This window comes from Pinus tabuliformis, chromosome 2_1 (assembly GCF_031772625.1).
Source record: "Pinus tabuliformis cultivar Carrire ecotype Pingquan chromosome 2_1, CPIR1, whole genome shotgun sequence".
Taxonomy (NCBI): Eukaryota; Viridiplantae; Streptophyta; class Pinopsida; order Pinales; family Pinaceae; genus Pinus; species Pinus tabuliformis.
Window position 1 is genome coordinate 678047671 of NC_142299.1, and position 72089 is coordinate 678119759.

The following is a 72089-nucleotide window of genomic DNA, read 5'->3' on the forward strand; positions in this document are numbered from 1 at the left end:
AATGCACAGTCCAGTCTAGCTTCTGACTGCTGGAATTTCGCAATGCGCAATCTCAGCTGGAAATGGTTGTAGGCTCAGTGACTGCATTGCACAATTTTTTGAGCCAGTAGTCACTATCCCTTAGAATTTCACAATGCAAGACTGGAGGATGGTCACTAGGTAGAAATGTGCATTTCCTCAGAGGAAGTCAGATCCCTCCCTCTTAGGATTGCACAATGTTGTCTTGGTGAGGCGGAGTCTAGGCCAAGGCTGCCTAGGCTCACTGACGGGAAACTGAAAGTGAAAGTGAATGTGGATGCATGGTGATGCTAAGTGTAAGCATAAGTGAATGATCGTGGATCCAAATGGTGAATGATAGATTCATAAAATGGAACAACATGCATGCGAGTGAGGTGAGTCACCGAATCGATGATCGTTCGTGAAAAACGGTTTCATACATGCGATAATAGTGAGATGTTAATGAAAACTAAAATGGTGCTTGTATAAGATAATACATATCAAAATGACCGCAAGCGCTCACTGAAATCAAGCAGACATCATTCATCCGAAGCGAAATACAAAAAGCGCCAGAAATGCAACACAAGACATGGAAAGTGGGCTTACCCCAAAACAATTGAGTTGAATGTGCCAACAACTCCTAGATGTGATGTGGGATGTCAGAGCTACAAGGTTGATGTGAGGAATAAGCTATGTAGCGTTTGGATGATGATATTTGCTAAAATCGAGATTGCGATGTGCATGCCACAAATTTAGGGAAAGCGACACTTGGTGGGAGGTTTCTGAATGATCCTTGCATGTAACCTCCCACTACCAAAAATTGGTCCTTGAAATGAGGGATTCCTTTGGATGTTGCTTTGAGAGAAGAAGCACATGCATGCAAGTCTATTTTGTTTGGTCCCGGAGGGAATTGGTTAACTCAGTTGCACATGTAAGAGGCTGCTCAAATGCTGAGAGAAAATGCACATTTTTGGCTGGGAGCTGGGTTGGCTTCTCAGAAGATTTGTGCAATTTCTGGGCAGAGCAGCTGACTGCTACCCAGATTTGTGCAAATTTTGGGCTGAGCATCCCAGCTAGAAAGGATTATGCAATTTTCTGGGTGAAGCTTGCTCAACAGAACTACGCAATTCTGGGGTCCAATAGGCTGCTAGTCAATATTGTGCAATTTCTGGAGGGAAGGCTTGTTTCCCTCCAGATTTGCGCAAATTATTGAACGCGCTGCTCAGCTTATTGCTGGACCAAGTCTAGATAAACAACCTGTGAGGGGAATACATGAAGGTTTGAACGATAAGATGTATTTCTACATGAAAATCACTGGAGCTTGTGTATTTGATGAAGCAAGACATGCTGTTATGAAGGTTGGTAGGGAGGCTCCAAAACGAAGCTAAGGAAAAATTTTGGAGGGTGGTTGTAGCTGCTACCACACTTGGCGACACACTAGTAGAACTCTAGCTCTCTGAATGGACCTTGTTCATGAAAATCAAGTCTAAAACCTCCAAAAGTATTGTTTAGTTCTCAGCTTGTCCTAGTTTCACACTAGCTTGATTGTAAGATGTAGCATTCACCAAGCTCTTGGTCGATTGACACACATTCCATGTTAGGATATTCCGACACATAGGAAATAGTTAAGTATAACTTGGTCTAGTATAGAGTTAGGTAAAGTGTGTTTCTTTACTATGTACATTTTGTAACTTACAATCTGACGGTCATGATATGTAGTGATCTGACGGTTCATTCTCTCCTCGGTATTACCGACACTTGATCCGTGGCTTAACACCCGATTGGTCCATGATCTCTATTTAAAGAGCATGGAGGGTCATTTGTAGGTTAACCGTTCATGAGAGAAGCTTATGTAAATTTTCATTCTTTTCTTAATAAATTGCCTGAAGTGGCCGCATTGGCTCAGGCCGTGGACTGTTTCCCTCTTTGAGGGTTTTAACCACGTCAAAAGTACTGGTGTATTGATCTGTGATTTGTTGTGAGCAGTGTCCTTTGGTGTCCTGTCTGAGGAACTTACCCTGTAAATTCCTACATGGTATCAGAGCTATTTGAGGGCCGCATCCGTTGGTGATCCAAATCTGAAGCCGGTAGAACTTCATCCGACTACCGTTTCCTAGATCTATTGTTTCTGACTGCTTTCGGGCCGAGAGGACTGCTTTGTTGTGTTGGGAGCATCTGTTCCAGTGAGGAACCCCTTTCGTTTCACACGAAAAGGTTTCCAGTAGCCCTAGCTGCATCATTTTTAAGATCTGGAGGTATACAGTGTTTATTTGCAGTTTACAGTTATTTTCTCTCTGTTTATTTCGGTTTGGGTTTATTTAGCCTTTTTTATTACCGGATCTATACCTTTCATTTCTACGTATGCTCTTTGCCCCACGACTTTGTGCGATTTGGGCAAATCAGAAACAGAAAGGAAGGATTTTTCTCATGCATATGCTCTATTCCGCTGCGCCTTAGTGTGATCTCAGAAAATCAGAAACATTGAGGAAAATATTTAGTTTCCGGCTAAAGCTAACTTCGAGCCGTAAGGTTCATTTTTTTGTATGTCTATGTTGGGTTTTGTGTTTTTTGTTTTGTAGGGAAAAAGATCTTTCTCAAAGCAAGCATGCAACCCAAAGCTTCAACCACCCCCCCCCCCCTCTCTCTCTCAAACTTTTTGTATAGCTCACTTGGTCCAAAGATAATTTATGAGAGTAGAGGTCTTGAGTTCAAGTCTCCTTTTTGTGGGGGCGTATTTTTCATTTTCTGCACATTCCCGCACTTCGTCGGCATCTTCATCAAATTTTTTTCAAAAAGCCATAACTTCTTCATCCGGAAGCCGTTTTCAGAGCCATTTTTTTTTGAAACAACCTAATTTTTCGAGATCTTTCCATTGGAACACTTAGTTTCAGCATCTATAGCTTCAGTTTCTGTTAAAATGGAAAGTCCATGCCAAGTTATTCTTGACAGCACCAACTACTTCCAATGGTGGTCCTACATTGTGGATTTAATTAGAAGTAAAGGTCTTTACAGAATAGCCTCAGGCCAAGAGACCAAACCAAAAGATGAAGATAAGGCAGCTAAATGGGAAAATAGGCAAGACCAAGCACGTGGGTTGATAGGGATGTCTATTTCTCCAGATCTTAGATTCCATATTGCAGAACTTGATGCTCCTGATGAAGCAATGAAACAGATTACTAAAGTCTTTGGAATTAAAAATGAACTTAGAGCCCATCAACTTGAAAATGAGTTTCTTACATTGGACCCCAATAATTTTTCTTGCATTGAAGATTTTTTGTCCAAGTTCAAGACCCTTAGACTTCTCTTGGAAGGTGTTAAGGTTAAGAAAGAAGATAGTAACCTTATCTATTCCATTCTTACTAAGTTGGGACCAGCCTACTCTGTGTTTGCTTCCACCTTCCATTCTACAAGAGAAGCCTTCATTTCTCAAGGACAAGACTACAAGTCCCCTTCCTTTGATTCTTTTTGTAATTCTATAATAAGAGAACAAGAAAAACTCTTACACCTTGGTCTTCTTAATCTTGGAAACTCTTCTAAGAAAGCGTTAGCCGCCCAGCAGCAACCAAATCCAAAGATTCCTAAGAAGTTGTATCCTAAAAAGAATGGTCCTAAACCAAACAAGGGTCCTAAGCAATTTCAGCCTCAAAATGAAAAATCATTTCAACAAAATGATAAGACAAATAAAAACAAAGGGAAGAAGATTGATAGACATTGCAACTTTTGTAATCGAGATGGCCACTTAGAATCCAAATGCTTTAAGAAGATGGAAGCCTTGGAAGCAGCAATGAAGAAGCATAATATCCATTTGGAGCACTCTTCAACTTCAACTTCATCTTCAGGAATGGCACTTTCTGCATGTGGTTGTCAAGCATCTAGGTCTGGCTATGCACTAAATGTATCTTCTTCTTCTCATTCTCATGAGTGGCTCATTAATTCTGGAGTTTCTTATCACATGGCCAAAAACAAAGCCATGTTTTCTTCTTTAAATGATTGTAACACCAAAAATATATATGTTGGTGATGATAGATCTCTTAGTGTTGTAGGGACTGGCACTGTTCATATAGACAATGGTCAGTTTAATGATGTATTATGTGTTCCAACCTTATCTTGCAACCTTCTATTTGTATATCAGATAACTCATTCAAGTGAAGGTAAAATCGTTGAATTTTCACCTCACGATGTTGTAATTAAGGACCTAAGAGATCCTAGACAGATTTTAGCTACTGGCATTGTTGATGATTCTACAAGGTTGTATAAGTTTCACAACTTTGGGTCATCAAATCTTCCCTCAGTATTTGTTGCTCATAATGATGAAGTGAGCAAACTTTGGCATGAGCGATTTGGTCACTTAAAATATCGCTCTCTTCAGAATCTATGTAAAGAAAATATGGTGACAGGTCTTCCAATGGTATCTTGTAGAGATGGTGTTTGTTCTGGATGTGTACTCAGAAAACATCATCGGGATAGTTTTGAAAAACGTGCCTCTTGGCACACCTCAGCCCCTTTACAGCTTGTGCATAGTGATTTATGTGGTCCACTTCTAGTTGTTTCCTTCTCTGGCTACAAGTATTTCTTAACTTTCATTGATGATTTCTCCAGACGCACTTGGGTATACTTCTTAAAACTCAAGAGTGAAGTATTTAACATGTTCTTGGCCTTTAAGGCCTTTGTTGAAAAATAATTTGGACATCAAATTCTTAAGCTAAGATCTGATAATGGCAGAGAATATGTTAAAAACAACTTCATCAACTTTTGCACTGAGCATGGGATTCAAATGCAACATACTGTTCCATATACTCCACAACAAAATGGTGTAGCTGAAAGGAAGAATCGCACCTTAAAGGAAATGGCTAATTGTATGCTTCAATCTAAAGGACTTAGTCTTAATTATTGGGCAGAAGCAATTAACTGTGTAAATTACATAATAAATCGCACTCCTACTAAGGTTTTAAAGAATATCACTCCAGAAGAAGCATGGAGCTCAATTAAACCAGATGTGAGTCACTTTCGTGTTTTTGGAAGTGAAGCATGGGCCCATATTCCAGATGAGAAACATAAAGCTTTAGAACCTAAGAGTGAAAAATGTATTTTTGTTGGATATTCTGAAGATGTCAAAGGATATAGACTTATTCCACTTAAGTCCAAAAATTTTATCATTAGAAGAGATGTAAAGTTTGCTGAAAATATATCGGCCTACGAGCCTAGTTCGGCGGATGTGCCACCTCTCCCTATCTCTTCTAGTTTTGAAAATATTTCTTCTTCAGATCATGAAAGCGAGGATGAAAATCCTCCCCCACCTTCTCAAGATCCTCCTTCATCTCCTTAGCTTCCAAAATGGGTCCGTGCTACTCGGGATGCAGTAGGTGATCTTGCCGGTGATCCTACAGATCAGCGACGTACACGTTCTCAGTTTGATAGAGTCTCTTCTTTACTGGCTCAAGCTTCAGTGAATTATGATCATGACACCTTTGCAGAAGCTTCAGGCCATCTAGATTGGGAAGCAGCTATGAATGAAGAATATCATTCATTATTGGCAAATGATACATGGGGTCTTGTTCCTCTACCAAAGGGATGAAAACTTGTTAGATGCAAATGGGTTTACAGAACCAAGTATGGACCAGATGGGAAAGTTGATAAACATAAAGCTCATCTTGTTGCTAAGGGTTTTTCACAAGTTGAAGGCATTGACTACACTGAAACCTTCTCCCCTGTTGCCAAAATGAACTCTATCCGCCTTGTTCTTTCCCTTGCTGCCTCTTTCAAATGGGAAGTCCATCAGATGGATGTTAAATCCGCCTTCTTGCATGGGGACTTGCATGAAGAAATCTATATGGAACAACCTATTGGCTTTATACAAACAGACTCTAGCCTTGTATGTCAGCTTAAGAAATCCCTTTATGGTCTCAAGCAAGCTCCTCGAGCTTGGTATGCCAAAATGGATAACTTTCTTTTAGAAAATGGTTTTTCTAGGTGTCATTCTGACAATATTGTCTACACCAAGAAAGTGGGCAAGTCCCTTATCATTCTTGTTCTTTATGTTGATGATCTTATCCTGACTGGTAGTGATCCCAACCTTATCAACCATGTGAAGACTAGCCTTAAAAGGAAGTTTGAAATGACAAACTTAGGACACTTACATTATTTTCTTGGTCTTCAAGTCTTGCAATCCAAGGAAGGTATTTCCCTTTCCCAGTCCAAGTATGCCTGTGATATTCTACGCCATTTTCACATGGAAGACTGTAAGCTAGCCCCTTCTCCCTTTCAGTTTGGAGTCAAACTTTCATTCACTTGTACTTCTCCTGAAGTTGATGCTACCTTATACCGTCAACTTGTAGGAAAACTTTTGTATCTAACCCATACTCGTCCTGACCTTTCCTTTGTTGTTGGCCTTGTTGCTTGGTTTATGCAAAACCCACGTGAAAGTCATTGGAAAGCAGCTAAAAGAATACTTCATTATGTTCGAGGTACAGTTCAGTTTGGGATTCATTACAATGCCAACGCATCTCCTCTATTTGTTGGTTTCACTGATTCCGATTGGGCTAGTGACCCTGATGATCGGAAGTCTACTGTAGGTTATGTGTTCACTCTTGGTTCAGGACCTATTACATGGGCTTGCAAGAAACAAGGTGCCATTTCTCTTTCTTCAGCAGAAGCAAATTATTGTGGTGCCGTAGAAGCTAGTAAGGAAGCCTTGTGGCTTCGTCAGATCCTGTCAGAGTTTGGCTTTCAGCAGCAACATCCGACTACACTTTGGTGTGATAATCAAAGTGCCATTAAACTATGCAAAGATCCAGTCCAACATCAGTGCAGCAAACATATTGAACTGCACATGCACTTCATTAGAAAGCTCATTCACGACCATGTTCTTGAAGTGCAATATTGTTCAACAGATGATCAAGTTGCAGACATCTTCACAAAGGCTCTCACAGAGGCGAAGTTCACTAAACTTCGATTTATGGTTGGAGTTGAGGAAGTTGTCACTAAGGGGGGATAGGCTCTAGTGCCTCCTTCCTTCTCCTATTGTGTCATATTTGTAAATCCTTCAATCCTATCCCAAGTTGTTCTTAAGGGGGGATGTTAGGATATTCCGACACATAGGAAATAGTTAAGTATAACTTGGTCTAGTATAGAGTTAGGTAAAGTGTGTTTCTTTACTATGTATATTTTGTAACTTACAATCCGACGGTCACGATATGTAGTGATCCGACGATTCATTCTCTCCTCGGTATTACCGACACTTGATCCGTGGCTTAGCACCCGAATGGTCCATGATCTCTATTTAAAGAGCATGGAGGGTCATTTGTAGGTTAACCGTTCATGAGAGAAGCTTATGTAAATTTTCATTCTTTTATTAATAAATTGCCTGAAGTGGTCGCGTTGGCTCAGGCCGTGGACTGTTTCCCTCTTTGAGGGTTTTAACCACGTCAAAAGTACTGGTGTATTGATCTTTGATCTGTTGTGAGCGGTGTCCTTTGGTGTTCTATCTGAGGAACTTACCCCGTAAATTCCTATATTCCAAGCCAAGTCAACACAGTTGTTTCGATTGGGATTGAGGGGTATATTGATGCACAAGCATTATAGTTGTCAGAGTCTTAGTTTCATCTCTGGAGTTGCTCTACTGCCAGTATGCTTGGACAATACCCTGGTAGAGCTACTTGCATCACCTCTCTATGCAGGAAGCCTTTCTCTTCTTTCGCCTGATTCATTTTTCATTTTTTCAAGCTTTTTTCACTTTTTTATTTTTTAATTTTTCATCTTCATAACTGTGCATAGAACTTATTCATTTCAGAGGCGGAAGAGGGATCCTGACTTATTGAGAGGAGAAGAGGTTGTTCGTGTAGAGAAGTAGTTTATTATACCTCTGATGTGCATGTTAAGGTTTCCCCCCTCACCTTACTCTACTTGACTGAGTTGATAAGGATTAACCCAAAAAAAACCGACTAGAGTAGGTGATACTAGTGAGCGCACAAGCGTTGTCTTTTCACCAAGGTTCACTTCGAACAATATGTATTTTCCATTGATGTATCATGGACTGAAGACAACAAGTTCTTACATAAGATAGCTGACAACAGATAACCAAATGTTGATAGTTGTACAGCTCCTTTCATACTTTACCTAGCTTGTTTCAAGAGTCATACATGGTTTCATGCGAAACTAACCTATGAACAAAACAAGCGGACAACCAACAAAGCAAATCAGAAGCAAAAGCAAAAGTGAAAGTGAAGTGAGTAAGAAAACAAGCAAGCAAGTGAAAAAACCAACAAAGCAAGTAAGAAAACAAGCATGCAAGCAAACAGACTGAAATCAAACACTACTCCTACTCCTAAGCTAATAGTGCATGGGCCATCTCACGTGAAGTGATACTTCCAATGCAGCCATCGGCGCATTGGTTGACCCATGTTGGTGAAGGCATGGTTCGCGAATAAGATAGTTATGCGAACCAATAAATAAGAAAGATATAACAGTGAATACAAACACACTTCAAGTTTACAAGCGACCACAGAACAGAGATGAGTGAAAGCGGATGACATGCACTCTGTGGAGCTACCATGGTGATGTGCTACACTACATGTAGATGTTGAGTGTGTGCATTCTCTTGACTGTGACATGCAAGCAAACGTGAGAAAGGTAGACCACTTATGTTGTGCATGTGTTCTTTCTATGTAAGATTCCTCCAATGCATGAGCAATGGGATTGTGTAGTTTGAGTGGAGGAAGCGAAATCTGGGTGTTTGGTTGATCTTCAATGCAAAGCAGAGAGTGATGAGGAGCCTTTAGTGTTTCAAAAATTTCCTGACCGGAAGTGAAACCAACCTCAGGACAGTGAGGGCCTAACATAACCATTAGCTCGGGCTGAAGTGCCTCGACAGTCTCCGGGTTTTTGACTTTGTTGACAAATAGATCATCGTAGACTAGCATCTTAGATAGATTAACAACGATTGAATCAACATTGTGATTGGATTAGGAAGTGAATAGATCAGGACAACCAAGATCATAAAATTCAAGATGTTGGTCGGCATCCTCATGATTTGATGAATCAGGCAGAGGGGTAGATGAGAAGAAAATATGTTCACCCTCTGTGTTTTCAGGAAAGATAGATGACAGATTGGATGTATTTTTCAAGGAAGATGTGCCCTCTCCACATTGTAATGATAGACTAACATTTAATGTGTCCTATGAGTGTTCGGAAGTAGAAACATCCGAAAATGGGTTTTCACAAGGGAAATCAGTAGTGGCAGAATGACAAGGGATGTCAAGATGAAGCGGATGAGGCGTGGTTTGAAAGGGAGTCATCCTTCACAGCGTGTTCTTATTTAGATTCCCATACACACTTATCATGAATGATGGCGTAGGTTGGCTGCATAAAACCAACTCCGTCAAAAACTTGATCCTCATTCACAATAGGTGAGGAGTCCGGATTGGAAGAACGCAAGATAGTACAATCCGTAGGATCAACAGAACATAAGGACGAAGGTCGAGGGAATGAATCCACGTGACAACCAATAGGCTTGCAAGAAAAAATTGCGTAGATATTAAGGGCAGGTGGGGAGGGAGGATGTGACAGTTCAACAGAGGTATGTGCATGATCTCCCACATCACTCCATGATGGTGCAGCTATTTGATGAGGTCAAGGCGGGAAGTCACTTGTGACAGCGACTATGCCTACTTGTGATTTCACAGTTCCATCACCAGAGTATGAGTGGGATTCGAGTGATTTCAAGAATTTCGGATTTTCAGATATGTACAGAAGATACTCAAATCTCCCATCGAGAAATTCCCAATAATATTATCTTCGAGGAATCAGTATGAAAGATTACAAAAGAGTGTGTGAAACTATTCAATGGATCCACCAGGTGCTTTTCGTAAATTCATAATTTCTTTGTTGAGTGCTTCACAATCAAAGTGATTGAAAGCATGGTCTATCTCTGCGACCAGATGAGCAAGAGAATGAATAGATTTTTTGAGCATTATGGCACACCAGTGCATTGGGTGCCCTCGAAGCGTGTAGACGAACAACGCGCAGTTCATGTATTCTTCAAAGAATCCATGTCTTTCGCATGAGCCTACAACACTGACCACGTGCCTAACCAAGGCTACATTGCATCCACCATCATATGTTTTATTAGACAAGTTATCCGAGATATTTTCTGAGATAATGAAGTCATTTCCATAAGACATGCACTCTGAAAGAGCAAATCGGTAGTTAGTCATGATAGATGTGTAGAGATTGAAAACAGATCTAAGGACTCATCTTTTCATCTAGCCCTCCTTCTAGTGCCAAAATGTTGACGGTGCTAGACCCACCAACATGTAAGGGATCTCCCTGGTAAGAAGTCCCAATTAGACCCCAGTCCGTTTCGTGTAGGAGTCCCAGTAGTGGGTTGTATGGTAATGCCTTGACCGCAATTTCACACAGAGACAAGTAAGATGTCTCTGTTGGTAACAAGGATGTGACAGCTGCAACAAGCCAAGGAAGGTGCATGAGAGTTTCTAACACATTGAGGGTGAGTTGAGTGCACCCAATGGAAACTTGTAATAGTACGCAGATTGGAAGGGAACACACGAGCAAAGATGCATCACAAGCTGGAAAGAAAGTTAGCGAGCAATCCAAAGCGATGGTTAAACCAACAACACATTTTAGAAAGATTCATACATACTTATACAGAATAGTCCATACATGCATGTGTAAGCAAAAAAATACATATATCATTTAGAGTAAACGAGATAGCATAGAATACGATACAACATATGCATGAAATGTGTTGGCTCTATTATATTAAGTGTAAGTTCCAGTCATACAATATATCCATGTCCAAACACTAGTTCCAATAGTGGAACGTTACAGCCACAACTTCCTGCTCCTCCAAAGAGATGTACTAGCTCTGCGCAGTGGAGAAGCCAAGGCTCATTCCAATACTATCCAACCTCTCTCCAAGATAGTCTTATTAGAAGCTTGACTGACCAAAAGCCTTTACAATGAGTTATGAGGTTCTACTTATAGCAAAGGGTGGGGTGCCCCTTGACATTCCAATTTGTGACAAATCATCTACCCTCATGACACTTCATCTACTCTATGTATGTTGCATCCAACTATTGACACTTGAACTTCCATTTGATACAACGTTACATTACAATGCACATGTGCTCATGTGAGACAAAATGCCTTGAGAAAGCCATGCAAGACATCACTGAAACTCGATTTGTTGTGGTGAGACCAACTCTTTAACATGCTTTTGAAGGTGAATGTGGTGAGATGATGCCAAGCTTGGTCATTCTTGATGGTGTGCATGCATCCCATGGTGACATCTTGCTGAAGCGAACTCTTGCCTCCATTGCATCCGGGTGCATTGGTGTGGATCCTTCATCCAACTTGTCTGCTAGCATGCGCATGGTATTCTTGGTGCAACCAAACCAGAAACACACTGATGCATAGTGTCCGTGTTGATCTTACAGTGTGTGATGGTGGTCATGCGCATCAACTGTCAACTACATGCTCAGCTCCAGTCGGACTTGTTTCTTGTCTTCTCCTTGGTGAGCGTGCTGAATGGGTTGGATCACATGTGTATGCACAATGACATGCATGCTGTTGAATCCCTTTCATGCGATCAACAACACTGCTCACCATGTCTGCTCTGTGCTAGCTGCTGAGATGGATCTATAAATTGTATGGGCGCAGTTTCATCTGTGAGTGCATGTTGTGCCCCCGGTCGTTCCTGTTCCTACTACAACTCTTTCACTTGTCTGTGTAGCTCATGTTCTTCCTTGCGTTTTTGATTCAACACATGCAACTCCTTCTTTGTTCCATTCTTTGTCTTCATGTGATCGCGTCATCACCTCATAGCCTGAGTCTCCAAAGTTTCTTTCATCATGAGTGGATCTTCTTAAGCTTGCAACCTTGTTCCATCTCCAGGTTGTCAACAACCTTCCTCTTGCATTCGTTGCATCTGGTATGTTGTCTTCAGCTGCTGTTCATGTTGCTACTCATTGTCATGTTGCTCCTGTCACATCTTGATGTCCTTGTCTATGAACAAATTCACGTCTTTGTGAGTAGGCAAGCTCATAAACACTTGATCAACTGCATCCCCAAGTGTGCTCTGAACAGTGTCTTCAACTCTGCTCTCCTTGAAACCATTGTACCTATGTTGTTGAGAGGCATATGAACACCTGTGATACCTAGAGACATGGCAACAATCATGGAAAGAAATCTTTCAATTGAAAACCAAAATGAACTTGAGAACTGACTTGCAACATACATGTGTAACTAGTCATGGAGGTGACAGAATTTCCACCAGGAGATCAGGAGACTGACTGCCAAGACTGCGCAAGGCACAGTCTAGGTTGCAGTGAGTCTGACTAATTGCTGGAACTGTGCAGTGCATAGTCCAGTCTAGTTGGTGACTATTAGAATTGCATAATGTGCGATCTCAGCTGGAAATGATGGATGTGTAGAGATTCAAAACAGATTTGAGGACTCAACTTGTCAGCTAGCCCTCCTTCTAGCACCAAAATGTTGATGGTGCTGGACCCACCAACATGTAAGGGGATCTCCCCGATAAGAAGTCCCAATTAGACCTCAGACCATTTGGTGTAGGAGTCCCAGTAGTGGGTCGTATGGTAATGACTTGACCTCGATTTCGCATAGAGACAAGTAAGATGTCTCTGTTGGTAGCAAGGGTGTGACAGCTGCAACAAGCCAAGGAAGGTGCATGAGAGGTTCTAAAACACTAAGGGTGAGGTGAGTGTGCCCCTTGGAAACCTGTAATAGTATGCGGATTGGAAGGGAACACACGAGCAAAGATGCATCACAAGCTGGAAAGCAAGTTAGTGAGAAATCCAAAGCGATGGTTAAACCAACAACACATTTCAAAAAGATTCATACATACTTATATAGAATAGTACATACATGCATGTGTAAGCAAACAAATACATATATCATTTAAAGTAAACGAAATAGCATAGAATACAATACAACATATGCATGAAATGTGTTGGATCTACTATATTAAGTGTAAGTTCCAGTCATACAATACACCCATGTCCAACCACTACTTCCAATAGTGGAACGTTACAACCACAACCGCCTACTCCTCTAAAGAGATGTACTAGCTCTATGGAGTAGAGAAGCCAAGGCTCGTTACAATACTATCCAAGCTCTCTCCAAGATAGTCTTATCTGAAGCTTGGATGACCAAAAACCTTTACAATGAGTTATGAGGTTCTATTTATAGCAAAGGGTAGGGTGATCCATGACATTCCCCTTTTTGACAGTTCATCTACCCTCATGACTCTCCATCTACTCTATGATTGTTACATCCAACTATTGACACTTGAACTTCCACTTGACACGACGTTACATTACAATGCACATGTGCTCATGTGAGACAAAATGGCTTGAGCAAGCCATGCAAGACATCACTGACACTCGGTCCATTATGGTGAGACCAACTCTTTGACATGCTTGTGATGGTGAAGGTGGTGAGATTATGCCAAGCTTAGTCATTCGTGATGGTGTGCATGCACCCCATGGTGACATCTTGCTGAAGCGAACTCTTGCCTCCATTCCATTCGGGTGCATTGGTATGGATCCTTCATCCAACTCGTCTGGTAGCATGCACATGGTCTTCTTGGTGAAACCAAACTAGAAACACATTGAGGCATAATGTAGGTGTTGATCTTCTAGTGTGTGATGGTCGTCATGTGCATCAACTGTCAACTACATGCTTAGCTCCAGTCGGACTTGTTTCTTGTCTTCGCCTTGGTGTGTGTGCTGAATGGGTTGGAACGCATGCGTGTGCACAATGACATGAATGCTGCTGAATCCCTTGCATGCGATCAACAACACTTCTCACCATGTCTTCTCTATGGTAGCTACTAAGATGGATCTATAACTTGTACCGGCGCAGTTTCATCCGTGATTGCATGTTGTGCCCCCTGTTGTTGTTGTTCCTACTGCAACTCATTCGCTTGTTTGTGTAGCTCATGTTCTTCCTTGCGTTGCTACTTCAACACATGCAACTCCTTGTTTGTTCCATTCTCTATCTTCACGTGATCGTGTCGTAACCTCATAGCCTGAGTCTCCAAAGCTTCTTTCATCATGAGTGGATCTTCTTGAGCTTGCAACTTTGTTCTACCTCCATGTTGTCAACAACCTTCCTCTTGCATTCGTTGCATCTAGTATGCTCTCTTCAATTGTTGTTCATGATGTTGCTCATTGTGATGTTGTTGTTGTCACATTTGGATGTCCTTGTCTATGAACAACTTGACGTCTTCGTGAGTAGGCAAGCTTATAAACACTTGATCGACTACATCCCCAAGTTTGCTCTGAACAATGTCTTCGACTCTGCTCTCCTTGAAACCATTGTACCTATGCTGCTGAGAAGCAGATGAACACCTAAGATACCTGGAGTCATGGCAACACTCATGGCAAGAAATCTGTCAGTCAAAAACCAAAATCAACTTGAGAACTGACTTGCAACATACCTGTGTCACTGATCATGGAGGTCCCGCAATTTCCGCCGGGAGGTCGGGAGACTGACTGCCAAGACTTTGCAAGGTACAGTCTAGGCTACTAGGAGGTTGACTGAATGTTGGAACTGCACAATGGATAGTCCAGTCTAGCTGCTGACTCCTATAATTGCATAATGCACAATCTCAGTTGGCAATGGTTGCAGGCTCAGTGACTACATTGCGTAATTTTTTGAGCCAGCAGTAAATGTCCCTCAGATTTGCATAATGCAAGACTAGATGACAGTCACTGGGAAGAAATGCACATTTCCTGAGAGGAAGACAGAGCCTTCCCTCTAGGATTGTGCAATGTTGTCTTGGTGAGGCGAAGTTCAAGCCAAGGGTGTGTAGAGTCACCAATGGGCAACTAAAAGCGAAAGTGAATGCGGATGCATGGTGATGCTGAGTGTAAGCATAAGTGAATGATCTTGCATGCAAATGGTGAATGATAGATTTAGAAGATGAAACAACATGCATGCGAGTGAGGGGGTTGCCGAATCCGCGACCGTTCGTGAAAAAATAGTTTCATGCATGCGATAGTAGTGAGATTTTAACAAAAATTGAAACAATGCTTGTAGAAGCTATTATGTATCAAAACAGCCGCAAGCGCTCACTGAAATCAAGCAAACAACGTTCATATGAAGCAAAACACAATAAGCGCCATAAATGCAACACAAGACATGGAAAGCGGGTTTACCCCAAAACAACTGAGCTAAATGTGTCGACAGCTCCTAGATGCAATATGGGATGTTAGAGATGTAAGGTTTATGTGAGGAATGAGCTATGCAACGTCTGATTGTTGAGTTTTGTCAAAATCAAGATTGTGACACGCATGTCACAAATCTAGGGAAAACAACACTTGGTGGGAGGTTTCTGAAATGATCCTTGCATGTAACCTCCCACTGCCAAAAATAGGTCCCTAAAACAAGGGATGCCTTTGCATGTTATCTTGGGAGAAGCAGCCCATGCATGTAAGCTTGTTTTCAGTTGCACATGCAAGAGGCTGCTCAACTACTGGGAGAAAATGTGCATTTCTAGCTGGGAGCTGGGTTGGTTGCCCAGAAGATTTGTGCAATTTCTAAGTAGAGCAGCTGACTGTTGCCCAGATTTGTGCAATTTCTGGGCTGAGTAGCCCAGCTGGGAAGGATTGCGCAATTTTCTAGGTGAAGCTTGCTCAATAGAACTGTGCAACTATGGGGCCTAGCAGGCTGCTAGTCAAGATTGGACAATTTTTGGAGCGAAGGCTAGTTGCCCTCCAAATTTGCGCAAATTCTTGAAGGATTTGCTCAGCTTGTTGTTGGACCAAGTCCGAATGAACAACTTGTGAGGGGAATGCATGAAGGTTTGATCGACAAGTTGTCTTTCTACAAGAAAATAATTGGAGTTTGTGTATTTGACGAAGCAAGACATGCTGTTATGAAGGTTGGTAAAGAGACTCCAAAACGAAGCTAAGGAAAAATTTTGGAGAGTGGTTGTAGCCGCTACAACAGGATGACATGTTAATTGTTGGACATGATAATAATGTGATCAATAGGTTGAAGAAGGATTTGGGAAATAGATTTGCAATGGAATATTTGGGTTTAGTACAACAAATACTGGGAATGAGAATTATATGTGATAGAAAGAACAAAGAGTTGTGGCTATGACAAGAAAAATATATATGAAAGGTGTTAAACAAATTCAATATGAATGATGCCAAGCCAATTGGTACACCCCTTGCACTTAACACTAATATGTGTTGCATTGTGATAGTTAGAGCGTTGTTCACTTAACAAAAAAAACCCACCATATCATTCTAAAACAATGCAAATGATGTTATATATCATTAGATTCACCAAGTACTAGATGACGGGCTACTACAATTGCGAAAAATACAACCGACCTGTTAACAAAAATATTACTAAGAGATAAGTAGGAGCATTGTAGAAGCTTCGCTGGTATGATAGAAAGGTGATGAGAGATTTTTAGGAAAAGCTCAATGACTCTAATATTTGGTCTCTACTTGGAGGTTGTTAAGTGTGAGTCCAAATATAGTTAAGAAAAAATGTATATATTTAAATGAGTGGGAGATTGTTAAGTGTAAGTCCAAATATAATTAAAAAGAATGCAAATATTTTAGTGTGAGTGGAAATATTTAAATGTTGGATCAAATATGGTTGAGTGAGAGTGTGAATATTTTTAATTTTGTTTTTGTGTAGAATATTCTTCTCCAATGTAATGGAAACTTCTCCTAGATTGTAATGAAAGGTTCTCCTTAAATATAACGTAAAATTCTTCTATAAATAAGATTGAGTTCATTAAGTATTTATCATTGAGAAATTTAGACTTGAGCTTACAAATTATTATGGCTAGCAATAAAAATATGTTGATTTTTTCTCATGATTTTTCCCAATACACTATTATTATTATTTTTCACTATTATTATTATTTTTGATGTAAATTTTTATTTTCCATGTAAATTTTCAGTATTGCCATTCTAAATCATTATTCACTTTATTTTATTTTGTTGATCAAAAATATTATATTTTTCTGTTGTCTTTTCTCAACATAAATTTCCATTGAGAATTTTTTTATAATTTCCATTCAGAATTCCAAAAAAACTAATCAAGAATGAACATACATATCACTTCGATTATCCGGATTTCTGGATTTAAGACTTCACTTAACAATTCCCTTTATATTTAAACACATCATGGTGTCCACATCCCAGTCAGCTATCCAACTGCTTAAAAAGTAGACATATAAGGTGATGTGATATCCCAATCTCTTAAATCTCTAACATGTGAATCCAAGCATCATCGATATTTTTGAGTGCAGGAAATTCTGAATATATAAATTCCCGTACACATTTGGGTTTTACAATATAATTGGATCGAGTTTGCTACAAAGTTTGGAGGCAAAGCCACGTTGAGAAAGGAATGAACAAGGAAGCCCCGAGTAACGAGCAAAGAAGCTACACGGTGAGTGACATGGACATTTTTAATCCATAATAATGGGAGTTGAAGTGGTATTGGTTGACCAATAGTTTTGGTCGATAGTTGTTGGGCAAAAGCTCTCGCTTAAAAGATGCCTTCCACATAAATAGTTTTACATCGTTTTCTGCAGAGTACAGAAAATGAAATGATATTACGCGTTGTATCTTCGTGTGCTGATTTCGAACCATAACCAAAATTTCAATTTAGGTTTTCCCATCACTATAATATTGTAAATTCAATTCTATTTCCACGTTGCCCAGTCCAAGGTTCATTTGTCCGTTTGCCGATCAACGACGGCTTGTCCTTTTGAAAATGCGTGGTGTATGACAATATTGCAGATGGGTTTGGTATACCACAGACGACGATATCATTCGGAATTCGAAGAGTCAACATATGATCTTTATTATTAATTCATTTTATATAAAAGAACAGGACTTTCAAATTTTGGAAGAGTATGCATGCGGCGAAGCTTTCTATGTTTATGTAGAAAAGCTCTTTTTCCCAAGAACGGTTGGCCAAAACTATTAGTTAATTGTTGCTTTCTTTGAATTGCTAGAGGATTTATAGAGAATTTTCAGAGTCCCACACTCGATATGGATCATATTGTGAACACACTTTTAATGTGAATCTAATATGAAAATGCATGCCCCATTAAAGTCAAGTGATTGAAAACCACCCACTACCAATAAACCACTTTATAAGTTTTGTTTTGTAAGTTAGGTAGACGTGATGATAGTCAAGACGAGATGTCCTCATGGTGTGGGAGGATGGTGCAAAAATAAAAGTGGTTTAAAACAAAATCAAATGGTAAGTGGTATTGGTTGACAAGTATTTGAGGTTGACAAATATTAACTCCAATATCACTCCAAATCCAAATATCATGTGTTTTCCTTCACTCTTTCGAAGCCATTAATCACGTCGTGTCCTGTGCTTAATTAATTGTTGCTTTCTTTGAACAATCAAGGGATCGTGAATTCATTGCACATATTGGTACTTGATTATCCTGATTAACCTCACTTCTTGTGTTAAACAATCAAGGTTATAGGTTGCAATTGAATTCATTCTAAATATTTTTTATTATCACATGCTTTGAACAATTAAGGCACCAACTTATACCTGAGGTTCATGCAATGTAGTGCATTCAACTCTTTATTATCACATGCTTTGAACAATTAAGGCACCAACTTATACCTGAGGTTCATGCAATGTAGTGCATTCAACTCTATTCCATATACATACTAAATTCATGATCATGGAGATTTTCATCATTGGTTAGAACCTTGGAGGTCTATGAATCATCCAATTCTACAATCTCTAGCAACGAAACAAGAAATGTTAGATTGTTTTCTCTTCATGAAAAATGACAAGTAGCATTGAATTGTTTTCTCTTAATGTTTAGATTGATTAATTTTTAGAATTAAATGTGCTTCTTTGGGTTGAGGTTATTTTGTTTGTTTATTTTAGCTAGTATAAATGTTTTTTTCAGTTTCCTCCAAATATACGAGCTTTAAGTCTTAAGCTCATTATTATATCAATTATGAGTGTATGGAATCTTTGCTTCTTTATCAAGATTTTAGAAAAAAATATAAATAGAAATGGTACATGCACAATGAATTCCATCCTTTGCTCTCATTCATACCAATTGTATATACTTTTGTTAATGTATTGATGTGTAAATACTCTTTATAGGAAATTTGTTTTTGTGATCATTTTAGTATTTTCTAGAGAATCATTTTCATATAATTTCGTCAATCTTAATGGAAAAGTTAGTTACAAAGATTCAAAATGGTTCACGGGAATTCATGCCTACATACAAATTTTAAACTTCAAACATTGTACATTATAACTATATTCGTTCTTCTCTCTCGTGGAACTAATACTTTGTTTTCTTCAAACTTTGTGAATTATTTGATCGAGCAAATTTGAAAATGGATCATTCATTAAAATAAATAGATTTTATCATAGATCTACTCAATACAAAAATTACATATTATCACACACAAACATTGAGTATGTTTTACATTACTGAAAAATTTATCAAACCCTCCTTACTAACTACCATGACTTGGTCTATTTTATTGGCTTGTTATAGTGACTGATCTCTAAGTGTTCACTCTCAAAGAAGATATTATTGGTGATCCAAAATAACACACTATTGTACGCCATTATATCATGTAACCATTACAAATAGCTGACGCACCTTCAAAAATAATTCATATGAAATGTCTGAATCCATACACTCATTCATGGACAACCAAAGTGAGAATAATTTCAAAGGACGAACTGTATGGTTTCATGAACTCTGAGGGAATTGGATAGGTATTTAGCTTTGATATTATTTATAGAGAATAGTGAGATAGGCATTACATGTTTCATTATGCAAGTAATAAAATTCCATCCTTCCATAAAAATTGGTAAACTTTGCATAATCTCTAAATGGATCATCAGACATATAAACAAAGATTACAACCACTAAGAAAATGATTGGGAAATAACTCTAGATAATAGCTCCATGATAGAACCATTCTTTGACGATGGAAAATTGATTGCAAACCACAAATTCAAACTTACTCCTATCAATGAGGTATCAAGCTACCTAATAGCTCCATCATTGATATCCTTGGTGTTGTTATAATTATTAGCTAGTCAACCACCATATTCAAGAAGAATGACACTAAGACCGAAAAGAGAACCCTTGATATTAAGGATATGTCAAGCCGTAGTGTTGACCTTATGTTGCATGGGGTGTTTTGTAATAAATATTTCCTACATAAAAATTCTATAGCAAATTCCTTTCCAACTGTAACACAAAACCTCACCTTAACTTTCCCAGTGGGATGGTCAAAACTTCATATCCATTTCCTCTAGTGTGGTTAGGGGAATGGGATAATACATATAATTTTTTTTTCTTCTTTCCTTTTCCATTTTTTCTTTAGCCATTTATATAAATTTATTTATAATTCTTATCAATTAGTCCTATTGATTTAGCCTCAGTAACCCTTTATAATCACACAAACACACACCTACACACACACACATACACACACAACTATGTGTACATAAATATGAGGTGATGTCACATACCCAAACTAGTGGACCACACCTTCCATTAACTCCTAGCACCGATAGGAATTGGCCACACTACTCCACTCCATGAACCCCATCATCCAATGACAGATCTGAGATTGTGATTAGCTGGGGTGGATCAATGGTTTGCATGGAAATCAACTTCGTGTTGGCATCACTAGGGGGTATGATACAATCTCAACCATTGATCATGAAATGTGTATCAATGGTGTGCACATCGGGTCCCATCTCCACTGAAGTCACTTAGGGGAGTGTGCACACTATCAGATCATCGGCAGTGATCCTCTGCCATTGATCCCTGACCCCACCCAACACCTGATAAGAAGCATGCAACTTCTAGGAGGATCTCCACACCTGGAAAGTGCAAATGTTGAAAGTATTCCGACATGTCGAAGTTAAGAGGAGGTGACCCCCTAAGAATGGGCAGTAAAATAATACCATCAATTATTGGATTGAAAACCCATGATCATTCTGGGAACCTCCCACATTATTTTGAAAACCACCAAAGGGGGTTGTTGGAGGTACTATCGAGCTTTCCAAAACTGATGGCAGTTTTTTTTTACTATGCCACGGGCCATGCATAGGGCCCATCCCCATAAACTTCCTCCGTGACACAATGTTGGCTCAATACCGCATCCCTATGAGCCACAGTTCCCTCCACACCACCATCCCATGCGGCACAAGCTGGTAACCTAAGGCCTGCATTTGACCTTCCATTTCCAAAGCAACAAGCGACAATGAAAAACATTAATATAGGTACATAATTTTATATTCCACGTATAGTGGCATGGGTTGACCCATAACATGGTTCATTGTAGACACAATTGTGATAAATTTACTTGGAATCCAAGAAATAGTGACCATAATTTACCATTACCCGAGTATGAACACTTAATTCTTATGGTGTTGTTACACACACACACAGAAATATACATATACACATATCTATGTGCATATAGGGAAACATAGCTAAACATAAATCCACCAGAGCTATTACACAAGTTATTTTATTTCTAAATTACCATTGTAAATTATGCTTGCTTCAAGCAATCAATGTAGATTATATTTACCTGTTAAACATAACAGATACATTCATTGATACAAGGTACATGTGTAGAGACTTATCTTGAATTTAAAATAGAAATATAGGTAATTAAGTTTGGGACAAGAACTCTCCACCCAAACATAGAAACTACAATGAAATTTACTTGTATTTGTTACCCTCGAGCCATATTCTAAATACTAAAGGGTTTGTTTTAGGGGTTAAACACCATTTTCCAGCTGAAACATGGACTCTAAAGGATCTCTTTCCTCAATGCCACCCATTTCCTACTGCAACCTTATTCAACATAGGGAATCCAAATGTTTAACACCTCCACCCTCAAGGATAGTACCAAGGATTCATCTCCTTCCCATGAAGTCCAGAATCCATTCCAAAATCCAATGGCATAAAAAAAGAAATATTTAGGAATTATTTCCACAGGTATTAACACAAGGATTGGTCTCTTCCCAAGTTATCCAAGGCTCCAAAGATAACTACCTCAACCCATAGCCTCTAGAGATCCTAATTTGTTACAGGTTTCCAAAGATAACTATCCCAAGCCACAATCTCCAGTGAACCCAAGTTTTTACAGGGATTTAGAGATATCTATCTCAAACCACAACCTCTAGGGAAACCAATTTGTTACAGGCCTCCAGGGATATCTTCGTCAACCCATAACATCCAATGGATCCTAGTTATTACAAGGCTCGAGAGATCAGTATATCAACCCACAACTTCCCATGAACCTAAGACCCAATCCCCTCAAATATTGATCGAATGAATGAATGAGTCAAACTCTCTTCTCTCTATGACTATTTGAATGCCTAAATTCTCATGACATAAATTGATGATTCCAAGAACTCCTTCCTCCTTTGTCTACTGCTACAATGAAATTCGAATGCCTCTTCTCTTCCTCTCATTTACTTTTCTACATAGGAATTGACTTCCTGTAGTTACTCTCAACTTTTTCATCACTCATAAATTATGTCATTCCTTCCTTGTGAGTTTTCAGCAAGGTATCATGGGCTTACATACTTCTCTTGCAATGCAATTAAATTCATGACTAGTCCATTAAGGCTAACCAACCAACCCTTAAATGTTTGATGGAAAATAATTTCGATTTTGGCGCAATAAACCCATAGACATCCCAAGCAAGCAAATTCCTTAGCTCTGGAATATGTGTCCCTTAGCTTAGACCTTTTTTTAATTTTTATTTTTGTGAAAATATTTACATTTGCATTTTCATGAAAGAACCATTTTAATAGCCTCATGTTAAAGTTTCATGTAATAAAGGATAATAAAGGCCAAATAAGACCAAGGTCACGGGACACGCATTCTAAGCCAAATGTTTGGCAAACACAATAGTGGACATCACTTTTGGTTTTTTTATGCGTATGGAAATTGGCAAAGACACAAAGGAAATAATTGACATTTATTTATGGAAATAAATGAAAATAAGAGAAAAGGAAGGTGAAGGGACACAAATTTTCATGGTAAGGAAATTAAAAGGAAAATGAAAAAAAAGGAGAGATTAGTAATAAAAAGGCATTAGAGAACTAGTTCACAACTTTTGCCAGTTTCAACTTGGATCGGTTTTAAGATATAGAGAGATCTAAGAAGAGGAAGCAAGAAAGCAAGCAAAGACAAGAAAAGGAAAGAAAAGAATGAAAATGACAAGCAAAGGAAAGTGAGGAGAAGGTTGGCTCAACAGCTTCATTAAGAAGATTTTGTAGGTAAAAAGGTCCATGTGTCATTTCCTAGTGGAGGTGTGAATGCATGGCACATGTGTTTGTTTATTTGGTTCATGTTCTATCATTAGCATGGGATTTTCCTAGTTTGACATTGGTTTCAGCCTTGACTTTCCAGTTCCTAGATAGCCATGGCATGGTGGGATTTATCTTGGTTGAGCTTAGGATAGCCAGAAGGTTTTGGAACCGGGTGAGGTAGTCTAAGGAAAATTCCCAAGGGTTGGGGGTGGAGATTGGTTTTCTCCAGGAATCCCTTGAAAAGTGGGTGGAGATAGGAAAATTACTCAAGGAATTGGGAAGAAATTTTGAGGCATCCAAGGTTGGTTTGGTTTGTGATCTTAGGACCAATTTAGGTGAGATCATGGTAGCTCAACGGTGGAGGTGGTTTAACCTCTGAATTCCTTAGTTGATTATGCCTTGGTTTATCAAATGATATTCCACATTCAAGCTTGGAATATGGGACATAGGTGATTGGCTGAAAGGAAGATTTGGTTTAGCTCAATCTATGGTTGGGTGGTACATGGAAGTCCTAGACTTGGTTGTATTTTTCATATGTTAATAAGAGCTATTTTATTATTGCTATTTATGAGAACTTGTACTTGTTATTATGTTTATTTAATGGTAGTTTTATCATGATTAATATTCTGGTTAAATGTTAGTTATAAGCATGATTCTATTATGTGCTCTAGCTATGGCTTGTGTTCACGATTTAATAAGTATTTGAATAGTTCATGAATGCATGAGCTAACAAGTGTTTTTGCAACTACTTGAGAGGGCATTAGACATTATAGGTTATTTTCATATGAGGTTCATAGATTTAGGATTAGATATGCATTCATGACCTGTAATTCACATGCTTACCATATGTTTCATGAAAATTCTAGTGTGTTCTAGGCATTCTAGGTCAAGTTCTAGTTTAAATTTTGAATGTTTAGCATTTTTGTCATGTTAAATATGATTTTGAAAAGTTATAGGAAGTTATAGGCAATGTTCTAGAGGCTAGGCTGGAAAAGTGGTTGAGTTCTCAGGATCGTTTGCCTTGAATTGGGAAAATTAGGTCATAATTGCATGGAAGCAGGCCCATGTGTGCGGTTCGATTCCTATAACCCAAATCTCACCTTGTTGTGTGTACAATTAGGGTGTTAGTTTAGTTAAAAAGGGTTCCAACTCAAGGATTGATCACTTGGGGTGGTTGTTCAACTTTTGAGTGATCTATAATCCTTGTAGGATGTCAGTAAAGTTGTCATTTTATCAGCCCCACTTCCATAATTGGAACATGGAGGTCAGGTCATGTCATTGAGCTAAGAGGCTCATTCTACAACCATGTATGCGGTGGTGTGTAAGTATGTTTGAACATATTGAGCAAACATATAAAAATGTTTACATACCTTCTTAAATTACACCTACACATCTCCTACACATCAACAATTTTGTTTTAATATTTTATATAAAATTTCATTATTTTAAAATTTTGGCTTATTTTGAAAAGATTTAAGTTATCAAAATATGTAATTTTATTAAATGATTTTTTATTTTTAAATATTCATACATTAAATTTATCGATTAGAAAAATAGATCACATTTCCAAGACAAAATAGAGATTAGTATATGCTTTTTACAATATCAATAGTATAAAGAAGCTTCATTGGACAAATAATATGAGTGTAAAAATTCTTTACACATTTAAAATGATTTACACCTTTACTCATATATATGTGTGAAAAGAGGATACTCCCTTTATTAATTTGAAGGTTTGCGCAAGAAAATTAAAATTACATATCTACTCCGTACAAAATTATATGGTGATCATCCATACTCGGAGTCTAATTATATATAAAACAACATTATAAATATGCTTCATCCCTTTACTGATACATCCATGCAAGAAGAAAAATCTAAGTATCACGGCCATCTTAAAGAAAAAATCATTTAGATCTTGTCTTGGCCAATCCAATAACCAAGTCTAATCTAGCCATATATTTTGTTTCTATGTGATGCCCAACATTTGTCTGATCACGCAATTAGGATGATTTTACTGCATTACTCTTTTTCATTAGAGACCAGAGAAGCCAAGTTCTCTGTAGCCTGGAGAAATCAATTTTCAACTCTTTGTTTTTTCTATAACACCAATGAAGACAAGTCATACCACATGTAACATAGAGACAAAATGCTCGTCCATGTTATTTTTAATCTTGAAGTTTACAACTTTATGTTTGGATCCTTTTGGGAATTAAGGAGATGAATTGTGTAGGTACTCTTATTCATGAAAATTGACATCTATATTACATCGTTGTGTAATCAAGAATATTATGTCCAACCTTGTCATTTTATAGTCATATATTCATCAAATCTAGAGTTCTAAATTAAGGAATGTCACTGGTAGTGTAGCACACATTAGCATCACATCCTAACTCTGTTATTTTAATTTATGTGCAGTAAACTTGCAAAGATGGGGTTCCAAAAAAGTGCAAAGAAGTGAAAGGAAAATATTTAGAATGTGTATAAATACTAAAAGAAAACTAGGGATGGAAGAATGAACAAAAAAGGTGGCAAGAGCTACAAGTTCTACATCGAGATCGAATCTCTTTATGTTGGAGTTTCTGTGAAGAATGGTGGTATTGAAATTGGTTCCAATAGTGGAGCTTGTAGTGATACAAATATTGGCAATGAAGGTGATGTGAGAAATTCCAGTTATGTATTGATGCACAACATCAATCAATTACAAGAGGAAATTTTTCCATGATCCACAGAGACAGTTGACAACACAAGACAAAATTTTTCTTCTGATGGTACTTCTACAAAAGAAAATTTAGGAAAATCAAAATTTGCATGCAAATTAACAAGGAATGGAGAAAAAGGAAACAAAGCCTAAGTTCTATTAAGGATTTTCTAGAGAAAATGATAAAATGTTGGATGGAATAGTAGGAGAATTCACTAAAGAAATTCTTGGAAACAATGGAGAAAAGAGACCAGGATAGCTTCATAAGAGAAGAAACTTGGAAGTGACAAGAAAGGGCTAGATTGAACATGGAAACTAAGCTACGTGAATTAGATGAAACTCCTTAATCAAGCCAGGAGAAGACCATTATTGAATTTTTGGAGAAACTCAGAAACCAAAATTTTAAGTTAGATCTTGGGATCATAGAAACACCATCACCTCCTAAAGCTCACAAGGACGAGAATAAGACTGAAAGAGGAAAAATTGACCTACATTCTTGGAGGTGGAATAAGTCTGAATTTTATGCATTTGATCAAATTGAGAAGTGATATGGACCAAAGGTTCAGGGAATCAGGACCCAAGATACCATTATGAGAAGATATCTCATCTGTAATCGTAAGCATGGGTTGAGCTATATTGGGCAAACACTCATCAATTTGTTCTTTCTTCTGCACCCATGAACAACGTTATTGATGATACTAGAAGCCCTAAAGGTATGTGCACATGTTGACTCAAATGCAAATTTTATGGCACTGAATGCAAGTTTTTTTGGAGTGGATTTTGTAGAGAGGGGTTTGAGGAGTCATTGCAACCACTACTCTTGTGCTTGGAATAGTCATTTCAGTGTCCATTGCCGAAGATGGAGGAAAAACACATGAACCAAAGAGAAGTACAAGGTGCTAAATGTTTGGAATGAGGATGACAAGACCAAGTCATGAATTGCAAGAGAAACAAGACTCCATGAATACATGGAAATGGATAGCACACAAAAGATACAATGCCAGTATAGAAGAAAAATCTTGCAGTTTTTCAAGCCCATGATAGAGTTTCAAAAGTGTGTTACGAAAGGATTATCAATAAAGGGTTAGTGGAGAATTCCATACTTATTTTGACATTGTGAACTAAAACTTCTATCTTGAAGCTTTTAAAATATGGTGAAACTGGTCCATTGAATTGAAACAAAGAGAACAATTTTTTTATGTGGATTTCTCTACCATATCTTTTGTTAAAATATTTAGAAAACAATCCAAATATTCAAACCCCAATGATACATATCTTTAGTTGTACGGTTTCCAACATAAAAGGACCGGTGTAGGAAACAATGTCACGGTAAAATTTTGTTCTCCTATGTAGTAATTATGATTTTTGAGATACATCCATGTCCTCACTTACTCTAAAATATCTCATGATAATTATCATTTAAGGATGTCCAAATTATTTTTTGAACCTTTTTCCATTAGGGTTTCCATTTCAAGCTTGAATCCAATTACAACCCCTTGTTTAAGGAGAAGTTCTAATTTTAGTCCAAGAAACCTTGTTTCAAGTTAATTTCTAACACATATATTTTCGCTACAAGAACAATAGTCAGAATCCAAGAATTGAAGAACATGTATACTGAATTGACATTGTATTTGGCTCATGGCAAGCCTACATTTTTGTAATAGGAAATGCACCCTACAAATATTCAAGCAACCACACAACCAACCTATGTGGGTAGTATTTATATTGGGGCACCTCACTGAATTAAACTATAAATTGTTTTTAACCTAATATAGCCACATATTTTGTTTCTATGTGTTTCCAAACATTTGTTTGACCACCCAATTAGGATAGTTTTACTGCATTCCTCCTTTTCATTGGAGACCTAGAGAAGCTAAGTGCTTTGCAGACTCGAGAAATCAATTTTCAACTTTTTGTTCCTTTTTGTAACACTAATAAAGACTATTCATATTAGGCATAACACAAAGATAAAAAGGCCATCCATGTTATTTTTAATATTGAAGTTTACAGGTTTAAGTTTGGATCTTTTTTGGAATTTAGGATTAGGATGAATCATCTATGTACCCTTATTCATGACATTTGACATCTACATTACATCGTCGTGTGCTCAAGAATAATATATCCAACCTTGTCATTTTATAGTGATATAGTCATCGAATATGGAATTCTATATTCATGGAATATCACTCATAGTGTAGCATGCATTAACATCACATCCTGACTCTATTATTTTAATTTATGTGGATTAAGCTTGCAGATATTTGGTTCCACATAAGTGCAAATAAGTGCAAGGAAAAAATTGAGAAAGTGTATAAATACTATAAGAAAAATATGGATGGAAAATTGAACAAAGAGGGTGGCAAGAGCTATGGATTCTACAACGAGATCAAAGTGCTTTAGGTTGGAGCTTTTGTGAATAATGGTGATATTGACAACAATGATAATAATGGATCTTGCAGTGATACAAATATTGGCAATGAAGTTGATGTGAGAAACTTGGAAGCAATAGGAGCTGGCTAGATTGAATAGGGAAACTAAGGTACATGCACAGGAGCATACTCTTCAATCAAGGCAGGAGAAGGCCATTATTGAATTTTTTAAGAAGCTAAGAAGCCAAAATTTTAATTCAGATCCTGGGATGGTATCAACACCATCACCTCCTTAAGCTCACAAGGATCAGAATAAGGTTGAAAGAGGAAAACTTGACCTACATTATAGGAGGTGGCCTACATCTAATGTTTACGCATTGATCAAATTGAGAAGTGATATGGACCAAAGGTTCAGGGAATCAGGACCCAAGATAACATTATGGGAAGTGATCTCATCTGCAATGGTATGCATTGGTCGAGCTATATTGGGAAAATGCTCATCGATCTATTCTTTCCTCTGCGCCCATGAACATTGTGTTATTAATGACATTAGAAGCCCCGAAGGTACATGCACAACTAAAATGAAAATTTTATGGCACTGAATGAAAGTATTTTTGGAGTGGATTTTGTAGAGAAAGGGGTTTGAGGCGTCATTGCAACTACTGCTCATGCGCTTGGCATAGTCGTTTTAGTTTCCATTGCTGAAGATGGAGGAAAAATACATGAACGCAAGAGAAATACAAGTGTTAAATGTTTGGAATGAGGATGGTGAGTAACTGAGAGCCTCACAAGAATTTGATTTCATTTGAGAGCATGCATCTAGAGGAAGACAGATTAGTTCATGCACTTTGACTAGATCGTGGTTGAATTTTGTATAGCTCGTTCCATATCTAAACGAGTACTAAATAACCTTTTCACTGTAGAATTTGTAAGTACATCCAAGGTAATCTATGGCATTATCAGGCCTCATGTTCATGTTGGTCATGGGGACATTGACAACAAAATCTATGGATACCAAGTCATAGGAAGTCTTCCACCTGCAACAGAATGAGATTTGAGCCTCAATTGTTATGAATTCATATGGGCATTGAAAAAAGAAATAGATTTGCACTGAAATCTATTAGGGGTGGTCCCAAAAGTTGCAGAAACATTTGATGTGTATGGATTTCAAAAACTAAGATGACTATTTTACTTGGAATGAAAGCTCAAGAAAAAGAGTACTTCCCCTATTTCCTGGATGGTAAATTGGGTAAACCATTGGTCCTGATTCTAGGGCATGAAAGCACATGAAATGAAACAGGGTACTTTCTTGTGAAATAAACCATTGGCCCTAATTTCGGGGCATGAAAACTCAAGAAACAAAGTACTTCCCCACATTTTGTGGATGGTAAGTTAGGATAACCATTGGCCTTAATTCTAGGGCCTTTCCCCAAGGGAATGGAAAAAATTCAAACCTATGAGTAGCAACAACTACCAACAATATCAAAGAACTTTATATCTAACTCTAGACCACTTGAACTAACCCTTGGGGCTCAAAAATTAAGATGACCTATTTGATAAGGTACCCAAAACTGGTGATTTTGTTTTAAATATTACCTAGATTATATGCTCCAAATATCACATCTGCAATGGCTACACCACCAACTTCTCCTGGATAGCCCACCCAAATAATACCTAAAAGAAATTATCATCCTTTGCAAATGTTATATCAAAAGGACCCCCAAACATGATCACAAGAACTACGGGTCTTTCGAATGCAACAATAATTTGGGTTACTGGTTGTTGTCAAGTCTCCACCACTATTAACATCATTGCATCTATATTGCCTACAGTGTGAATAGCCCAAACTATTAAACTATCATTCCCTTTGCATGCAATGTCCACTCTTCTCGAATTATTCTTACAAAGTTAATCATGCAAGGAGCTTAAAGGATGTTTAAAATCTTCAAGGAATTTTAACCCATTCATTTTTTCTAGAGATTTTTCAAGAGAGACATGGCCAATGGAAAGTGCATCAACATAGTCTTATGCCTATTGTAGGAAAAGTTCAAAATCTTCCTTACTATGGACAAACAAATATTTAAAATGAAACCCAATTCATAGTGTTGGACCTCATAAATACTTTAGTGCACATAGAACACCACCCTAAAAATACTATACTCTTGATCACAAAAATAGAATTATGATAACATGCTGGAATCGACTTGAAAATTGACTCAAAATGCACATACATTATCTTGAATCTCTTCTAACATAAACTATTATCAATTTCATTTTGAGTTAAAGTTGATATGATATTGTTTTTCTATGAAATTCTTGATTTAAGTCATTTACTTATAACAATTCGAAATGGTGCACTTCTTGAATTTTAATGAAGAGCATTTTCATAAATCGTTTGTAGTTAAGGTGTTGTGCATTTCCTTCATTTTGAACATATTCTAGAATATTAGCCTCATTCAAATCTCCTTGAAACATAACATATGATTAGAAAAAAATGCCAGTAAAGATATAAAATTTCATAAATTTTTTACTTCTTTCTTCTATGATATTGTTTCCTATGCTATCGTGGTAAAGCATTTCCTTTGCAACATGTGGTGCAATTTCTATTTTATCTTAAATCTAAGAAGTTTGAATTGGGTATAGTGAATTGATATGTAATTAAAATGTTGAAATTTTAGTTAATTTTATGATAATATATAGATTTTAAAATATTTGATTATACTTTATAGATTTTTTTTAAATTTTTTTTAATTCTATAATTTTTAAATTTTTAATAAAATAATTTTATATTTTAAAATTTATATTCATTTCTATTTTTTGTGTCCACATGTGCTATTTAGCCTAAACGTTATAGTGTTCTATCTTGTGAACATTTTGACTAGATCAAACTACTTAAAAAAATTAATTAATTAAAAATATAAAATTAATAATGATACTTATAAAAAACATTTTGACATAAAATAAAATAATAAATACAAAATAATAATTATAATTAATTGTTAATAATAAAACTAGTTTAGATTCATCTTAGCTCCGGATCTACCAAGCCTTGAGATAGATCAAATCCCTTGAGATGCATACCTCTTTTAGAGTGAAAAGTGATTTGATCCTTCTAGTAGATGCAGAGTTAAGATAGCTCTAAAATGTTATTACAACCAATATTATTTACTTAATTTAAAGTACATTTTATTTTTATTTTTGCACAAAATCACACATAATCCTCATACAAAATAGATATTCTTTTTTTAAACCAAATTCTTGATTATTATAAAATATTCTTAATGAATTAAGAAAAGTCTTTCGGTAGAAATCATATAAGAGAAATTTTTGCCCGATGCATTGTGTGGTTCATCATATTGAATTGAATAATAATAATAATAACAATAATTGGTTTAATAGTAATAATAATAATAGTGACTGTATTTTCACTTCCGATAGGAATAATAATATTAGAAACAGTAATAATACTTTATGTTTGGATAATAATAATAATAATAATAATAATAATAATAATAATATCATTGGGCTTAATAATAATAATAATAATAATGATGAGGTTAATGACTCTATTTTCAATTCTGATAATTGTAATAATAATAGGATTGGTAATAAGACTCTAGGTTTGGATAATATTGTTTGTTCTATTTTTCTTTCCTCTTTTAGTAATAGGGTTGTCAATCTCTCTAGCTTTTCTTTTGATCCCCCCTATCTCTAGTCTTTTAGAGAAAGGTTTAAATTTTTCTCTTGCTCCTAGAAAGATCTCGGTCAATGATATCATTTGTGACATTGAATATGGTATTAGAGACTTACCAGACATCACTAAGGATATCATTCGTCAAGACTATGCAGTTTTCCTTAGAAAGGCAAAGCTCCCCAAGAACAACATCAACAAACCTGAGTTTGATGCTCTCATATTGTTAAACAATAATAAGAATATTATTGTTCTCAAAGCCGACAAAGGTGATGTTGTGGTTATTCTTGATAAAGATGATTATCATCGGAAGATGTTGGACCACCTCCATAATAGCAGGAGCTATAGGAAACTCAACAAGGATCCCCTGAAGAAGATTTCCAAAAGCATGGCTCTTGCTATAAAGGCTAGTAGCTCAATCAGCTCGTTCAGTCATAACCTTATTAAAAGTTTCCCTCTTACCCCAAGAATCTATGTTCTGCCAAAGATTCATAAGGAAGGGGCTCCTTTGAGACTCATTGTCAACACGATAGGAGGACCAACTTATCTTCTTGCTAAATATTTAGCCTAGAAGCTTAAGCCCCTTGTTGGCCATACAAAATCCTTTGTCAAGGGCTCTGCATCGTTTGTTAATGAGTTAAAGATTTTCAAGCTTGATCCAGGTGACAAGCTTGTGAGCTTCAATGTGGTCTCCCTCTACACTAATATCCCTATAAACGAGTCCATCGAAGTCATCAAGCACATCATGGATCTTCATACGGCTTATTTAGTTGGTATTTGTCTTACTTCTACTTTCTTTTCATTTGATGGGGAATTCTATGAGAAAACTTGCGGTGTCGCCATGGGTTTCCCCCTCTCCCCTGTGGTAGCTAATCTATTCATGGAGGATTTTAAATCAAAGGCATTAGATTCTTCTCATCTTCTACCTAAGATGTGGAAGAGGTTTATGGATGACAATTGTGTCATCTGGTCCCATGGTAAAGAAGAGTTGGAACTATTTTTCCCCCATCTTAACAATCAATCTAGTTCCATAAAGTCCACCATGGAATTTGAATGTAATGGTAGTCTGCCCTTCCTTAATGTCCTCCTCTCAAGGAATGATGATGGCTTTTTTTCTCATCAGGTATTTCATAAGAAAACTCATACGGAACAATATCTTCACTAATTCTCATCATTTCCCAGCTCAAAAGCTTGGTGTTCTCAACACCCAAGTGACTAGAGCTTTAAGGGTTTCTGATGACAACCATCTCAATGAAGAGAAAGCACATCTCCTAAGTTTTTTCTTTAATAATGGGTATAGTAAACACTAATGTACTAACACTTTCCTCAGAGTTGAAAAAGGTCCTAGTGCTAAGAAAGATTCCAAGGATCGATTTTCTGGTGTTTATCTTCGTTTTATCCAAGGGGCCACTGACAAGATTGCGCGGATCCTAAGGAAGCATAAGGTGGTTTCAACCTTTAGGCCTTTAAATACCATCCGGAGCTCCCTTAGATCTGTAAAAGACCCAGTGGACCACAATAATATGAAGGGTGTTTACGTTATTCCATGCTCTTGTGGGACTCCATACATTGGTGAGACTTGTCGCTCGATTAATCAAATGATTCGTGAGCACGCTGCTGACATCAAGCATGGAAGGACCCGCTCCTCTACTTTGGCAGAGAATGCAGATAAATCTAAGCATCACATCTACATTGAAGAGGCCCAAGTCGTTGGTAGGGTTAGTCATTTCCATCATTGTAAGTTGAGGGAGGTCCTAGAAATTGAAAAAATACCCAATAATTTAAATAGAGATGATGATTGGAATATTAGTAGAAGTTGGGTCGTGTCCTGTTCTCCTAGTTTTTTAGGCTTCTTTTTGGGATTTATTTTGTTTGTTTTTTTATCTATGTAGGTATTGGCGTCCTTTCTGTAATATTTGTTGTTGATTTATTCTTCATTAGAATTTATTTTCTTGATCCTTCGTGTTTTTTTAATGTATTTTATCATTGTATTTGTTCTCAACTTCTTTTAGTATTTTTGTTATTTGTTTAATGGGTCTGAGCCCCATATTTTATTGTTGACCTGTTTTATTTATTAACTGGTTTTCTTTGAATGAATATATATATATATATATATATATATATATATATATATATATATATATATATATTGATTGATTGATTTATTTATTTATTTTTATTTATATATAAATTTCTTTTGACTGACGTATTTTTTGTTTTGTTTTATTTGTTTTTCCATTAATTATTTTTCATTTAGTTCATTTTATTTCTATTAATTATTTTATTTATTAAATGATCTTGCACTTTTTTATAATTTTTTACTTCCCTCCTTGTTTAGAGTTTGATTTTTTTTTTTTAAATTAATTTAGATATTATTTTTCAAAAACTATCCCGTTACTTATTAATATTTTTTAATACATTAATATCATTTATTTAAATATTATTTTTCAAAAACTAGTTGTTTAATATAGCCATTACTTATTAATACTTTTTAATAAGTTAATAAACTAATATCATTAGTTAAACATTAATTTTCAAAAACTAGTTGTTTAATATAACCATTACTTAATAATATTTGTTTTTAATATATTAATAAATTAATATCATAATTTAAATATTGCTTTCTATTTAAACTTTTGTCATGGTCTCTGCGCTCTATTTAACCTTTTGTCATGACCTGCCTCTTCATCTCGTTTTGATAATAAACCACACTTATTGGTTCTAAACATATCAGCCAAATCGAAACATATCTACCAAAAATTTCTCTCATGTAATTTTTACCAAAAAACTTTACTCCATTTATTATAAAATATATTCAAATATTTTAACCATCTTTAATATAAATTACAATATAATTGATCGAAAAATAATCTCTGCAGGGTTTTTATGAAAGATGAAATTTCATTGTGAATAAGTTATTATTTATCCCCAAAGTTATATTTTGGGGATCTAGGCTACTTAAAAGTACGTGGGTTAGGTACCCGTTCTTGTTATTGAAATTGACGCTAAGTATTTTTTATTTTCTTAATATTTTGGCTTTTTAATTTTTTTTTAATGGACTATCAAACATGATTGTTATATTTATTAATCGTGAATTTAATAATGAAAGAGTAATATAAATTAAATAAATGGTTTATAATTAAATTTATGAAGTCCGAATCTGATGTACTTATTCATCGTGAATTTAATAATGAAAAATAATATAAATTAAATAAATAGTTTTTAATTATAGTGATGAAGTTTGAATTTGGATTAATAAAGAAAAAACAAAATTGAGAAATATATTTTATGAATTAAAAAAATTATTTAAAATAAAATAAAATAAATTATGAATTTTTTAACATTAAAATATTATAGATAATTCTTTTTTAAAATGATTTAAAAATAATGAGAAATAAATATATCAAACTTATTAATAATAATATAACTAATATAGAAAGAAAAAATATAAAAATATAAATTGATAATATAAATAACAAATTTTCAAAACTGAAGTGTAAAGTAATGAATGAGATCTCTCCATATTAAAGATAGATTTTGAATCATCCCTACACACTAAAAAAAATAAAAATATTTTAAATATTGAATAGATTCATATAAATCTACATCATTAAACAAATTCATTTTAATTTAGATAACACTAATTCATCCGATTATATGTCTAAAGTTATTCAACACTAACCGGATTGAAATTAACATCATCTAAATTTATTCAACAATAACAAGATTAAAATTAACAAAAAAAATTTGAGGTTATGCATTGAGAATGAAACCAGCTCAACAAACTAACCCTTATACCATTATGTAACTAATTCCCGCACCAATATTCACCGATTCACCGTAAACAGACACGTGGTAATCTCTATGGTAAATTTTAGATTTATTATTTATTGGTCAACCCAATCACCGAATTTCTTTTAGAGGCCAATTCTGCTGAATTGGTAACTATTCTCCCTTTTTATATATATATATATATATATATATATATATATATATTCCGTTGACCTAGTTTAGATTTTTATTGTAATTTAAAACAAATTAAGTCATAGAAAATCTGTAGCTCAGTTGCATTTAATTGTCTTTAATCCTTCTGCATAATGTAAATAAGTATGATTCTCCATATAATCAATTAGTAAGCACTATAAATACAAATACGAATTTGTTGCAACATTCACCTCAAGGATGAATTCAACGTTGCAAATGCACATCCATTACACGGAAACCATAGTTACAGTATATACCATCATTTTATTGCCAAACACAAAAATGATCGCTCCTACAAATTCATATTCAACTACAATCTGTGAAAGGCTTAGAGCCCAACGGTCCGCTGAAAGCAGACTTTTATCAGCGATATGACATGAACAAATAACGAGGAATGTATAAGCACCATCCAACAATACAAAAAATATCAAAGAATACTGGGGAAACCTGAAAATCAAGCGCTATTCTAGTGACTAGGAGGCGGTGGAGTCAGAAACGGGATCGGTGGGACCTGGAAGGTTGGAATTTGTGGAATAGGAGGAGAGCCCGGAATGGTTGGTTTTGGAAATGGAGGGAAACTCAACTGAGGTAGAGGAGTTTTGGGGAGAGGGGGAGCACTCGGCAATGGAGACGTTTTGGGTAGAGGAGGTACGCTCAGCTGCGGGAGCGGAGAGATTTTTAGTAGAGGCGCACTTGGCAATGGAGACATTTTGGGGAGCGGAGGTACACTGAAGTGCGGGAGCGGAGAGATTTTGGGGAGAGGAGGACCACCCGGCAATGGAGACGTTTTGGGGAGAGGAGGAGCAGCTGGCAATGGAGACATTTTTGGGAGTGGAGGCACGCTGAACTGAGGCAGCGGAGAGATTTTTGGGAGAGGAGGAGCAGCTGGCAATGGAGACATTTTGGGGAGAGGAGGCACGCTGAACTGAGGCAGCGGAGAGATTTTGGGGAGAGGAGGAGCACTTGGCAATGGAGACATTTTGGGGAGAGGAGGAATAGTAAACTTAGGAAGAGGGGGAACACTGGGAAGGCTAGCAGGTGGAAGTTGAGGCAATGAAGGGATTGTGGGCGTTTGTTGGCCAGCTTTCGAAGACTGATCAACATCCTCAGCCATTGCCCGACCATGGATCATTGACAACAAATCTTCGGAATAACAGGATGGAGGCACAGTTTCATGCCGGTAGCTAAACAAGCCTGCACTGTACGTGACAACTCCATTGGAAGCCGACTGTAGACTGAGCTTTGATGGTGCAGACATTCTGGGAATGTTGCAGGAGTCGTAAGGGCTGTTGCGAGGCTTCACCCAACAATTATTCAATTGATCAGCAGATTGAAAAATGTCGGAGGGGAGCTCCACCCTGAATTCTCCATTTTCGTCCGTTTTTCCGGGAAAGGATATGCTCATCATCTTCCTGTTAAGCTCGCATTCCACAGCTATCGAAGCCCCTGTTCATTCATCAAAAGGTGAAAGGAACTATGCATGATGAGTATATTTACGATCATTTAGTATTAAAAATAAAAGGAATATTAGAATGACATAACATGATACCAGATATAACGTAGCCATTTTCAGAAAGCCGGTCCTCGAGGCATGTGTCACAGAATACTTTGCCCACAACCACGATAGATGAGGTCTTCCCTTGGCTTGCATAAGTAGTCGCACCAGCCAAGGACAAGTAGGTTAAGAGAAAACCTACAACAGTAATTGATGTTACAGGAATTTCAATGGACGCCATGATACTCGAAGATAATCGATATGTGCTCAACTATGTTGTTTCTCCAGGAGGTGTGGGTTATATATAGTGGCATATTGGGCTCCGCATTCGCATTGGTCGTTCAACAGTCCATTTAAAATTGATACTAGAACAGTTGGGCAGTACATACCTAATTTCCTATTTATTGGTTGATTACCAACCCAGCCAAATAGTCATATAGTTTTACATGGCTTTCTGCAGAGTACAGAAAATGACATGATATTACGCGTTGTATATTCGTGTCCTGATTTCGAAGCAAGACCAAATTTTCAATTTGGGTGTTCCCATCATTATAATATTGTAAATTTAATTCTATTTCCACGTTGCCGGGTCCAAGCTTCATTGTGTAACGAAATTTGGCCGTTTGCCCATTAACGACGGCTTGTCCTTTCGAAAATGCGTGGTGTACGACACTACCTGCAGATGGGTTTGGTGTAATCAACCAATAAATAGGAAATTAGATATGTACTGCCCAACTGTTCTCGTATCAATTTTACATGCACAGTTGAACAAGCAATCAAAATGCGGAGCCCAATATGCCACTATATATAACCCACACCACCTGGAGAAACAACATAGTTGAGCACATATCGAGTATCTTCGAGTATCATGGCGTCCATTGAAATTCCTGTGACATCAATTACTGTTGTAGGTTTTCTCTTAACCTACTTGTCCTTGGCTGGTGCGACTACTTATGCAAGCCAAGGGAAGGCCTCATCTATCGTGGTTGTGGGCAAAGTATTCTGTGACACATGCCTCGAGGACAGGCTTTCTGAAAATGGCTACGTTATATCTGATATCATGTTATGTCATTCTAATATTCCTTTTATTTTTAATACTAAATGATCGTAAATATACTCATCATGCATAGTTCCTTTCACCTTTTGATGAATGAACAGGGGCTTCGATAGCTGTGGAATGCGAGCTTAACAGGAAGATGACGAGCATATCCTTTCCCGGAAAAACGGACGAAAATGGAGAATTCAGGGTGGAGCTCCCCTCCGACATTTTTCAATCTGCTGATCGATTGAATAATTGTTGGGTGAAGCCTCGCAACAGCCCTTACGACTCCTGCAACATTCCCAGAATGTCTGCACCATCAAAGCTCAGCCTACAGTCGGCTTCCAATGGAGTTGTCACGTACAGTGCAGGCTTGTTTAGCTACCGGCATGGAACTGTGCCTCCATCCTGTTATTCCGAAGATTTGTTGTCAATGATCCATGGTCGGGCAATGGCAGAGGATGTTGATCAGTCTTCGAAAGCTGGCCAACAGACGCCCACAATCCCTTCATTGCCTCAACTTCCACCTGCTAGCCTTCCCAGTGTTCCCCCTCTTCCCAAGTTTACTATTCCTCCTCTCCCCAAAATGTCTCCATTGCCAAGTGCTCCTCCTCTCCCCAAAATCTCTCCGCTGCCTCAGTTCAGCTTGCCTCCTCTCCCCAAAATGTCTCCATTGCCAGCTGCTCCTCCTCTCCCCAAAATCTCTCCGCTACCGCAGTTCAGTGTACCTCCTCTCCCCAAAATGTCTCCATTGCCAAGTGCTCCTTCTCTACCCAAAATCTCTCCGCTCCCCCAGTTAAGCGCACCTCCTCTACCCAAAACGTCTCCATTGCCGAGTGCTCCCCCTCTCCCAAAAATCGCTCCGCTGCCTCAGTTGAGTGTACCCCCTCTACCCAAAACTCCTCCTCTACCTCAGTTGACTTTCCCTCCATTTCCAAAACCGACCATTCCGGGCTCTCCTATTCCACAAATTCCAAACTTCCAATTCCCGCCGATCCCGTTTCTGACTCCGCCGCCTCCTAGTCACTAGAATAGCGCTTGATTTTCAGGTTTCCCCAGTATTCTTTGATATTTTTTGTATTGTTGGATGGTGCTTATACATTCCTCGTTATTTGTTTGTCATATCGCTGATAAAGGTCTGGTTTCAGCGGACCGTTGGCCTCTAAGCCTTTCACAGATTGTAGTTGAATATGAATCTGTAGGAGCGATCATTTTTGTGTTTGGCAATAAAATGATGGTATATACTATAACTATGGTTTCCGTGTAATGGATGCGCATTTGCAGGATTAAAGACGACTAAATGCAATTGAGCTACAGATTTTCTATGGCTTAAATTTTGGTGCGCTAATTGCAAAATATCTTAAGGGCTAGTTTGTTTAGCTGGATTCATTTTCATTGTACAATCTCAAATAAACAAAATTAGTTTGCTAATTTCAATCTGGTTATTTTTGAATAAATTTAGATGGGACAATTAGATGAATTAACGTCTAGAGGGCCTTAATATTACGGGACTGATATGAATTTGTTTAATGATCCAGACTTTAAAACATATTTTTTTTGGTTTAAGAAACGATTCGAATTCTATATAGAGGACCTTATTCATTACTTTACGCTCTAGTTTTGAAAATTTATTATTTTTATTATCAAATTTTATGTTTACACTTTCGCTTTTAAATCATCCCAGAGAAGTAGAGGAGTTGTCTATAACACTTTAAACAATTAAAAAATTAATCTTTTCTTTTCAATTTTTTAAAATTTATAAAATATACATTTTCCAATTTTAATTTTCTCTCTATTAATTTGAATTCAGAATTATAACTATAATTATAAACCATTTATTTAATTTATGTTACTTTTTCATTTTTAAATTCACAATGAATAAACGCAATAACCATATTTGACCGTCCATAAAAGAAAATTAAAAAGCCAAAATATTAAGAAAGTAAAAAATGCTTAGGGTCAATTTCATTAACAAGGAACGAGTACATAACCCACGTACTTCTTAGTAATATGGATCCCAAAATGATAACTTTCTGAGATAAATAATAACTTATTCAGAATGACCTTTCGTAAAAACCGTGCAGAAATTACTCTCCGATCAATTATATTTTAATGGTGGCTAAAATATTGAATATATTTTATAATAATCCGGAATTTTGTTTAATAAAAGATTATCTATCTTGCATGAAGATTAGGTATGATTTTGTCCATCTCAATCTTGAATTGATATTATTTTTTGAAAATAAAAATAAAATTTATTTTAAATTAAAGAAATAATATTGGTTATAATATTACTTTAGATTTATTATTATTCCACATTAATCAAGAGTGGTCAAGGATATAATTACTTTTCACTCTAAAAGAAATTGCATTTCAAGAGATTTTATTCTTCTCACTATATATTAAAATGAATATAGAAATTGCATTTCAAGAGATTTTATTCTTCTCACTATATATTAAAATGAATATAGACTAATTTTATTATTAATTATAATTGTAATATTTAATTTAATTTAATTTAATTTACGTCTAAATGTTTTATTGATAAATTATAGTGAGCTCGGGAGGCTTCTCTCCAAGCTTTTTCAGCATATGAATAAAATATTAAATCAAACTAAATAATTTGTTTCTTTAGGTCCGATAAACCAAAAATTGGTCTCACTGGACGTTAACCATCATCATCATCATCATCATTAATTTTTATATTTTATTTTATTTTTCTAATTTAGTTTATTTTTTCATTTTTATTTTTATGTAATTTGATTGTGTCAAAATGTTTACAACATCTAAATTCGACTCAAAAAATAGAAATGAATGTAGATATTTGGTACATATTAACATTTAGTAAGATGTTATTAATATTACAACTCACTAAAAAAATCACTTTCACTAAGAGCCATAAATAATATATTTTAATCTCTATATTAAATAACATAATTTCAATTTCAACTATTCATATATCTCTATATTATATAAAGAAATTACAAAAAATATATTAAAATATTTGCAATACTTTTATAATTTTTCATCTACATTATTTTTAGGTATATAATTTAGTCATTTTTCACTAAAATATAGTAAAGCTTTATTAAAATTGTAGGTTTGAGTAGTGTAGTATACACAAGTGTTGAAGGCACTTTTAAGGCATTGTATTCATTTATGCATTCAAAAATGCAATTTAAATAATGAAAAGTTACACATGTTGTGTTTTAAATTTTGTTAGGTGTAATTTTTCTTTCAAATTTTATACCTAGAAAAAATTTACATATCAAAATATTTGATTCCTATCAACACTTGGTAGATCCATAGTTAAATAAATCTATATTAATAATTATAAAATGTCATATACCTAATATTGTTAAAATAGAATGAAACTATTACCAAAAAAAAAAAATCATGACATGATTATATAATACATGTTAGAAGTTGCCAACTCTTTCCCTATATTTTTGGGATAATAGGCAAGATTGGTTCCTTTGGCTTAGTTTATTTTTCCTATTCTAAGTTTTCCGAAAAACATATAAAGGAATCTTTTTTGTTTTATGTAAAAAGTTGGATTTAGAAAAATTCTGAGAGGTTTCTATTTATCCATGTAAGTCTATAGAGGCAATATGAAAAACATAAAAAAAATGAAGAGTGGGTTGAATGGTTGGATAATGTATGGTTGTGATTTGGCTTTTGTAAATCTCCCTTGAATAATAAGAATACCGATTATCATTGCCCCATGGATGTTTCTCTCACAAGGAGGGTTTTACCACGTAAAACATTCTGTCAATCTTTGTGTTTGATTATTCCATTATCTTGTTTATTTGCCATTATTCTCTGCAATTCCAATTTCTTTCTACGTTATGCTTTCGCTTCTCAACTCAACAAGTGGCATCAGAGCTTTCGGAAAAAATGTGTTAATGGTGAAGATGAAAAATGTGAAGTTTGAAGTCTAAAAGTTCAATGGAAGTAATAGCTTTTAGCTATGGAAAGTTAAGATGTAGGATATGCTTGTGCAACAAGGAATGAAAAATGTGTTGTTGGGCAAGACAAATATATTTGTGGGCATGAATAATGATGACAAGGAGGACATGGATGCAAGATCCCTCAGTGATATTCGTCTGTGCTTAGTAGATGGTGTGTTGTTTAACATCGTTGGAGAGAAAACAGTTGCAAGCTTATGGACCAAGTTAGAAAGCCTTTATATGGCGAAGTCCTTGAGAAACATAATCTACTTGAAGGAAGGAAGGTAGTTATACAGTTTTCGGATGAACCTACAAAGACCTGTGATCATTTGAATTCTTTCAATACTATTTTATGTCAGTTGTCTAGTATAGATGTAAATCTCGAAGGGGAAGACAAAGCAATTACATTATTGTGTTCTCTTCCTGAGTCTTGGGATCATTTTGTAACCTCTATTAGTTTTAGTTCTATCGATACCATTTACTTTGATGTTATTGTGTGAGATTTATTGTATGAGTAAACTCGACGGAAATCTAGCCTTGAAACCTCAACATCATAAGTAATGGTGGCAAGAGGTCCATCAAAAGAAAAATATTAAATTCGAGAGACACATCAAATTGAAGTTAAGAGGCAAGAAGAGTAATTTAAAGTGTTGGTATTGTAAAAAATTAGGGCATCTTAAGAAGGATTGTTGGAAAAGAAAGGAACAGGCTACTAAAAAGGAATCTACAAAGGAATCTAGTTCAACTAAAACAAGTGCAAGTATTTGTTGATAAGGTATTGTCCACTTCCATTGTTTCTCAACATCATCATAATTGGTTGCTAGATTCCAGTGCTTCCCATCATATGTGTCTTCTTAGGAATCAGTTCTCTTCATATCAATCTATTGATGACACTGTGGTTTTCACTGGTAATGATGTTACATGCAAAACTGTTGGGATTGGTAGTATCAGGATTAAAATATTACATGCAAAAATGTTTGGATTGTAGTATCATGATTAAAATGTATGATGGTAATGTTAGAACATTAATAGAGTTGAGGCATGTGCCTAAGATTAGAAATAACTTAATATCATTGGGAGTGTTAGATTCCATTGGTTATAGATGTAAAATTCAAGGTGGAGTTATGAAGGTGATGAAAGGCATTTTGGTAGTCATGAAGGCTAAAATGTTTCGGAACCTTTATAAGCTTGAAGGAAGGACAAAAATAGATCATGTAATGTAGCATCTGAAGATGCGAGTGACTCTACTCGTTTATGGCATCAACACTTGGGTCATATGAGCGAGAAAGGGCTGAAGGTATTGGTTGATCATAAGTTACTTCCAAGCTTTAAATCTATGAATTTTAATTTTTTGAGCATTGTATTTATGGAAAGAAATCTAGAAAGAAATTTAAAACACGAAAACATGTTAGTATTACATCCATTCAGATTTTTGGGGACCATCTCGTATAGTCTCTTTTGGATAATATTCATATTTTGTAACATTTATAGATGATTACTCTAGAAAGGTGTGGATCTATTTATTAAAAAGAAAATCTGATGTATTTGATGTTTTTAAGAAGTATAGAGCTTTGGTTGAAAAGAACACTGGCAGGTCAATTAAATGTTTCAGAACTGACAATGGAACTGAGCTTACTTCAAAGGAATTTTTAAATTATTGCAAGGAAGTTGGGATCAAAATACATAAAACCATGGTTTATACTCCTCAACAAAATGGTGTTGTTGAATACATGAATAGTACTCTTCTAGAGAGAGAAGGGAGTATGCTCAATAATGCCAAGTTATAGTAGGAATTGTGAGCAGAAGCAGTTCTTACAATGTGCTATCTAGTAAATCGACCACCATCAACTACAATTAAATGTATGATTCCAGAAGATGTATGGGTAGGTCAACCTTGTGATTATTCAAATCTTAAAGTTTTTAGTTGTGATGCCTATGCTCTTATTCCAAAGAATCAACATTCTAAGTTAGATCCAAAATAAAAAAGACTAATCTTTGTTGGATATGGTGATGGAGTTAAGGGATATAGATTGTGGGATCCTACTACCCGCAAAATCATCATAGAGATGTCATATTTGATGATTCGTCACTCATGAAATCAGGTGTAGACGGTGAAATGAAACAAGGAAACGTACCATAGAGTCAACAAGTTAAATTGGAAGCTCAATCATATTCAAGGGAGGAGGATAATGAAGATGTTCATGAAGAAAATCCTATAAAAGAAAATGAGGATACAAAAATTTATCAAGAAGCTGATGATCCAGGTGGATATTGGTGGCCACCTGCCAAGTCCACCTGGTCCCCCACCATTGTTTCTCTCAGCATTTTCAGTTTCCTTAATTGTAGCAAAACTTACTATTTTTAGCAGTTTTTCGGGTCCTGAACTTCTGGAGCCGTTTTGAGGCCCTAAACGACGTTTTTTGGGAAATCTAAGGGCAACATGGGTCCATGGACCCATGTTGCCCTTCCAAAAGTGGTAGTGCTCGGATAGATCTTTCTAACGAGCTATTGTACGCGTCAAACAGAGATCGTCTGCCAAAGTTACGACCCCGGGAAGTTGATGTACCAATTTACCCAAATGGGGCCCACAGTTTGGCGTTTAATCTCCTAGGGTTAGGTTTTGGAATGCTAAGGGTTTTACATTGTTTCTCAATAATAAATAGGCCTTCGAGCCTCATTGTAACATAGTTCAGAGGCATGTAGCCACCACATCTCTTCTCAGAGATAAGCTACCATCGCCCTAGCTGGTTTATTTCCATTTCTGGTTGTAAGCATATTTCAGTATTTTCCATTAATGAAATGAAGTATTATTTCCACTGCATCTTTATGTATATGGTTATCTCTGTAATTTGTTGCATTCCTGTTTAAATCCGGATCAGTGGTATCAGAACGGTCTGCTTTTTCTCTGTTTTTCTTTGCATGTGCTCAACAAGGTCGGGATATAAGGAGTTAGGGCTTGAACTGGTTGAACCTTTGAAAGACCAGCCTCGCAAATCCCGACGGCCTCCCATGGTGGATGAGAAGAAAGACGAGGGGGCAGGAGATGCCATCAAAATCTTGCTCGAAGAAGCCCTCGAGCGACAACGGAACGCGATGATGGACAGCTTTACCCAGATCCTTTAGCGGCTACCCAGAAGCGACGCATCGGCTTCCAGCAGCTACTCTGGAAACGCCACGCCCTTTAAGGTACAAGTCAATTTTGAAATCCCCATATTCGAGGGTCAGATAGACGCAGATGCCGTAGATAAATGGTTAAATCTGCTAGAGGGTTATTTTTCTGTTCATGAATTTTCGAGTCGAGAAAAGATTGTTTTCGCTCTTCTCAAAGCAGCCCCCCACGTCAAGGACTGGTGGGAAACCTACTACGAGGAGAAGGATGAAAGTACTGGCTCACTATTTTCAGCCGCACCCACTTAGAATTCATTCCGGGATGCCATCAAGGAGCAGTACTACCCTGTTGGAAGCTATGAGGATGAATACATAAAGTGGACCACGCTGCGGCAGGGAAGGGACCAAGACGTGCCGGAGTTCACCAATCTTTTCCATACCCTTCGCACAAAGTTGGGTATCAAGGATTCGGAGCAACATTTGATACTCAAATACCGTGGCTGCCTGCACAAGTACATCCAGGAAGAAATACAATTCCTGAACATCTCCTCGCTCGGTGCAGCATACCGATATGCCGTCAAGGTTGAGCAGAAGTTTAAACAAAAGAAGCGAGACTTTGGATCTGCGAATCCAAAGCAGGGGAAAGGTGCCCCTAAACCACAGAATAAAGGACAAAGCCAAGGCGGGACAGCCCAAGACAACCCGCTGAAGCTGCAAGCAAAGAACAGCGTCGCGAAGCCGAAAAAGGACACTGGAAAATGGTGTGAGTTCCATAAGAGCTCCACTCACAACACAAGTGAGTGTCGGGCCAAGCAGTCACTGGTGGCTGAGCTAAAGGTTTCATAATCAGATGTATGTTCTGACTCCGAGTCAGAACCCGATAAGGGGAATGAAAAAGGGAAGCAGATCATTGATGCGGATCCCAACGCCACTGTTGCTACCGCCAAGATCCAGAAAAATGAACCCGAAGATCCAGAGGAGGAGGAGCGTCTCTTCCACTCCCAGATGTGGGTAAAGGGCTCCCCGATACAGTTCATTGTTGATAGCGAGAGTCAAAAGAACCTCATTTCGTCAGAGGTCGTGAAGCGGTTGGGCTTACCGACCACAGCACATCCACAACCATACACCATTGAGTGGCTTCACCAAGGACGAGATCTTCGCGTGAGCCAGCAGTGTCGCCTTCCATACAACATCAAGCCCTTCACGGATGAGGTATTGTGTGACATTTCTCCCCTTGAAGTTTGTGATGTATTATTAGGACAACCATACTTGTGGAAGCGACATGCTGTGTATGAATCAAGGCCCCGTGCTGTTATTATTACATTGGGAAATAAGTTGTATAGGATACCAGAGGTAGCACCACCTACCGCCATCTCTTTGATTACTGCAAAACAATGCAGTAAGATCATTTCCAAAACCAGGAAATTTGTCTTCCTGATGATACGCCCTCAAGGAAAGAAGAAGACGGTGGCCGCGGCCTCCAGATGAGGTCCCTCTACATGACAGCTACAGATGGACAAGGTTGTGGAGGAGTACGAGGACATCTTCACCTCCCCTGCAGGGGTTCCTCTGCACTGTCAGGTCAAGCACTCCATCGATCTGACCCCAGGTGCGCCGCTACCCAATGGACCAATTTATTGGCGCTCCGTTCTGGAGAACAATGAAATCAAGAGGCAGATTCAGGAGCTCCTGCAGAAAGGTCACATCTGTCCGAGTTCATCGCCTTGTGGGAGCCCGATCATGTTGGTACAGAAGAAGGATGGGACGTGGAGACTTTGTATTGACTATCGGGCGCTGAACAAGATCACTGTCCATAATAGGTACCCGATCCCGCGGATTGATGACCTCCTGGACCAACTAAAGGGGGCGAAATATTTCAGCAAGATTGATCTGAAGTCAGGATATCACTAGGTACCAATCGAACCCTCTGATGTGTGGAAGACTGCCTTCAAATCCAAGGAGGGCCTTTTCGAATGGTTGGTTATGCCTTTCGGATTGACGAATGCTCCTGCAACCTTCATGAGGCTAATGGATGACATCTTACAGCCATTCACCAAATCCTTTGTAGTAGTATACTTGGATGACATTCTGATCTTCAGCCAGAGTTGGGAAGAGCACCTCCACCACATCCGACAGGTTCTCCAAACACTGCGGCAACATAAGCTATGTGCTAATTTGGAGAAATGCACTTTTGGCATGAACCAGGTTCAGTATCTGGGATACATCATTGATGAACAGGGGGTGCATGTCGATCCAGCCAAGATCCAAGTCATTCGGGATTGGCCATCTCCAACCACTCTAACAGAGCTCTGCAGCTTTCTAGGTCTTGCCAACTTCTACCGCAGGTTCGTGTTGGGGTTTTCTCATATTACTTGGCCCTTGAGTCAAGTCACCAAAGGAGGGGCGAAAGCAAAATTCTTTTGGTCTGAATCTCAACAAAAGGCATTCATGGAGTTGAAGGATCGCCTCTGCACGGCACCAGTGCTCGCGTTACCAGATTTACAACAACCCTTTGAGGTCGAGACAGATGCCTCTGACTATGCTATTGGGGCAGTCCTTACTCAACATGGACATCCAGTGGCATATCACAGTGAAACACTTTCAGACACAGTCCAGAAGTACCCCACTTATGATAAAGAGATGTATTCCATTATACAGGCTTGCCAACAATGGAAGCGTTACATTTTGGGGAAGGAAACGGTCATCCAAACAGACCACCGACCCCTGCAGTTCATACAAACCCAAGGTAAATTGCAGAATGATCGCCATCAGAAGTGGTCTACATACCTGCAACAGTTCCACTTGAATATCAAGTATAAGAAGGGCAGCACCAATAATGTTGCAGATTGCCTCAGTCGACCACCGATCATGGCGTTTACCACCATGCTCAACTCTTGTGGGCATGAGACTTCTGATTGGCCACTTCTCTACAAAAGCAACCCACAATTCGGCCACACATACCAGACACTCTTGGAGGGTCGGCATGTTCTAGATTTTCACCTCCAGGATGCCCTGTTATGCCACCTGGGTCACCTTTGTGTTCCTTCAAGCGAGCGTGCCAAGATGATTTGGGAAGCACGCTACAGTTGGGCTGCTGGGCATTTTGGGGTCGAGAAAATAGTGGCAGTACTGCAAAATTATTTCTATTGGCCGAATCTTTGACAGGATGTTGGGAAGTACATCAGATCATGTACTACCTGTGCCATTGCCGAACCGACCATTAAGAAGCACGACCTCTATACCTCATTGCCTACCCCTAGTCGACCTTGGGAATCCATCTCCATGGATTACATGTTAGGCCTTCCTTCCACTAAGCATGGAAATGACTGTGTTTTTGTGGTCGTCGACAGGTTCTCGAAGATGGCCATTATGGCGGCCTGCAAGAAGAATATCACAGCAGAAGCCACTGCTAAACTCTTCTTTGAACGAGTGTGGGTGCACTTTAGGATCCCATAGTCTATCATCTCAGATCGGGATAGTCGGTTTCTCAGCACATTTTGGTCCAGTCTCTGGTCAATGTTGGACAACAAACTCACGAAGTCCACAGCCTTCCATCCTCAAACTGATGGCCAGACAGAGGTTATCAATAGGATGATTGTGCACATTCTGCGCATGTATAACTCAAAGCGTCCACGCACATGGGATGAGAGCCTCCCCTATGTTCAGCACAGCTACAACCGAGCTCTTCACAGCTCCACTAGCCATAGCCCTTTTCAGGTGGGTTTGGGATTCCAGCCACTATGCCCATTGATGTGGCCATGCCACTTGCAGCTACTCACATAAATTCAGGTCATGTCCAGTCCGAAACAGATAAGGCCACCAGCTTCATTGAGCGCATCCAACATATTCGCCAGCAGGTCCATGACATTCTTGAGAAATCAAATGCCAAGTACAAGCAGCGACATGATCAACATCGGGTGCCACACAAGTTTCAGGTGGGCGACAAAGTCTGGTTGCATTTGCAAAAGGAACGCCTTACTGGAGCCTATCAGAAATTGAGACCACTCGGATATGGTCTTTACACCATTACTAAGGCTATGGGAGACAATGTATTTGAGCTCAACATTCCCCCATTCCTTGGCCTGCACCAGTGTTCAATGTGGACCGCCTTCGGCCATACTTTCCACCATTGCTAGACACATCCGACATTGCAGAACAGCTCAAACCCACAGAATTAAATCCAGGTTGCATGGAACAAGCTGCAACTGATCGGATCATGGACACACAGATCAAGAACACTTGCCAACAGAATATCCAACTGTATCGAGTTGTCAAAGCAGGCCAACTCCTTCAACAGGGCAAGTGGCTCACCAGGGAACAAGTTCAGCAAAAGTTTCCTCATCTCATGGAGGAACTCAACGCAATGGGGACCATTGCTTCCTAAGGGGGGAGGAATGATCCAGGTGGATATTGGTGGCCACCTGCCAAGTCCACCTGGACCCCCACCATTGTTTCTCTCAGCATTTTCAGTTTCCTTAATTGTAGCACAACTTACTATTTTTAGCAGTTTTTCGGGTCCTGAACTTCTGGAGCCGTTTTGAGGCCCTAAAAGACGTTTTTTGGGAATTCTGGACCCATGTTGCCCTTCCCAAAGTGGTAGTGCTCGGATGGATCTTTCTAATGAGCTATTGTATGCGTCAAACGGAGATCGTATGCCAAAGTTACGACCCCGGGAAGTTGATGTACCAATTTACCCAAACGGGCCCAACAGTTTGGTGTTTCATCTCCTAGGGTTAGGTTTTGGAATGTTAAGGGTTTTCCATTGTTTCTCAACAATAAATAGGCCTTCGAGCCTCATTGTAACACAGTTCAGAGGCATGTAGCCACCGCATCTCTTCTCAGAGATAAGCTACCATCGCCCTAGCTGGTTTATTTCCATTTCTGGTTGTAAGCATATTTCAGTATTTTCCATTCATGAAATGAAGTATTATTTCCGCTGCATCTTTGTGTATATGGTTATCTCTGTAATTTGTTGCGTTCCTGTTTAAATCCGGATCAGCTGAGGAAATACCGTAACAAATTCTATGAAGGTCTACATGGATGAAATATTTTTTTAAAAGGTATGATGATTTTTCTACATCTGTTTCTTTAATTGCTAATGATGGAGAAGCTAGTTGTTATCAAGAAGTAATGGAAATATATGATAGCAATAAATGGAAAGTAGCAACGTAAATATATGATAGCGATAAATGGAAAGTAGCAATGAAAGAGGAAATGCATGCCTTAAAAAGAAATAAGACACGAGATTTGGTGGAACTTCCCAAGGATAGGAAAGTTGTCGGTTGTAAGCAGGTTTACAAATTGAAGAAAGGAGTTGATGATATTGTTCATAGGTACAAAGAAAGTTGGTTGTAAAAAGATATTCTCAAAAGGAAGGTATTGATTTCCATAAGATTTTTTCACCAGTTGTTAAGCCTGTTTCAATTAGAGTTGTGTTAGCATTAGTTGCATTACTTGATCTAGAGTTAGAGCAATGAGATGTTAAAACAAAATTCTTACATGGAGATTTGCATGATGATATATATATGGAACAACCAGAAGGGTTTGTTCAAAATCACAACAAGATGTTTGTTTGCAAAATCAAGAAGTCATTTTATGGCCTGAAGCAGTTTCCTAAGCAATAGTACAAGAAGTTTGATTCTTTCATGATGAGCTACAATTTTACCAGAAGTGAGTATGATCATTGTGTTTACTTTCAAAAGTTGGAAAATGGCATATTCATTATTTTGGTGTTATATGTTGATGATATGCTTGTAGCAAGAAAAATCATGGTTGAGATCAACAAGTTAAAGGCTCAGTTGGCTAGGACTTTTGAAATGAAGGATCTTGGAGTAGCAAAACAAATCTTGGGCATGGAGATACATAGAGACAAGAAAAATGGTAAGTTGTGGTTATCACAATAAAAGTATGTGGAGGAAATACTTATGAGATTTGGTATGTGTTAGAGTCAGCATAGTCATACCTCCGTCAGAGATCAAAAATTCTTTATTGCATTTCATTTTTTAGGTGTCTCATCTAGTTTAGTTAGTTGCATTCCATTAGGAAGCATAGACTATCTGACGGAAGGGTCTCTTCACTCGTTTCCCTTATGTTTTTACCTGCTGGGTTTGTCGAAATTTATCAAAATTCATCAAAGTTGATTTCAGTCATTCACAGTCATAGATGGTCTTTTGGTCAAACAAGAATCATTTCAGTCATTAGGTCTAGGCTTTGGTCTTCAGAATGTCAAATAATGCCCGCAGGCCATGAGGATGTCTTCAATAAGTTTTCATTCCAAAATTTTCATCATCAATAATGCTCGAGAGTGATTCTTCTTCAAAACTCTGTTTTGAAGAAGAAATCATCAAAATTGTTTTTTGTAATAAATATGTGATTTTTCAAAGTTTTTAGTCATGAAATGTTTCAGGCACTGCCCTGATCCTTTGCCAAAGTTCTAGCCATCCATTCCCTGTAAAAGAACAGACAGAAAGGACATCATCAGCTCAAAAATCAAAAACAAACAGTGAAGTGTCAAAGGTTTCAAAGCACTACAACATTGGATTTTTTTTTTTCAAAACAAAAATCAAATGTCATGGGTACAAATATAATTTTTTATGATCCAACAATCCATTTGCACCAAGAGACATCAAAGAAGCCGAGGTGAATTGTGAAGAAGCTGAAACTGTGAGTTTAAAGCTGAGACTGTGTGTTTGGAATGTGCGCGGCGCATTGGGAGAAGGCGCGACGCATTGGGAGATCGTGGTGCACAGGGCCTCTTGCCACTGTGTATTTTCCAACGAGCGCGGCGCATACAGTGAGCACGACGCGTTGGGCTCGCATGCGGCGCACAAGGCCGACAATGAAAATTTTTATCGTTGCTCTGCAAAAATTCAAATCACTCAGCTCTTTTCGCTCCATGTTGGTCAAAAACTTATCGATGGATCTTTAGTTACTTCCAAAATGACTGAAGCTGGAGAGGTTGTGAGGTTTAGTAATAGCTGTATATGCTGTAGAGGAGGAAATCTTATGAAAATGCTTCCAGAATTGGTGAGAACAAAGGTGATGAAATCTGATCATATAATTATACTACATGTTATTGAATGCTCTTGCCAAAGAGCGAAGAATAGAAGAGGCCGATGAAATCTGGATGGAAATCTTCGATAAGCGTATGGAATATGTTCCACGATGTTCTTTACTCGTATCATCACTATATATGAGCAAAATAACATGTCTGAAAAGTTGCTACATCAAAATGAAAGCACCCCAAATGTTGCAAAGGATGCTAATTATAAACAATTGGTTTTTATTCAAATGGCAAAGGGAATGTGAAAATTCAAAGACCAAAAGCCAAAATTAGAACGAAGAATATCTACCACAATAGAGAGATAGGAACGAATTGCCTATTTTGTCCTCAGTCACGATTTCATGGGATCCACGCTACAGTTTTTTCCTTTTAATTGGTCATCAGAGAAATTCAAGTGGAACATTGTTTTGTCTTTAGAACAGATGAATGGCTCTTTTTCTATCTTCATAATTTCAATTGAAACAACTCCCTATTTTCATCGATCTATTTTCCCACCTCTAAATTTATTTATTGTATTGTAAATCATTTGAAAAGGGTCTGAGTTTTGGGAAAAGTGTGGAACAAAATCTCAGCGCTTCACTGTACAGTTTTGGCAGAGAATTAATGAAATGATGCAGCTCTGATTCATGAGATTCATGTGGTATGAGTTTAGCATATGTTTCTTCTTTCTATTTCATATGTATCTTGTTATGTTTTACCGTTCATTCATAATCATTTCTAGTTGAATGCTTTTAAGTAAGAAAGGTAGAATCCATTTTATTGCTCTGCCTTGGGAAAGAATTTATGCTTTGTGTGTCTTCTTCCGTTTGAAAAGGATTCATTTATTATGCCCTTTTCAACCTCTAAAAAGTCTTTCCACTCCATAGTATTTCAATTTGATTGCTAAAATTCCTGCCTATCTTGCCCCATGAAATACTCTGTATCTTTGATTTAATTTCTCCGCTCATGCTGTCCTTTGTCTCATACAGCCCTAAAAATTCAGTCATTCATTAAATTACCTCTTTCATATTTATTTACTAGCCTAAAATCAGTGTTCATTTGAGTCATCTCAGACCCTATTATTTATTTTTACTGAGTGTGACCCAGAGAGAGCCCTCTCCTGTCCTCGTAGGGCTAGCTACGAGGCTGAGCGTGGTTTGATGTGGACCTAGAATCTTACCTTTTCAGCCTGAGGTAAATCTAGGCTCTAACAGTATGAATAATGTGAAACCTATTCAAATCCCTTTAGCTTCCCATTTCAATCATTCTTCAGGTTTTTGTCATACTAATCATGAAGAAAAGGAGTATATGTCTTTTGTACCATATGCTAATGTAGTAGGATGCTTAATGTATGTGATGGTTAGTAGAAGGCCAAATATTTCACATGCAATTGGTGTTGTCAGTAGATACATGAAAAATCTAGGTAAAGAGCATTGGGTAGAAATGAAATGGGTGCTTCAGTATCTTAGGGGTACAAGTAATTATTGTATCACCTATAATGGTAGTAGTGATTCAACCTGTGGTTATGTTGACTAAGATTTTGTAGGTGATTAGGACAAGAGGAGATCCACTTCTGGATATGTTTTTATTCTTGCAGGTGGAGCTATTAGTTGGATGTCAAACCTGTAGAACATATTTCCTTTATCAACTACTGAGGCATAATACATAGTTGTCTCTCATGCTTGCAAAGAGGAAATTTGGTTAAAAGGTTTGCTAGATGAGTTTGGAAGATGCAGGACAAGGTGAAAGTATTTTTTGATAGTCAAGGTGCTATTCATTTGGTGAGGAATCCAACTTATCATACTAAGACAAAACATATACCTATTAAATATCATTTTGTAAGATAGGTTAATGATGAAAGTAGAGTGGTGGCTCTCGAAAAAGTCCATACAAAGCAAAATTGTGTAGACATGTTCACAAAATTAGTTTTGTTAGAGAAGCTAAAATGGTGCCTAACTTCTCTTAGCTTGCACAAAAGGTGATGAATATTTTGGGCATGATATATCAGGTAAATTAATGTCAAGGTGGAGATTGTTAGAATTTTCCAACTCATACCCTATATTTTTGGGATAATAGATAAGATTAGTTCCTTTGGCTTAGTTTGTTTTTCCTAATCCAAGTTTTTGGAAAAAACATATAGAATGAACTTCTTTTGTTTTATGTAAAAAGTTTCTTATGTAACTGCTTTAAAATTTGTGGATGGATTTAGAGAAAAATTGGCAGGTTTCTATTTATCCATGTAGGCCTATAGAGGCAATATGAAAAACATAAAATAAATGGAGAGTGGGTTGAATGGTTGGATAATGTATGCATGTGGTTTGGCTGTTGTAAATATCCCTTAAATAATAAGAACACTGATTATCATTACCCCGTGGATGTTTACCTCAGAAGGAGTGTTTTACCACATAAAACATTGTGTCAACATTTGTGTTTGATTATTCTGTTATCTTGTTTATTTGCCATTATTTTCTGCAATTCCAATTTATTTGCAAGTTATGCTTTTGCTGCTCAACTTAATAATACACCTTTAAGAAATAGATCTTACAACATGAAACTCCCCGATTTGGTTTCGTAGCCTTTTTCATTTTGGTGAATATATGTTAATCCATTAATTTTAATATACTTGTAATTTAATAAGTTGGGTCAATTTTTCTTCGATGTCATAATCTAGCAAGGATTTTAAAAGTATGTTTGAAATTTTTAAAAGTTAAAATTTAAAATGGATTAATTTCTTGAAATTCAAATTTATTAATTTCTATTTTTCTTTTAAAATATATATATATTTTATTTAAAAATTAATAAAAAATTTACATATTTCTATAAAATGTAACCAAATATTTAAAATTTTATATATTTCCATAAAATTAACTGAAGTTTCAACATTAACTAATTCAAAGTGCTTAGATTTAAGATAAATTAGTGACTTAGAAACCATTCATAAAAAAGAAAATGAAAAGAATGATATCATTATATGGGAAATCATATAAACATGCCTATAATAATTACATCATAAGGCGTTTCCTCTGAGAACAAATCCCCTCCCCTGCCACTTGGGTGATCTTGCGCCATTGATTTTGGTGTTAGACGATTGAAATAACCTCAACCATAGGATTGGAGACTGATATTACAGTTACAATTCAAAACCAGATGATCAAATCTAAAGCATAGAAATAATGGAACAAAAAAACCCAATGCAGCAAACTGAAGCCCTTCCTTCACGTTTATCTTGTGTTGTGAAAGTCCTCTATAGCTCATGTCCTGTAGCAAACCATCCAATAAGTGCGCATAGCTGGGGAAGTTCATTGCAAATTACTTGCTCCACTCATGAATTTCTTTAGAAAGAAGCCATGGATTTAGCAAGGATGAAAAGCCCTTTTCTTGTGCAGGTAATTGGAGTAATCCTGAATGGTGTTGATCGATGCTCTCTTGTTACAAAAATGGTGAGTTTGAATCTGGTTAGACTACTACAAGACTCTAGATCATGCTTGCAAATTTTTTTCCATGTTCGTATTGATATTATGTTGCAAATATCAAGAGGGATGGAGTACTTACATGGCCAGAGAAAAATGCATCGCGATCTTAGACCTCTAAATGTGATAATAGAGCCAAGTATTATAAAGGATTTCAAAGATGAAGGGAATTGTAGGGTCAATATTGTGAACATGGGGATGGGTGGATTGAAGCTTAGTAACGATGAACTTTTGGTTGATTATTGTCATAGCCCATCCTTAATCGATACTAATACTCCCTTTTGTTTTACACGGGTTTCCTTCTAGAGATACCCCAAGGAAAAGATGAGAAGTGAAAAACCCTCAAACCATAGTTGTAGTCATTACTAGTTGAGCCACAAGGGGAAGAATAAGAGGAATGTGGTAAATGAATTTTTAGGGCGAAAATAAAGGTAGTTTGCAGAGCAATGAAGACATAGAAAAAAAGAATTGTTTTCTTAGGGTATATACCAAAAGTCCCTTCTAAGAAGAAGGTAGGAAGTGACCCCAAGGACTCCAACACTGACATTGCAGGAAAGGCTTCGAGGTTCAATGATTTTTAATTCTAGAAGTATTTCCTTGTGCCCCTATCAAGGAACTTGTCTACGATGTAAATGTTTGTGTGATTGTTCTATTTACATAAAAATTGGTGGATCTTTTCAAGAAATATGGAGAGATTATAGATTCACTGATAATGAAAGATCGTGGAACTAGGTACCCTCGTGGTTTTGTGTTTGTGACTTATTTAGATCCTTCAAATTTAGATGTTATTATGAAAGACACACATACATTGGATGTAAGAATAGTGAGTTCCATTTTCTTGTTTATATTATTTTTGTCCAAACCTTAAATTTGGAATAGGGTATATTGATTGGTTCAATGAACATTTTGATCATCTTGGTTTTTATCTTTTTCTTTACTTGGTTTTGTGTTTGTGACTTATTTAGATCCTTCAAATGTAGATGTTATTATGAAAGACACACATACATTGGATGGAAGAATAGTGAGTTCCATTTTCTTGTTTATATTATTTTTGTCCAAACCTTAAATTTGGAATAGGGTATATTGATTGGTTCAGTGAACATTTTGATCATCTTGGTTTTTATCTTTTTCTTTACTGGTTGTGGTTATTTAGCTTATTTATGAGTATTTAGGACACTTGTTTTTTAGTTATGTGTGTGGCTTATAGGTTGAGGTTAAACATTTTATTCCAAGAGAAAGAATGGACTCAATCAAGGGTCCAAACACAAAGAATTTGTTTGTTTGTTGCAAATGGTAAGCATTCTATTCTCTTTTTGCTTTTAAACACTAATAAAAATGTCTCAAGTTGTTTATGGGTTATCTTTTAACTGTGGCAGAGGATTTAAAGAATTATTTCAAGAAATATGGAAATGTTGTTACAGTCACAAATTATGCAAGATCACAACACTTGTAGATCTTCATGATTTAGATGTTTGACTTTTTCCATAGTGTGCAAACTATTGAAGAAGTCCTTACCTTAGGAAAGAATCATAAGTTTGATGGCAAGGAGGTGAGTATTGTTCTTTTGTGTTTTAATACTCCTTTTGTCATCTCAAGTTGAAATCAAGAAAGCAGAACTTAAGAAATCCATGCAATATTCGCATTCTCTTTGTCAAGGAACAAATGGCTATGGTCCTAGATCTGGTAATTATGGATATGTTGATGGCTATGGAGGTTATCCTAGTGGTGGCTATAGAGGTGGGTCTTACAAGTCTAGTGGGTGTTATGGTAGTTATGGAGGTGGATATGGTGTTGGGGGATATGGTGGAGGTTATGGTGGTGGTGGTTATGGAGGTGGATTTGGTGGTGGATATGGAGGTGGGCCAATGGGGGGTTATGGTGGAGGTGGTTATGGTGGTGGACCTGTTGGTTATGATGGAGATGGTATGGTGGAATGGGCTATGGAGGATATTCCAACATAGGGGGCTATGGAGGCTACAATTAAGGTGGAGGTTCTAGAAGTTATGGTGGTATCTCAGATAGTGGAAGGTATCATGTATACAATAGGTAGAACATCAAGGTTATTTAGGAGAGACCATACAATGTGATATTTCAATATCTGAGGCTCTAAGTGGTTCCAATAATATATTGATCGCATTTGGAATAGTTTTGTTTTGTTTATATGAATTTCCCTGTCTAAATTGGAAATTTTCTGAATGAATATTCAATGGTCATTTTAATGCCCAATTATGGATCAAATACATTTCATTTCTTTGAAGTTAATTGTTTGATTTCATTTATCTTAATTTTGGTCCTTTATTCCATCCCAAATGGAATTTTATATTGCTTACAATGTTCATGCTATTACTATTTGAACTACTCATTTTAAGAAAATCAATAAATCTTTCATTTCTTGTAACTGATTACTTAAGTTGGAAGGGGTTTTTTTTGGTTTGATTTTCCACAAATATGGCCATTAATCAAATAATTTTATATGATTTTGTACCCCTATTACTTCTGGTTAGCTCTGCTTCATTTCTGTTTATCTCGACATTGATCATATAATTGTGCATGCTTTTGCACCTTTTTACTTTTGGTTAGATCTGTTTTGTTTCTTTTTGCATGATTTTGAGTTTGAAGTGTTTGGTGGCAAGTTAAACCACTTCTCCTTAAAAATATGTACATATTCGAAGTTTGAAATTTGATTTCATGTATTTTTATGTAATCATCATAAAGTCAACTACTCAACATTAACCTTCCTCGGGCTGCAGGATACTTTAATTTTGATAAACACGGGTAGTGGAAATAATGTACATAGCTAATAATAGCTGTGATGATTGATGCTATTGTTGGTTTCTATTGGGCGTGTTATCTCTCCAAAATTCCCTTCGAAAGCTTGAAGAAGGAAATAATAGAGGTAACCACAAACCACTTTTGTAGATCAGGACCTAGCCTTCCTGATGCTTAGAGAGGGCTCTCTCTTTATAAGTTAACTTTGTTTTAGTTAATAAATTTTAGGCTAGTTATGGTTACACTTTGGTTTTTTTTTTTTAATTTGGGTGGTGGGATCACATACTCAGATGAAAAGAGGTTTTCTTTTGCCATTGGGCTCTGGAGTCAAAAGTCAGACAAACAAGACTAGATCAAGGTTCTAAAAGACAATGTCTACAGGACAAGATAGATGAGTTTTTGCAAATCTCAAAGGCTAAATGGTGAATGGCTTCAAATCAAATCCATGGATAAATTAAGGGTTCCCTAGGCCGAACTCTAGAAGGAATGAAAGAAGTCAACTGGGATGGGATAGCAATTAAGGGTTCTCAAATTCAGGTATCAGAGGAAAACATGTAAATGACTAATGGTGCAAAACAGAGAGTAATTAAACAAATTTTGTGTGATATTTCTAGTTAATTCATTCAAATTTAGAACACATTTAAGATTATGAAACACATAAGAAAGGTAACAAAATCACACAAAGAAAGTGCTTCATTGCAAATGTCTCATCTCATGAATCCTGTAGTGAAATTATTTTATTACTTGCTCCATTCTGTTGACTTGAAAATAGTACAACCACCCTTAGGTTTTTAGATCAAAATAACTCTACAAAATAAAATAATCCACCATAATACTTTGAATTTTGAAGTATTTATAAAAAAGGAATTACAAAATATCTAAAACTATATTTAGAACTGATCTAGGAAAAAAGAAATATCTTCGTGCAAGAAGATAGAGACAATTATTGAACTGTTACATGCTGTCACTTTTATTTTGGTTCTGCTGGCTGTAGACTTTGATTTTTTGCCCTTTACGCTACTAGGTTGTTTTGGCTTTCACGTTGGATGCTCTGTTTTACTTTAACCTTTCACCTGATACTCTTTCATCCGATACACTTTAATATTGCTAACCTATCAATATCCTTTTACTTTGTTGTTTCACTTTTTACTGTACATTTATAATTTACTGTGTTTTTACTATAGTAAATCATTTAGTTTTTCCCATCTTTCTTCATCTGGTAATTGGATATTGATAATTTTTCTGTATATCTCATCTGCCTCTGTATATTTGGCAAAAGTGGGCTTATTAATAAACAGGTGTTTTACCTCATGCTGGAGGTAAAATAAGTTTTCAAAAGTTTGGTACAAGACTTTGCCTGTTGGCATGCCCTTCATAGATAAAGTGATCGCCTGTTCTTTGGCCACTTCCCTGATCTTCTTGTTGTAATCCGCCTGTGTCATTAACTTGTCATTTATAACTAACGGATTAGGTAATCCCTTTTCCTTCAACAACTCAAATTTAGCCATGAACCTTTCAACGGCTAGCTGCATGTTTTGACACTTATCTTCTAAATTCAACATCAAATTCCTCGTGGTGAAGACTCTTCCGACATCCAAAATTGTACTTGTCCTGTCAAGTATCTCAAGCTCTTCTAGTTCATATTAGTTCTTGGAGTTGAGGAAGTGGATGATTCTTGTTGCTTCCTCTAGCATATCTCCAAGTTCTGTTTTAACCTTTTTAATGGCTTCTGTAGCCTGCTTTATTAAATCTATATGCTCAAATATGACCTGGATGGATGGTCAAGTATCATTGACACAATCAATGATATTGGACCACAATTTCTCTTTAGCCTTTCTTATTGGTTTAGTCAAGGTCAGTTCTTTTTCCAGGCTCTTTATCCTCTCATTCATTCTTGCAGCCTTTTGTTGTTCTTCCTTACGCATGATATGGGCAAGCTTGCAATCTATCTCAAGGCTACTGACTTTCTCCTTCAGTTTGTTCATCTCATTGGTCTGAATGGACATTTATTCCATTACTTCGACCAGCCTGTTTGCTTCATCACCTACGGTACCTGTTGTTATTGATGTTGTTGCTGATGTAGTCGAGGTTGATGCTGGCAATGCAGTGGCCACTAGACCAGTGGGAGCTGATGCTACTGCCAGAGTGGAAGGTACAGTTGTGGTCACTGTTGGAATGATATTTGGAGGATCACTATAAATACTAGTTTGTTTGAGTTTAATCAAGCTATCTAGTTCCTTGTCCATCTCCTTCAACTCGTCATTGAGTTGCAACACCAAGTGAATCATCTCTTCCTAATTTTTCTGGCTTACCAGGACTTCCTTTGTTTGTGGGTGTTGTAACTAAGGCAACTTGAGTTGTTTCCTGAGGGCTACAATATCCTCATTCTTCTTCTTGAGTAACTATTCAGTAGCCTTGATGTCCTTTGGTTCATGGCCCAGTTCAATAACCACATCCTCCAAGGACTTTATCCTGGTGTCTTTGGTGCTAGAGAAGGCCTTTTCCAGTTTGTACTGGGATGTCACATCGTCCAATGAATCTTTCAGTTTGAATGATGCCATGGCCTTTTTTGTGAGGGTGGAGTAGATCATTTCTCCATTCTACTTGTGAAATTTGATTTGATCAATGGGATGAACAACCCTGGCCAAGACCTCAAAATTGGTCTTCCTGTAGTCTACTGAGGTTTTGGCTGCTATACAGTGGGTTGTAGGAATGACACCTGCATTTATCCTTCTTTGATGTTAAAGGTTGACATCAATCTGTTATGGTTTGGTGGTGTCATCTTTAGGTACTTAGCATATGTGTTTGCCTTCAACTTTTTGTTCCTCATTTTTATTTCCTTAATTTTGATATTCGTTTCCTTCTCAGCTGGCATGATAAAGGAAGACACCTCCACACTCTTCTGTCCCTATATGATATGTGTTGGAAGTAGATGGTTGTTGTGTTTCTGCTGATGCAATTGTCTCTGTTGTCTATTTACTTCTCTGCCCCATTGCCTCAGTGTCAATCATTTCTTTTGATGCAATGTTCTCCTCTTGTTCAGACAGAAGATTCAATTTGGGCCTTTTGTTTAGCTTGAACTGCTCATTAGTGGTATCCATGGAAGAATTTTATGCTTCATCCCTATTTCTTTTAGGATTCTTCTCCTCATTGACAGGGGTTTGAATGACAAGAGGGATGTTCATTGGCTCTTCCAACTCTGGAACCTACAGGAAAGAGCTCTGGTCAAATTGTTTCTCTAAATCAATCATGGTGTTCTCCACATCCACAACTGTGTTGTCCATGTCAATAAATGTATTCTCTACCCATTCTGACTGATTAGCATATTGTTCAATGTCAGGTCTTGGGTAGTGGATGTAAGGTCCCAACTTGACCTTTTGTTTGAGCTTGTCTATAACCCCATGAGGGTCATAATTCCAGATGAAACTATTGCTGAATTTCATTCCCTTGAGCATCTTATCAGCCTCAGGTCAGCCTCTTTGGTGTTGCATATGAATGGGCCCATTTGGTTTTTCATCTTAAACCGTGTCTTCTTCCTAGCAGCTAGGAAGTTGACATCATCTACGCTCATGATTTTCCTGAAGTATTCAAAGGCAAATGTCCTCATAGGGAGGTATTTAGGCAATTTTTAGGGGGCTAGCTCACAGCCATAGATCCTGATTTCAGTGTGATTGTGGTAGAAGTACCAGTTTCCCACCTTGATATTCTTGGCTAGTTGCAGTACTCTTTTAATTTCTGGGTTGATCCTAGGTTGAATCTAAGAAGTCAACATGTTCATGACTGGGTATACAAAAGAGTCTATGAAGTATTTGTATGAGGTGGAAAAATTTTGGACCAAGGTGCCCAGAAGATGATCGATCTTTCCTTTCACTTGGTGTCCAATTTCTGGATCTTCAAAGGGAATTTATCTATCTGGAAATAGAGGAACATATGAAACAACACTGAGGAGTATTTGAAAACTCTTTCAGTAGGCAGTCTAGTGAGATGTTCATGCATTCTGTCTGCAATGAACTGGGCATAATCATACAAAATGGTAGGAGGCTTGCCTGGAGTGAAAATTGACAAGAATGCCATGATGACCTCATCCACAAACTTGTCTAATGTGCATCCTAGGATGCATGAAATCATGGTTTATTCTCCGTCTAGTCTCTGAGAAAATAGTGGCAACATAGGGTGGAATGTCTGTAGGAGTATGTTGTTTCTCCTAAATGATGAAATTCTAGAATATTTTTTTGATTTTAGCTGGGTCTAGTGTGATGTATAGGTCCAATAGGTGTCCAATGGACAATGGAGTCAGATTAGACTAGGCTAGATTTATAGCATCTGGTTGATGGATTCAACAGTAATGGTGAATAATATTTCATGGTTTGGTGCCTCAATAGCCCTATGGCTTGGAACGTAACAGACATGACAAAAATGTACTATGTTTGGGAATGGATGGACTTCTAGGAATGTATACTTGGGCATATTGGATTCCCAAAGGCTTATATAATCAACATGGTTAACAAACCTATCCTTGGCCCAGCAGTGGATTCTCAGAAGGTGGCGTGGGGTGGTTGTATCTTTGATTTGGAAGTCTCTGTCTGCCAGGGCCAGGTGCCCAATGTCTAAATCAGGGGTTGTCACTGGTCTGACATCTAGAGAGGTCTGGGCATCCATTTCTATAATAAAATGTTGAAATTTGGGTTATATGGCTATGGGAGTGAGGTTTTAACAATTCAATAACCAGGGTAGGGTATCAACAATTTGCAGGTAGGGGTTTTGGTATTTTAGGAATGGAAAACTCTCAATTTAAAGGGAAATTAAGTAAATTCATTCAATTATTTCATGAATTCAGTGTACTTTTTTAAATGAGAGGGAAATTCTTGGTTTTCTACTTAAATACCTAGAATTTTACGGTCAGGGTTGCAAACTGGTTTAAAATTGAGGTCTACATAGGCTTCTGTGGCTTTGAGGTGTGTAGTGATGGCGTTTTGGAAGGTTCTGGTAGTTTGTAGTTGGTCACGGGAGCTTTGAGGGTGTTGGTGTGCTTCGAAGGCTTCAGCGGTGCAAAGGGGCAAAAAATGCCAAAAATGGGGTCGGAGGGGTTTTAATCATGAACAGTTGAAATCGGTGGGTAAATGTTATGAACAGTGGATAGTTTTCACGTTGGGCAGGGAGGCGGTTTTGGAGGCCATCGCATTGCTTTTGGCAAGTGGGTGGTATTTCCCCGAGAGAATGTGATCTATGCTGGAGGCTGACACGTAGCAAAATGGGCTTGAGCAAAATCGACCATATTGCGTGCTCTCAGGCTAGTAAAGGTCAGGCATTGAGCGGGTACGATATGGGTGAGGGCCACTAGATCTTGGGGTGGATGATCCAATAGTCTTCGTGTGGCAAAGTTGCATGGTTGGGTGATGGGGTGGAGGTTAGCGAGACCCATGGGATTAATTACGGTTAAGTGTAATTAATTGTTAGGTCCCTATAATACTAGTGATTACCCCATTACTAGTGTAGTTGTATCCCTTATTAATATTGTTGTGCCCCTATTGTCCCCATATTGTTATTACTGTGCCCCATAGAATCCCTCTATTGTTATTTTTGTGCCTTTATATTATTATTATTAGGTCGCCTTGGTTATATTGTCACCCCAAGAATCATTCATTTGTGTAATGTAAAGGAGGTTTCCCCCTCGAAGAGGCTAAATTCTAAGGTATTGATCTATTTTTTCTATCTTTTTTTGAGCTAGTTTCATAACATTTGGTATCAGAGCTTTGAATTCTAGGGTTTCGCTACTCCAAACAGGTCATCGTGGCATTTTTTCTTTAAATATTTTTCTTTGACATTTCAGATGCTAAAAAAAAAATTGATTTGGGCTGAAATTGTTCTGAACTGCAGGTCCAAATTTCATAGCTTTTCACGCTATATTTGAGGAGATATGATCTGAGGAAGTTCACATTTTTGCAGACTCCCGAATTACATTCCAAATAGGTGACCTGGGGAAAATAGTCATAACTTTTGTTTTGAACATCAAATTGAAATTTCGTAAGAAGTTACAGAAATAGGATGACCTGTAGTTTCTTGTGTATATTTTTTAGATCCTAAGGTCAAAATAGTGACACATGGCACTTCATACAAGTTCACTCTTCTGAAAAGGTATATAATCAGGTCATCTTGGGAGATTGTGCATAACTCTTTCGTGGAGAATCTAAACTCGATCAGACTAGTGGCATTGGAAAGAGGACGCAGAGGACTACCGTAGGTCACAATTTCATAACTGGAAGATCCGTAATTACAGATATACATCAGATGCAATATCGAGCTCCTATAAAGTGAAAAAGGGTGTGTAGATTTTTTAAATTTTTTCTTAAGCTTGCTTTAAAAAATTATTTTGAAGGAATTCAAAGGGCATAGTAAAGCATTATTATCAGTAACTGATGCCCCGAGGAAAGAAAATGCAAGCACCTAGTAAGCAACCTGAAATCTCTAGCATGACTCATGGAGTAGAGGAAGAAATGCAACATGATATATCAAAATTACGAGACCAAGTGCAACAAATGTCACTCGCACAAAAAGTAACAGAATCTAAGATGGATGGTTTAAAGAAAGATGTAGAAGCTAAGATGAATGACGTGGAAGATAAGATGAACGATTTGAAGATATATTTGAAGACAGATTTGAAGATAGGCATGGAAGATTTGAAGATAGGTTTGACAAATTTTCTACAAAAAATACTTACTAATGATGAAAGGGTAGTAAAGCAAACTCGTGATGAGAAAAAAATAAATGTTAATCATGATTTCATAGACTCTAACGTTGGATCTAAGAACCACCATATTCCAAAAATCGATATGAGGAAGTTTGATGGCAAGGATCCTGCAACATGGATACTACAAATGGAGCTATTTTTTGATCTCAATAATGTGAAAAACACACAAAAGGTACGTATTGCCACTTTATATTTGGAACCAAATCAGTTTGTATGGTATCAATGGCTTTGCTCTCGTAAACAACTTGTCACTTGGGCAATTTTTACGGAAGAAATGACAGCACATTATGAGGATACAAAAAGAAAAACTTTTTTTAGCCAATTGATAAGTCTCAAAAAAAGGGTTCAATGATGGATCACATTGAGGACTTCCAAAAATTGAACATAAGGGTAAAAGATATTCCAGAGGAGCATAGGATTGATGTGTTCATAGGGACTTTAAAGGATAATATCCAACATGAGGTTCGCCTTTGGGAACTTGACTCATTAGAGAAGGCATTCAGGTTAGCAAGAAAAATGGAAAGCAAAATTATGGCAACTAGGAAACCTACCACTCACAACTATAAAGATGGAAGTGTTGTTGCTCCTATCCTTCCACAACCTATAAGATTGAAGCCACAACAATTGGAAGAAAAAAGAGCAAAAGGGCTTTGTCACAGTTGTGATAGAAAATACAGTAAAGGTCATAAGTGTGCTGAGAAGAAATTATTCTACATAGATTGTGAAGCGGAGGAAGAAAAGGAACAAGAAAACTCAAAAGAAGAGGATATACTCCACGAACAAACCCTAGATAAATAAGTAATGAATCTAACCATATCTTGTAATTCATTGGCTGGAATTACCACTCCTCAAACTAGACAGAAGGACATATCAAAATAAAAAGGTAATAGCGTTGATTGATTCGGGAAGTACCCACAATTTTATTCATTGTAAGATAGAAAACGAATTGAATTGCTTCCTATATCCAGCACCAGAGTGTCAAGTGATGGTTGCAAGTGGAGGAACAATAAATTTCTCTGGAAAGTGCCATAGTATCAAGCTATCCATGGGAGAATATGTATTGAATAGCCCAATGCTTTCCATTCGAATGGGAGGTGCTAATGTTGTACTAGGAGTCCAATGCCTACGATCCTTGGGTACAAGAGCTTTTAATTTTCAAGAACTTTTCATGAAATTTTCTGCGGAAGGAAAGGAAGTTAAATTAAGGGGTGTTGCAGGGAAACCGGGAAAGATAATCAGCTCTAACAGTATGACAAAGCTTCTAAAAAAGGAACAACGAGGTGTAATTGCATAATTATGTTATCTAGATGTTTCCACATCGAAATGATCTATTTCTCTAGATCTCCAAAAAATCTTGGACAATCATTCAAAGGTATTTGAGACTCCCAAAGGTCTCCCATCAATTCGTGATCATGATCATGCTATTCATTTGATTCTAGGAAGTGTTCCTCCAAACATTAGGTTGTAAGATATCCCTATGCCCAAAAGAGTGAAAATGAATGTATGGTTGCAGAAATGCTAGAGGCTAGTATAATTCAACTAGTCAAAGTTCTTTCTCTGCTCCAGTAGTATTGGTGCACAAGAAGGATGGATCATGGCGCATGTGTCCGGATTATAGGGAGCTCAACAAGCTCACTATTAAAGATAAATTTCCCATTCCTGTCATTGATGAATTACTGGATGAATTGCATGGATCAATTTACTTCACCAAGTTGGATCTTCGTTCAGGATATCATCAAATCAGAATGAAGACTGAAGACATTCCGAAAATAGCATTTAGAACTCATGAGGGTCATTATGAATTTTTGGTCATGCCTTTTGGCCTTACCAGTGCAACTTCTACATTTCAAGGTTCGATGAATTCCATTTTCAAACCCTTCCTTAGAAAATTTGTGTTAGTATTTTTTGATGATATACTAATCTACAACAAGTCTTGGAAGGATCATGTTGAACATGTTGATAGGGTGCTACAACTATTGGAGGAGAAACAATTATATTAAAAAAGATCCAAATGTTTCTTTGGAGTACAAGAGGTGGGATATCTGGGTCATATTGTATCTCATGAAGGAGTTAAGGTAGACCCTAGCAAAATTAAAGCCATTAAGGAATGGAAAATCCCCACATCCCTAAAGCATCTGCAAGGATTTCTTGGGTTGATAGGGTATTATCGTAAGTTTTTTAAGAATTATGGGAGAATAGCAGCACCTCTAACAACAGTACTGAAGAAAGATGCATTTTCATGGACTCCAGAAGAAACAAAGGCCTTCGAACATATTAAAGAGGCAATGTGCCAAGCACCAGTCGTAGCTACACCAGACTTCACAAAAACCTTTATTGTAGAATGTGATGCTTCAAGAAATGGAATTGGTGCTATTTTAATGCAAGATGAAAGACCCATTGCTTTTGAAAGTCGTCCAATCAAGGGAAAGTTTTTACACAAAGCTATTTATGAGAAGGAAATGTTGGCAATACTACATGCACTTAAGAGATGGCGACCCTACCTAATGGGAAGACACTTCAAGGTAAAAACGGATCATGATAGCCTTAAATAAGTGTTAGAACAAAGATTATCATTTGAAGAGCAACAAAACTGGGTCACAAAGATGTTCGGTTATGACTTTGAAATCATCTACAAAAAAGGGAAGCAAAATGTGGTGGCAGATGCACTCTCAAGAAAAGATGAGGATGTGGAAGCATTGTTGTGCACCATTTCTATTATCCAACCAAATTGGATAAATGAAGCAAGGGAGGAATGGAAGAATGATGAAGAAGTGTGGACACTTATTCAAAAGTTACAACAAGATTCTAGTACATCTGATACATTTAGCTAGAAAAATGATTTGTTATGGTACAAAGATCGCTTATACCTCTGTAAGAATTCCCAACTCAAACAAAAGATTCTTATGGAATTGCACACTTCTCCCTTAGGAGGGCACTCAGGATTTTTAAAAACTTACCACAGGGTTATGAAAGAATTTTTTTGGGATGGCCTTAAATCGGATATTCAAAAGTTTGTGGTGGAATGTTTGGTTTTCCAACAAAATAAAGTTGAAACAATTAAGACCCTGAGTCTATTACAACCTTTATCCATTCCAAGCCAACGTTGGGAGGAGGTTTCAATGGATTTTATCATAGGTTTACCCAAGTCTGAGGAAAAGAGTGTCGTCATGGTGGTAGTTGACAGACTTACCAAGTATGCACACTTTTGTGCATTATCACATCCATTTAAAGCCAATATAGTTTCTATTACATTTATGGAAACAATTCAAAAGCTACATGGAAACCCAAAGGTTATTGCAAGTGACAGAGATCCCGTTTTCATTGGAAAATTTTGAACAAAATTATTTTCTTGTCTTGGTACTCAGTTAGCTCATAGCTCATCTTATCATCCTCAATTTGATGGGCAAACTGAGATTGTAAACAAATGTTTGGAAGGATATCTTCGTTGCTTTGTATATGATAAACAGACACAATGGGTCAAATGGTTGCCTCTGGCTGAATGGTGGTATAACACTTCCTTCCATATAGAAACAAAAATGACCCCATTTATGGCACTTTATGGATATCAGCCACCATCCATCACATCATATTTAAGAGAAAAGTCTAAGGTTCAAGTAGTGGAACATCACATCGAGCATCAACAACAAGTCCTCCAACTCTTAAAGGATAACCTTGTGTTGGTACAAAATAGAATGAAACAACAGGCAGATCAACATCGTAGCGAAAGAAGTTTTGATGTAGGTGACTGGGTATTCGTATGGGTACAACCATATAAACAAATGTCTCTCAAGCAAGCTAAGAAGGATAATAAATTATTACTAAAGTATTATGGTCTGTACAAGGTGTTGCAAAAGATTGGTACTATGGCATACAAATTGGAGCTTCCTACAGCTTCTCGAGTGCACCCAGTTTTCCATGTTTCATGTTTAAAGAAGGTTATAGGTGATAAGCTCCTAGTTCAAACAATATTGCCAGAACTTGACGAGGAAGGAAAAATTATATTGGAACCAGAAGCAGTCACAGAAACAATAACTCGACATCTACGAAATCGATCAATTTCAGAGTATCTCATCAAGTGGAAGAACTTATCCGCTGAATATTCCACATTGGAGGATGAGAATTTTATCCAGAAGCATCCAGAAATACTCAAGCGTTGAGGACAAAACTTTTTTTGAAGGAGAGGGGCATGTTAGGTCCCTATAATACTAATGATTACCCCATTACTATTGTAGTTGTATCCCTTATTAATATTGTTGTGCCCCTATTGTCCCCATATTGTTATTACTGTGCCCCATAGAATCCCTCTATTGTTATTTTTATGCCTTTATATTATTATTGTTAGGTCAACTTGGTTATATTGTCACCCCTTAGACTCCTATATATAGAAAGGAGGTTTTGTCATTTGAATCATCGAAGAATCATTCATTTGTGTAATGTTAAGGAGGTTGCCCCCTCGAAGACGCTGAATTCTAAGGCGTTGATATATCTTTTCTATCTTTTTGTGAGCTAGTTCCATAACATTAACCCATGATTAACTATTGGTTTACGAAAAGGCAACAAAGTTAATGAGGCAAGAGGGTTTTAAGGTTAGGATAAAGGGATTTTATGGGTTTTTTGGGTAATTTATCAAGGGGAAAAAATATTTTTCAATGGGGGGAAAGGGTTTCAAACTTAGGGGAATGAATTTTGAAAGTAAGTGAGCAAGGAATGTGTGAAACCAAGGGGTAGGAATGAAAATGAATGGAAAAGGGGTTTTGATAAGCCATGAAGGGGAAAAAGGGAAACTAGTAAGTATATAGTGGGGGGTGAAATGAAATGAAGGGGAAGTTAGGAAAATCAACTTATGGACATGCTTTTCACTTTGATAACTGCTCTTGCACACTGAAACACATAGTTAAGCATGATAGTAGTGCTTATGCTTCAAATGACTTGTATTTCTGCAAATTTTCTTTTACCTACCCTAACATTTTTTCTTCACTTTGGTGGGTGCACTTAAGCTAGCAAACCCTTGTGTTTCCTTTTTCCTTTTATGAAACAAACTATATAATTCTAAACTTATATCTTCCAAGGGCTCAGATTAAACTGATGAGCTCCTTTTATTTCTCTACCTATCTACTGAATTTTCAAGATTAAATTGTTTGGAAAAACCTTTATTATCTAGCTATAAACATGAAATTCAAAGCATGAAGTAGTCAAGATTGAACAATTTGACTATCATGGGTTGTGGCATATATGACAAGTTGCACATAACCATTATTTAAGATAGTAAATTAAAAATTAGTGGCACTTGGATTTTCACACTTTCATGATCTATTTTTGTTTGGGGTTCATATTTTTTCATTTTTTGATCTTTTCTTATTTTTCTTGTCCTTTGATATTTCTTTTAGGACATACCCTCTTTACATTTTTTAATTTAATATGGAAAACATTTGCAGAAAGAAACAGTATGTACAATATTACAAGACTTAACCTCAGCCAATTTAAAATTATGAATCCTATCACTATAGGACTCTAACAGTGGCTCCACATGGGGGTGGCATTTCTTGGTGAAATATCAAGAACTCTAAAGACCATTAGCCCTTGAATTGTGGCTGATGCTACCTTGTAAATTGTCCTTCTTTGATTCTACTTTATTGATAGTTATGACAGTGAATCCTTCAAAGCTCAAGGCCTTCTCTCCGGGCTTCAACCTCAAAGGATTACCATCTAATCCAATCTACACTCTACAATGTTATGTACAATGATGCAAACTAAAGTGAAATTATGTTAATCAGGGGAATAATGCTTCAACATCCTACCATTGACAGGTCCTCCTGGTAGATTTGACCCATCTACTTCTCTCAAGAAGAAGCCATTGTTTTCCCTGTAACCATAGATGACATAAGGCCCTTTCCATAAAAAATCAAATTTTCCATGCTTGCCTTTGTCTTCTCTCCTTGAATCCCACTTAAGGACTTTATCTCCTATGTAAAAATCATCTGCCTTAGTATTTTTATCAATAACCTTCTTGATTTTGTCCTGGATCACTTGCAATTTTACATATACTTCCTCTCTGGTCTGCTGCAGGTGTATGGTCTTATTTATTCTTCTCTGAATATCATTTGGTTCCACCTGTAATTCCTGGATGATATTCATGATTGGTACTCCAAGATATGATGGAAAAGCAACATCCATCCCATATACTTGTTGATAAGGTGATGTTCCAATGGACTTCTTAGTAGTCAGTCTATCTACCCATAAGGCATTCAGACTAGTTTCTTGTTCCAAGTCTTCTTGGTATCTTCCAGTAACTTTTTGATTATATTTACCAGGCTTTTGTTAGATGATTCTACAAGTCCATTACCTTGAGGGTA

General features: G+C 37.1%; 1 protein-coding gene and 1 pseudogene across 1 annotated transcript; one reads left to right on the forward strand and one right to left on the reverse strand.

Moving 5' to 3' along the window:
* Nucleotides 1-36359: 36359 nt before the first annotated feature.
* LOC149202426 (uncharacterized) lies at nt 36360-37867 on the reverse strand. Its single transcript, XM_089399986.1, has 2 exons — nt 37665-37867; nt 36360-37561 (listed from the first exon to the last, which is right to left on the reverse strand). Exons 1-2 carry the CDS (start codon nt 37849-37851, stop codon nt 36582-36584), a joined length of 1167 nt encoding a protein of 388 aa, XP_089256112.1. The 5' UTR covers nt 37852-37867; the 3' UTR covers nt 36360-36581.
* A 597-nt stretch (nt 37868-38464) lies between these two features.
* LOC149202427 (uncharacterized) lies at nt 38465-39949 on the forward strand (annotated as a pseudogene).
* Nucleotides 39950-72089: the final 32140 nt, after the last annotated feature.

Excerpts from the sequence above, each read along its gene's own strand:
- LOC149202426 (XM_089399986.1), bottom strand. The coding sequence starts at position 37,851 with ATGGCGTCCATTGAAATTCCTGTAACATCAATTACTGTTGTAGGTTTT. Across the intron at positions 37,562-37,664 it reads AAATGGCTACGTTATATCTG|GGGCTTCGATAGCTGTGGAA; the intron begins GTATCATGTTAT and ends ATGAATGAACAG.